This window comes from Rhinoderma darwinii, chromosome 5 (assembly GCF_050947455.1).
Source record: "Rhinoderma darwinii isolate aRhiDar2 chromosome 5, aRhiDar2.hap1, whole genome shotgun sequence".
NCBI lineage: Eukaryota > Metazoa > Chordata > Amphibia > Anura > Rhinodermatidae > Rhinoderma > Rhinoderma darwinii.
This window is the reverse complement of record NC_134691.1, coordinates 294,433,787-294,505,875: the sequence shown is the minus strand read 5'-3', so window position 1 is coordinate 294,505,875 and position 72,089 is coordinate 294,433,787. Positions and strand designations below refer to the sequence as shown.

The window sequence follows — 72,089 nt, the reverse complement described above, 5'->3', positions numbered from 1 at the left end:
TTTTGTAGTTATGCAAATGAGGCTTGCAAAAGTCCAAGTGGGTGTGTTTAAAAGTAAAAGTCCAAGTGGGCGTGTATTATGTGCGTACATCGGGGCGTTTTTAATACTTTTACTAGCTGGGCGCTCTGACGAGAAGTATCATCCACTTCTCTTCACAACGCCCAGCTTCTGCCAGATCACGCTGTGACGTCACTCACAGGTCCTGCATCGTGTCAGACAAGCGAGGACACATCGGCACCAGAGGCTACAGATGATTCTGCAGCAGCATCGGCGTTTGCAGGTAAGTCGATGTAGCTACTTACCTGCAAACGCTGATGCTGCTGCAGAATCAACTGTAGCCTCTGGTGCCGATGTGTCCTCGCTCGTCTGACACGATGCAGGACCTGTGAGTGACGTCACAGCGTGATCTGGCAGAAGCTGGGCGTTCTGAAGAGAAGTGGATGATACTTCTCATCAGAACGCCCAGCTAGTAAAAGTAGTAAAAACGCCCCGATGTACGCACATAATACACGCCCACTTGGACTTTTACTTTTAAACACACCCACTTGGACTTTTGCAAGCCTCATTTGCATAACTACAAAAATGGTCATAACTTGGCCAAAAATGCTCGTTTTTTAAAAATAAAAACGTTACTGTAATCTACATTGCATCGCCTATCTGCTGCAATAGCAGATAGGGGCTGCAAAATCTGGTGACAGAGCCTCTTTAAGTATTCTGAACCACGTCTTCTAACAGCAGTCTGACTGTGTAGTCTGTACTATCTCCTACAACAGCAGTCTGGTTGAGTATTCTGAACCACTTCCTATAACAGCAGTCTGGCTGTGTAGTCTGAACCATCTCCTATAACAGTAGTCTGGTTGTGTAGTGTGGACCACCCCCTATAACAGCAGTCTGGCTGTGTAGTCTAAACCACCTTCTATAACAGCAGTCTGGCTGTGTAGTCTGAAACACTTCCTACAGCAGAAGTATGGATGTGTAGTCTGAACCCCCTCGCATAACCGCAGTCTGGCTGTGTAGTCTGAACCACCTGCTACAACAGCAGTTTCGCTGTGTATTCTGGACCACCCCCTATAATAGCAGTCTGAACCAACTCCTATAACCGCAGTCTGGCTGTGTAGTCTGAACCACCTACTACAACAGCAGTCTCGCTGTGTATTCTGGACCACCCCCTATAATAGTAGTCTGAACCAACTCCTATAACAGCAGTCTGACTGTGTAGTCTGGACCACCTCCTATAACAGTAGTCTGGCTGTGTAGTCTGAACCACTTCCTATAGCAGAAGTTTGGATGTGTTGTCTGAACCACCTCATATAACACCAGCCTGGCTGTGTAGGCTGGACTGCCCCCAATAACAGGGCAAATTCAAAGAATATAAAAGTCCCTGCAGCCCTTCATGTTATTACCAGAAATAACATTACATTAATGAACATTACATTCATACAGCTTCTTATAACAGTAGTCTAATTGTAGTCTAAATGTAGTCTGATAACAGCAGTCTGGCTGTGTAGTCCGAAGCCCCCCCCTACAAGAGAAGTCTAGCTGTGTGATTTAAAGCGCCCTTATAGGAGAAATCTGGTGGTGTAGTCTGAAATGGCCCATATATCAGCAATATGGCTATGTAATCTGGACTCTCTCTCCAAACAGCTTTTTTAGTCTTTAATGCTACCTCACAGCTGTTAAGATACAGTTAACGGTGGTCCGAATTATAGCCACGCGATATAGCACATGTAGAAGTCCACGGTTCCCTACTGTGCATTTGCAGGCTTTGCTTCTAGGGGAGAATATCTCAGTACATTAGGGGAAATCATTTTTTATTTCATCTTTAACCAGGAGACAAGATGCTATAAGAGACAAACAAACCTCAAAAGTAAAACGAAAGTATATTACAAATTTTGTGTAAAGTTTACTAACTACATTTTAATGGTCTCTTACCTACACTTTCTAAACTGTCGGAAATTATTTTAGAGTAAATTATCTTGTTTTCTAGTTAACTTCAGTACAAACCCTTAATTTTATAAATGCGCTCCTTTAGAAGATCAGCGATCAATTAATAAAAATGCACTTTAACTAAAATAAAAAATTATTTTACTTTTTTTTTCTTTAAATCTTTTATCACCTGGCTGTGAATATTAATTAAGAGCAGATGTAGCAGGTTAGTCTGTGATGCCAGGGTTCATTTCCTGCCTTTGCTTTGTCAGACAACCTATTACACCTTTCGTGAACTGGAGGCAAAACAAAAATGGTCCTCATAAATCAACATTTAGCTTTCCCCGGGCTGTGGATTGCATTGACCCCTTTAGATTAAGGCAAGACTTTCATTCATTATTCATGAAATCCATATAGACAACACGTTAAATGCTATTAGAATTCATATAAAGCACTTGTACGACAAATTACAAGAATGCTTTAAATTAAAAGAACATGATGCAAATCAACAACTAAGTGAAGTTATTTTCCAGAGAGTTTACGTGAGACAGGGGAAACAACGTAACTATCATAATACATTCATATTACACGTGACATACAACAGCCCTTTTTTTTTATTTCCAATTAATTTAAATCAAATTAATATAATTGAATGATCAAACAACCACCGAGCATTTCTTTATATTTTACCATCTACATAGACAATAGATGTTTTTCAACAGGAAAACTTTTAGACATTCTGGAGAATGTCCATAGGATGCTGATTATTTTCATAGATATTTTTTGACTAAGGAACGATATTCACCAGTGATTATCGTATTATCTACAGATGTAGCCGTCTTTACCTTGGGTTTTAACGTGTTAAACAAACAATGGCTAGATCCCTTATCTTGACTTTGTCAATGACTTTTCAATGGCTTTTGATGTGTGATATCACACTGCAGCAAGCTATCAGAATCGGGTTAAAGATGGCGACATCCATACATGTCACTTTTATCTAGGATCCCTGTAAGTGGGATTTAGGATTGCATTAGGAGATTATTAAATTCACATTTTTTTTCCGTTTGGGTGCCATTAGCTTTTCATGAAATTACAGGCAAGTGTGCACTCTCATTCACCACTGCACACAACTCCTGCTTACCATGGACATGCTGGTGAGGAGGAACGGGGACTGGCAATGCATCTTAAAGGGTTGCTGTTAAAAGGGGGTTTTAGTACCTTAACTGTGGATAGGTGATAAATGTTGATAGTGGGAAACCCATTTTAACACCAACCCTTTAAGATGCATTGACAAATTGAATAATCTAATATTTTATCATTTAATATTTCTAATATTATTTGAATGTATAGAACCCTGCTAAAAGCAAAAAATTTGCACCAGGTTAAGTTTGCACCAAACTTTTTAGCCCCAAATCTTATTTACTTGTTGTCTTGAGTGTGGGAGAGCCAAATTCCCCTTAAATTATTGTATTTATTTAATAAAACAAAACTTAGGCAAAGTGAAATAAATTCACAATGACAACATACCTCCATGTCTTCATGTGACAGAAATGGAAAACTGAAAATAGAAAATAAGTTAGCTGGAAAAAGTGCACTCCGGGACAAATCTAGCCTTTCTGATGCTTAAAGGGAATGTGTCGCTAGAATTTTTTTATTTTTTTTTAGTTAAACAGTTAGTGTATACCTGATTAGACATTGTACAAATTTTTTAAATTTTTTCACAAGTCAGGAAATATTATAAATTAGATTCTAATTTATAACATTTTCCTGTGCTGGTCACTAGAGGGAGCAATTCCCAAAATTGCAGCATTGGCATGTGGTAAAGCAACCACATTGCTTTATGCTGCAAAATTTGAGAAGACACACTCGCTCTAGCGTCCTCAAACAATCCCCCCTCCTTTCTCCTGGCTAGTGCCAGGAGAAAGGAGGGGATTGAATGTTCAAACCTCCTACACTGTGTGCCGCCATTTTTTGAGCGAATGCACAGTGTAGTAGGCTTAGATACAGTGGTAATCACACACTAAAACACGAACATACACAGACATAACTTACCTGCTCCTGCCGCTCCCTCCGGTCCGTCCGCTCCCTCCGATCGCTTCTGAACACATGTCCGGAAGCCGCGACCGGAAGTAGTCATCTTACTGTCCGGCCGCGGTTTCCGGTCCACAAGAAAATGGCGCCGGATGTCGCTCGGCCGAAGACCTTCCATTTGGACTGTGCGCAAGTGGGCGTGTTTAAAGTTAAAGTCGAACTGGGCGTGTATTATGTGCGTACATCGGGGCGTTTTTACTACTTTTACTAGCTGGGCGTTCTGACGAGAAGTATCATCCACTTCTCTTCAGAACGCCCAGCTTCTGGCAGTGCAGATCTGTGACGTCACTCACTTCCTGCCCCAGGTCCTGCATCATGTCGGACGAGCGAGGACACATCGGCACCAGAGGCTACAGTTGATTCTGCAGCAGCATCGGCGTTTGCAGGTAAGTCGATGTAGCTACTTACCTGCAAACGCTGATGCTGCTGCAGAATCAACTGTAGCCTCTGGTGCCGATGTGGCCGACACGATGCAGGACCTGGGGCAGGAAGTGAGTGACGTCACAGCGTGATCTCTCGAGAACACGCTGTGTGTCTGCACCGCCAGAAGCTGGGCGTTCTGAAGAGAAGTGGATGATACTTCTCGTCAGAACGGCCAGCTAGTAAAAGTAGTAAAAATGTCTCAATGTACGCACATAATACACGCCCACTTGGACTTTTACTTTAAACACGCCCACTTGGACTTTTGCAAGCCTCATTTGCATAAATACAAAAATGGTCATAACGTGGCCAAAAATGCTCGTTTTTAAAAAATAAAACGTTACTGTAATCTACATTGCAGCGCCGATCTGCTGCAGATAGGGGTTGCAAAATCTGGTGACAGAGCCTCTTTAAGGGGACGTTCAATAGGGATAATGTAATATGTCACCTGATGTGACGAGGGGCTAGGGGTGAAGCACGCGTGGGCGTACTGACGTCACCACGTGTGCATGTGGAGAGAGATGCCTGGGGATGCAGCACATGCGCAAATGTGTAACCAAAGTACTGATGTTGACGTTCTTAGCGTCTTATGTGTATCACAGGGTGGGCGGAGCTAGCCAGGCTTAAGGGAGTGTCCAATAGAAATGCTGTAATGTAATACTTGATGTGATGAGGGTAAAAGGATCTTAAACCAGCTAGTTTTTTTTTTTACTTTTAAACAGAAAGCATAAATCCAATGGTGACTCTGTCCTTGTGCCACAGTTTCTTCCAAAATATAGAAATATTATAAATGCCATAATTCGTATTACCCAAAGTGTGGTTTTGACCATTAATATGGACCAAATCCACAATCAATATATTTTCTACATGTACCTTCTCGTATTTGACAGTAATGGCAACAAAATTATAAAGAGAATCTTCTGTACAGCAATGAAGATGAACATCAAATAAAAAAGCAAAGAAGTCAGGAAGATGGTTATAAATAACAGTAAAGGTCTTTTTAATGCTCCGTGATCTCCCGAGCTATAAATCTGCTCCTGGAAATACCTAGAAAGGCTTTCCAGTCATCTGTAAGTATTTACGGCAATGTGCTTGAGGGACATATACTGCACAGGTGATTGCCAGTAACCCGACTTCAAGATGGGTAATATTCTAAGATACTTTCATGGAAGTATAGTACATAGTATGACGACCAGGTTACCTCATAATCACATAGCAATTCAGCATTAGTGTGTTCAATAATGCCATTGAAATATATTACACTTGTATTTTAGATTTAAACCGGTTTTCCATGATTCGGGTGAATCTCAGAAAACCCCATTGCTGTAGTCACATTAGGACATCAAGTATATTCTAAATATATTTGCCTTTTCGAAAAAGTCACCTTTTACTGCCACATCATGTCTAATCACGGCACAAAGCTGTGACGTGGCATCCACAGCACTCTTCTGCCATTGGCTTTCGTGGTCAGATGACATCACAAAGAAATGAAACATCACAGACATCCGACAGGCATTGTAAATAGAGTCTGATGCAGCGAAAGCAGAGGGTGATTGATGGTGTTGAAAAATGACATTTTCAAAAAGACAAGTATATTTGGCATATGCTTGTCATCTTAGTGGAAAGGAGTTTTACGAGATTCAATCAAATCTCGGAACAGCCCTTGAATGTTTTGTTCTTTCATGTGTTTTGTAAGTTGATAACTGCTTGCAATGTAGGGATCATCATGAATTGACTGCACGGAATCCATATTGACTCATATAGATCACTAGGTCTTTTATATGTGTTACATGTTTAACCCCTTCCCGACATTTGACGTACATGTACGTCATGGAAAGTACTGACTTCCCGCATCTTGCCGTACATGTACGTCAAACGTTTGGCACCGGCTCAGAAGCTGAGCCGGTCCCATCATCACCGGATCTCAGCTGTATCTTACAGCTGACATCCGACTGTAACGGCGGGGACCGAAATTAGCTTCGATCCCCGCCATTAACCCCTTAAGTGCAGCGCTCAAACGCGATCGCTGCACTTAAGGTGTTTGCAGCTCATCGGAACCCCAGTAATGAAATTGCCGGGGTTCCGGTGGCTGCAATGGCAACCGGAGGCCTAATACTGGCCTCCCGGTCTGCCTAGCACCGAAGCCGGTCAAGATCCGCCCGGCGGCGGAGCCTGATCGGCTTCCGTAGCTGCCGGCAAGATGGCGCCGGGTCAGGAGCTGATCCGGCGTCATCAGCGGTGGAAGTCAGCTGTACTGTACAGCTGACATCCACCTGTAACGGCAGGAACCGGAGCTAGCTCCGATCCCTGCCATTAACCCCTTCGATTCAGCAATCGAAAGCGATTGCTGCATCGTAGCGGTTACAAGCAGATCGCCAGCCCTGACAGGCAATCGGGACTGGCGACTGCTGTTATGGCAACAGGAGACACAATGGTCTCCTGCTCTGCCATTACGGAAGCCGATTTAGGCCCCGCCGGGAGGCGAAGCCTAAACGGCTTGCTGTCAGTGAATGACTGACAGATCTAATACATTGCACTACATAGGTAGTGCAATGTATTAGAAAAAAAAAAATCTGACCGTTGGACCTTCAAGTCCCCTAGTGGGACTTGAGAAAAAGTGTAAAAAAAGTATAAAAAAGTGTAAAAAAAAGTGCAAAAAATAAAAGTTTGAAAACAATAAAAGTTTCAAGTAATCAAATAACACACAATCCCCCTTTTACTCTTATCAAGTCCTTTATTATTGAAAAATAATAATAAACCATATGTATTTGGTATCGCCACGACCGTAACGACCGGAGGTATCAAAATATTATATTATTTATTGCACGCGGTGAACAGCGTAAAAAAAACCCGTAAAAAACGTTACCAGAGTTTCTGTTTTTTAGTCACTTTGCCCTACAAATATTACAATAAAAAGTGATCAAAAAGTCGCACGTATCCAAAAATGGTACCTATAAAAACTATAGCTCGTCCCGCAAAAAACAAGCCCTCATACAACTCCGTCGACAAAAAAATTAAAACGTTATGGTTCTCACAACTTGGCGACAGAAAAAATACATTCTTTTTACAAAAGTAATTTTATTGTGCAAAAAGTTGTAAAACATAAAAAAGTTCTATAAATGAGGTATCGCCGGAATCGTACTGACCCGCAGAATAAAGGTAACATGTAGTTTATAATGCGTGGTGAACTCTGTATAAAAAAAAACCAAAAAAAGCTGTGCCAGAATTGCGTTTTTTGGTTTACCTGGCATCCCAAAAAATAGGATAAAAGGTGATCAAAAAGTCACATGTACCCCAAAATGGTACCAATAATAACTACAGCTCGTCCCGCAACAAACCAGCCCTCATACCGCTACGTCTATGAAAAATAAAATTAGTTATGGCTCCAATAAGTCAGGAAATAAAAAAATATGCAGTTGTGCCCGAGGAGAACATTTCTTCTGTTTCAAGAGGCGATTTATCAAGGACCTAAAATTAGGGAACCAGGAAGGGAGGGCCCAATCATATCCGATGGAAGCGACGGTGCCCGTATTATACCAGGATAATACTTTCCCAGCAAAATTCCCCAAACTACAAAGGCGCGGAGTGTGGACCAAAAGGGGGATAAGAAATGACACCATTTATCAGTGCGACACCGGCCTGTGCAGAAAGGATTGCTTCACAGCGTAACACACATCTATGGATTATTTTTATTTTTTTATACCACCTGACTATGCCCCTTATATACTCCGCCCCGCTTACATGTACCCCCACATTATAAAACACCAGCAATACTCAAACAAATATAGTACCAAGCAAAATCCGCTCTCCAAAAGCCAAATGGTGCTCCCTCGGCCCTGAACCCTACAGCGTGCCCAAACAGCAGTTTCCTTCAACATATATGGCACCGTCATACCCGGGAGAACCCTTTTAACAATTTTTGTGGTGTGTGTCTCCAGCGTCATAAGCTGGGCATGACATATTTGCCACTGAATGGCATATCTAGGGAAAAATATAAATTTTTAATTTGCACCATCCACAGCGCATTCATTTATGGAAAAGACCTGTGGGGTGAAAATGCTCACTACACCCCTTAATAAATGCCTTGAGGGGTGCAGTTTCCATAATAGGGTCACTTCTCAGGGGTTTCTTTTTATTATTTCACATCTGAGCCTCTGCAGTTGTGAACCAATACTTTGTAAATCGCCAAATTAGGCCTCCACTCCGCATGGTACTCTTCACTTCTGAGCCCTGTCATATGTCCAGACAAAAGATTAGGGCCACATGTAGGGTGTTTCTAAAACCGGGAAACACCGCATAATAATTAGAGAGCTGTCTTGTTATGGTGGCACAAGCCGGGCACCACATATTGGCATATCTATGGAAAAAAATCCCATTTTCACTCTGCAACATTGAGCGCACACTAATTTCTACAAAACACCTGCAGGGTTAAAATGCTTACTACACCCCTTGGTAAATGCATTGAGGGGTGTAGTTTACAAAATGGGGTCACTTCTGGGGGGTTTCCACTGTTTTGGGCCCACAGGTGCCCAGAAACCAATCCAGCAACATCTGCACTCCAAATGGCGGTCCTTCCCTTCTGAGCCCTGCCGTTTGCCCAAACAGCAGTTTATGACCACATATGGGGTATTGCCGTACTCGGGAGAAATAGCTTTACAAATGTTGGGTTCTTTTTTTCCTTTATTTGTTGAGAAAATGAAAAAATTTGCGCTAAAGCTACGTCTTATTGAAGAAAAAGGACTGTTTTTATTTTCACTGCCTAATTCTAATAAATTCTATGAAACATCTGTGGGGTCAAAATGCTCACTACACCCCTAGATGCATTCTTCAAGAGGTGTAGTTTCCTAAATGGAGTCCCTTTTTGGGCGTTTTCATTGTTTTGTCCCCTCAGGGGCTTTGCAAATGTGACCTGGCCTCCGCAAATCATTCCTGCTAAATGTGATCTCAAAAAGTCAAATAGTGCTCTTTCCCTTCTAAGCCCTGCCGTGTGTCCAAACAGCCGTTTATTACCACATGTGGGGTATTGTTTTACTCGGGAGAAATTGCTTTACAAATTTTGTGGTGCTTTTTCTCCTTTAGTCCTTCTGGAAATGAGAAAAAATTAGCTAAACCTACATTTTCTTTGAAAAAATGTAGATTATTATTTTCAGGGCCTACTTCCAATAATTTCTGCAAAAAAACTGTGGTGTCAAATCGCTCACTATACCCCTAGATAATTTCCTCAATGGGTGTTGTTTCCAAAATGGGGTCACTTGTGGGGGGTTTCCACTGTTTTGTCCCCTCAGGGGCTTTGTAAATGTAACATGGCCTCCGCAAACCATTCCTGCTAAATTTGAGTTCCAAAAGCCAAATGGCGCTCTTTCCCTTCTCAGCCTCGCCGTGTGTCCAAACAGCCGTTTATTACCACATGTGGGGTACTGTTTTACTCGGGAGAAATTTCTTTACAAATTTTATGGTGATTTTTCTCCTTTAGTCCTTGTGGAAATGAAAAAAAATTAGCTAAACCTACATTTTATTTGAAAAAATGTAGATTTTCATTTTCACAGCCTACTTGCAAAAATTTCTGCAAAAAACCTGTGGGGTCAAAATGCTCACTATACCCCTAGATAATTTCCTCAAGGGGTATAGTTTCCAAAATGGGGTCACTTGTTTGGGGTTTTCACTGTTTTGTCCCCTCAGGGGCTTTGTAAATGTGACATGGCCTCCGCAAACCATTCCTGCTAAATGTGAACTCCAAAAGCCAAATGGCGCTCTTTCCCTTCTCAGCCACGCCGTGTCTCCAAACAACCGTTTATTACCACATGTGAGGTATTGTTTTACTCGGGAGAAATTGCTTTACAAATTTTGCGGTGCTTTTTCTCCTTTAGTCCTTGTGGAAATGAGAAAAAAAATCGCTAAACCTACATTTTCTTTGAAGAAATGTTGATTTTAATTTTCACGGCCTACTTCCAATAATTTCTGTAAAAAACCTGTGCGGTGAAAATGCTCACTACACCCCTAGATAATTTCCTTGAGGTGTCTAGTTTCCCAGATGGGGTCACTTTTGGGGGATTTTGACTGTTTTGGCACCGCAAGAGCCCTTCAAACCTGACATGGTGCCTAAAATATATTCTAACAAAAATAAGGCCCCAAAATCCACTAGGTGCTCCTTTGCTTCTGAGGCCGGTGTTTCAGTCCAGTAGCACGCTACGGCCACATGTGGGATATTTCCTAAAACTGCAAAAACTGGGCAACAAATATTGAGTTGCATTTCTCTGGTAAAACCTTCTGTGTTATAAAAAAAATTGTATTAAAAATGTATTTCTGCAGAAAAATATGAAATTTGTAAATTTCACCTCTACTTTGCTTTAATTCCTGTGAAATGTTTAAAGGGTTAAGACATTTTCTAAATGCTGTTTTGAATACTTTGAGGGGTGAAGTTTTTAAAATGGGGTGACTTTTTTGGGGTTTCTAATATATAAGGCCCTCAACGCCACTTCACAACTGAACTGGCCCCTGTAAAAATAGCCTTTTGAAATTTTCTTGAAAATGTGAGAAATTGCTGCTAAAGTTCTAAGCCTTGTGAGGTCATAGAAAAATAAAAGGATGTTCAAAAAACGATGCCAATCTAAAGTAGACATATGGGGGATGTTAATTAGCAACAATTTTGTGTATTATAACTGCCTGTCTTACAAGCAGATACATTTAAATTGAGAAAAATGCTAATTTTTGCAATTTTTCGCTAAATTTTGGTGTTTTTCACAATTAAATACTGAACATATCGAGCAAATTTTGCCAGTAACATAAAGTCCAATGTGTCACGAGAAAACAATCTCAGAATCGCTTGGATAGGTGAAAGCATTCCGGAGTTATTACCACATAAAGTGACACATGTCAGATTTGAAAAATGAGGCTCTGTCAGGAAGGTCAAAAGTGGCTAAAGAGGGAAGGGGTTAAAAGATTATTAAATACATATATGAAGAAATAGCCACTTCAAAGGTTAGACTGCAGTCACGCACCAATGTGAAACAACACAACGTCCAAACATATGTAGGTGCTACCACAGTTACAGCAGTCCATAAATGACGAAGGCAAAATCTACTGTTGTTTTTTTAAATTTGCTAAAAAGGAATCTCAAATCTGGCAAACCAATTCGTCCAGCGCATTATAATAGTCATCAAAAAGCAAACTAATTAATGAATCTGCAATATCTGAAATAATTCTCTCAAATCTCATTTCTATCTATGCTTCTACAAACTGCCTGATTTTTATATTTTTAAGGCCGGGATCACACAGGTTGTATCAGACCTAGAGCATGCAGTACATTCCTTCCGAAAAACCGCACAATGTGGTGCAGTTTTTCGGACTAACTTTCCACTGCACAAAGCTCTTCTGCCGCAAAAATCCAATGCAATGGGTAAAACCCGCAACAGAAAAGCAGCGATTCAGCAACATAAATTGACATGCTGCCGATTAAAAAACCACACCGGAGGTCAATTTATGAATATTTTTTCGGCAGTTTTTTTGACGCAGCGTGTGGATGAGATTTGTTCATAAAGAGCAATGCGTGGTTATGTATGGGGATATGGGGATGAGCGCGTGTTACTACAATCGATAACAACGATAACATTTTTTGCTGTAGAAACGATACAATCAGCCGATGAACGAGTGTTTGCTCGTTAAATGGCTAAACGTTGCCTTGTTTACACAGGACAATGATTGGGAGTGAGCATTCATATGGACGCTCGTTTGCCCGATTATTTGCCCCTGTAAAATGGCATTTAGTCCCTATTTAGACAGTGAAATCAAGTAACTTTATGGCTGTTGTGATCTAGTAGGTAGCACCCCTATGTAAAATAATAATAAATGTTCCCAACAGATGACCAAACAGGTAAAGTACATAGACATATAGATATGGCTGGTAAACATCCACAATGGGCTACAATAAAGTAAAGCACTGCAAGACAAAACAGTGTGGCTGTAATGTTTGTTACGTTAAAAAGCATTTAATTGAAAGTTTTCTTCACCATAATAGAATACCAGCTGCTAACAGATAAAATGCTTTGCTGACAATTATTGTAATAGTTTCGTTTGCAGTAAACACTTCTGGCCTAATAACATTACCATGATCCAGTGCTAAAGACTTAGATGTTTCCATACAAATAATCGCTAAAATGGCTAACCAGCTAATGATATCTGGCATGTCTACAGTATATGTCCTATATGAAAGAAAATAGATTAATATAGGCAAGAATCTACATACCATGGAGGCAGAGACCATGTGACTGCTATGGAGCCATTGGAGAGCCCCGGCTGGTCCTATCCATTTTGCTACTTGGTGGCAAAAGTCTGTGCAGGACTTTCAGCATTGTTAGTAAACATGTGGAGCGCTTAATACCATTTTATTGCACTACCTACTTGGGAATTGGTCCAAGAGTCATGAAAAATGCATGGATGGGGAAGCAAACATCAGGTCGAGCATGACAAAAACCTGACAACATAACGGGGGGCTATTTTAATATCTGCTATGGGGCCCCTTCCACTTAATGTATGACACTGAATACAGATTAAAGTCTTAAAGGAACAGTGTCATCACAAATATTTTATTAATATGTTAAAGATGTTAGTGCCTTAATATAAACGTTTATTTTCATTTGTGTGTTTGTGTTTTACTGTTTCTTATTTTCACACTTTTTTTTCCCTATGGGGGCTGCCATTTTTTGTTCCATTTCTGTGTGTGTCGATTAACGACACACACAGACATGGAATACGGCAGCCACAGTCCCATAGGGACTGCGAACGGCTCCCGTCCCATTGACTGCCGTGTACGGCGTCTGTGTGGGAACTGCGCATGCGCCGCTCCCACACAGTCCTATTCGAAATTGGCGCCGTCCGGCGCCATTTTCCTGTGGACCGGAAGTCGCGGCCGGACAGTAATATTACTACTTCCGGTCGCGGCTTCCGGACAAGTGCACATGGAACAGCGGCAGCAAAGGGAGCGGACGGGCCGCGGCGGCAGGAGCAGGTAAGCGATTTCAATGTATGTTAGTGTTTGTGTGTGTTTACTACTGCATGTAAACCTACTACACTGTGGGTTACCTCAAAAAATGGCGACGCACAGTGTAGCAGGTTAAACCTTTCAAACCCCTCGTTTATCCCGGCACTAGCCAGGATAAAGGAGGGGGGGATGCTGAGCGCTCACTAGAGCGATAGCTTTTAACCCAATGTTGCAATGCTGCAATTTTGGGAACTAGCTCCAAACAGCTCCATCTAGTGACCAAAAATGGGTAGTATTATAAATTTGAAAAAATTTATAATATTTCCTGACTCGCGAAAAAAATAAAAAAAATTTGAACAATGTTTTATCACCCACACACTAAATGTTTAAATTTTAAAAAAAAAACATGTTTTTGGGGCGACACCATGCCTTTAAGGGCATGTTCAGACGTGGCCGAATTGCTGTTGAATTCCGCTGCGGACAGTGCGCAGTGGAATTCTGCAGCAGCCGTTTTTTGCATTTCTTTCTATACACTTTTAGGAAAGTTAGTTTAGACGTTGCAGAAAATAACTGTGTGGAATTTAGGCTGTGGTGTAGAATTTTCCCTCCACAGCATGCTCATTATGTTGCAGAGAAGCAGTGGAATTTCACTGCAGATTTCAGCCTTTGCAATGCAAAAACTGAAATACGTGGCAAGTCCACTGTGATATCTGCAACGTCTGAATTGCCTGTCAAATATACAAATGTTGGTGTTTTTCATTTTTAAGTCCCTTGAATTTGCCTCCTGCATTTGTATGGTAGCTAAGACTAAACTGCACCCGACACCCTTCTTGTTCATGGGAGAGAACTTTAGCAGGGGTGGCGGAGTATTTAAACTTGGGATGAGGAGGGAGATCAAGGCAGAAAATAAATATGAAAATTAGATGGTGAAACATGGCCGGACTCTTCACACAATTGGCCTGTAAATCTTCAGGGTTTTACTCTGCTTTGGAAAGACAGGGGAAATAGGAAAGGCGGTGGAGTATGGCTGTATGTGAGAAGTAAAATGAAGAAGAGTGTGAAAGAGACAATAATGGGTGAAAATTCTGAGGAGGTTAAAACCTTGTGGGTGGAATTATAAAAGGAGGTAAACACTAAAAAGGTAATTTTTTTATGTAATCCATAGACCCGCCCCAACATCACTGGGAAGGTCAGCTGTATAAACAATCGGAGCGAGCTGCACAGGGGAGAAAATTCCTTAACTTGTTCCAGGATAATTTTATGGCCCAGTGTGTGTAAGACCCAAATAGAAGTGAAGCTCTGTTGGATCTGGTCACTTCTAACAATGCAGAGCTTGTTGGGAATGTCACTGTGATCACAATATAATTTCATAAAGCCTAAACTATAAAAAAAAAAAAGCAAACACAGGCCGGGAGGGCAAAAGCACTTAATTCTAAGGAAGCCAAGTTCCCAGGTTGGGGACTGCACTTCAGGACATGGACTAAGTGCAACTAATGTCAAATAAGCATACAAATGCTAAATGGGAGTGCTTAGCCCCCTAGTGACCAGCCTATTTTAGGCCTTAACGACCAAGTTATTTTTATTTTATTTTTCCATTGTCGCATTTAAAGAGCTATAACCTTTTTATTTTTACATCAAAATAGCTGTATGAGGACCTTTTTTTGTGCCATTAGTTGTATTTTTTAATGGCACCATTTTGGGGTACATATCATTTTTTTATTAACTTTAACTTTTTTTAGGGTGAATAGAAAAAAACAGCAATTCCGCCATAGTTCTATGCGTTTCACCGTGCGGCATACATAACATGTTACCTTTATTCTATGGGTCGGTACGATTACGGCGATACCACATATGTACAGGTTTTTTATGTTTTACTTCTTTTGCACAATAAGGCTGGGTTGACACGTGGCGGAATTTCACTAAAATTCCGCTGCGGACACTCTGCAGCGTTAATCCGCAGCGGAGCCGTTTGTCCATTGACTTACACTTTAATTTAGCAGTGTTCGTTTAGACGAGGCGTAAAATTCCGCTGCGGAGCATAGGCTGCGGAGCGGAATTTGGTGTCCGCAGCATGCTCTGTCTGTTGCGGAGCAGTGGCGGACTCATGGCGGAATTTCTCCATTGACTTCAATGGAGATTCTAATTTCCGCAATGAAGTCCGCAGCTGTCATGCACATGTTATGTGTGCTGCGGATGCGTCTTGCTTTTTTGCCATGACATTTCTTCATTCTGGCTGGACCTATGTATTTCTAGGTCTACAGCCAGACTGAGGAAGTCAATGGGGCTCCCGTAATGACGGGAGCGTTGCTAGGAGACGTCAGTAAATAGTCACTGTCCAGGGTGCTGAAAGAGTTAAGCGATCGGCAGTAACTGTTTCTGCACCCTGGACAGTGACTACCGATCCCAATATACAGCAACCTGTAAAAAAATATAAGTTCATACTTACCGAGAACTCCCTGCTTCTGTCTCCAGTCCGGCCTCCCAGGATGACGTTTCAGTCTAAGTGACGGCTGCAGCCAATCACAGGCCAATAACAGGCTGCAGCGGTCACATGGACTGGCGCGTCATCCAGGGAGGTCGGGCTGGATGCCGAAAGAGGGACGCGTCACCAAGACAACGGCCGGTAAGTATGAAATTTGTTTACTTTCACTAGGGAAAGTGCTGTCCCTTCTCTCTATCCTGCACTGATAGGGAGAAGGGAAGCACTTTTCCCGCAGTCTGCAGCAGCTAGTCCGCCTCAATTTACTGCACATTTTGTGCAGATCCGCAGCAGAATCTGCAACGCAGATTCTGTGCGGCATTGATGCGGACAGTTGCGGAGGAAATCCGCCACGTGTGGTCATGCCCTAAAAACACTTTTGAACTAAACTTATTTGTTTTTGCATCGTCGCTTTCCAAGAGTGATAACTTTTTTATTTTTCTGTCAATGTAGTGATATGAGGGATTGCTTTTTGCGGGATGAGACATAGTTTTCATTGGTACTTTTTTGGTGTACATGGGACTTATTTCATAACTTTTATTATTAATTTTTGGGGGGCAATGGAAAAAAATAGCAATTCCGCCATTGTTTTTTGTGCGTTTGTTTTACAGAATTCACCTCGTGGTTTTAATTACATGTTAACTTTATTGTTTGGGTCATTACGGCCACGGTGTTACCATATATGTGTACTTTTAATTATTTTTTACGCTTTTACTAAATAAAAACACTTTTTAATGGAAATACTGGTTTTATTTTTTTTAAATACAAATCTGAAGGTTCAGCTTTAGCCTTTAAAAATTACAAAGAGCTTAATAAAATCTGTAAAAAAGTTATAAAATCAGCAAAAATACAAAATTAACAGCAGGTGGCCAAAGAAAGCAAAGCAAATCCCATATAAATGCAAAAAAACAAGGTCAGAACATGTAGGAGCCCTAAATATTGGTAATAGGGAATTAGTTACAGGGGATAAAGAGAAGGCAGAGTTACTAAATGCATTCTTTATCTCTGTATATACAACAGAAGAAAGAGCAGCTGATGTAGGCAGTGTCATTGTGATTGATACATGAATTAATATACTTAAGTGGCTGAATATAGATATGGACCAGATGGTTATACCCAAGAGTTCTTAAAGAACTCAGTTGAGCTATTTCTATACCCCTGTTCATAATATTTTTAGATCCTCTAGTAACTGGTATAGTGCCAAGGGACTGGCGCAGGGCGTCCATTTTCAAAAGGGCTCTAGGTCTTGCCCAAATAAATTTAGACAATAAACGAAACATCCGTTATGGGAAAAATGTTTGAGGGGCTATTGATTGACTATATACAGGATTATGTGACAAAAAATTTGTATTATAAGTGACAGCCAGCACGGTTTTACTAAGGACAGAAGTTGTCAAGCCAACCTGATTTGTTTTTATGAAGAGGTGAGCAGAAGTCTAGACAGAGGGGCCGCTGTGGATATAGTGTTTTTGGACTTTGCAAAGGCATTTGACACTGTCCCTCATAGACGTCTAATGGGTAAATGAAGGACTATAGGTTTAGAAAGTATCGTTTGTAATTGGATTGAAAATTGACTCAAGGACCGTATCCAGAGAGTTGTGGTCAATGATTCCTACTCTGAATGGTCCCCGGTTATAAGTGGTGTACCCCATGGTTCTGTGCTGGGACCACTATTACCTAAATGATTCATTAATGATATAGAGGATTGGATTAATGGCACTGTTTCTATTTTTGCAGATGACACAAAGCTATGCAATATAGTTCAGACTATGGAAGATGTTCAGAAATTACAAGCCGACTTGGACACACTGAGTTATGGCCATCCACTTGTCAAATGAGGTTTAATGACGTTTAAATGGAGTTATGCATCTGGGTACCAACAATCTGCATGCATCATATGTCCAAGGGATAGTTAAATGGGGAGAATCACTTGTTGAAAAGGATCTGGGTGTACTTGTAGATCATTGACTAAATAACAGCATGCAATGTCAATCAGCTGCTTCTAAGGCCAACAAGATAATGTTGTGTATTAGAAGAGGCATGGACTCGCGGGAGAGGGATATAATATTACCACTTTACAAAGCATTAGTGAGGCCTCATCTAGAATATGCAGTCCAGTTCTGGGCTCTAGTTCATAGAACAGATGCCCTGGGGTTGGCAAAGGTACAAAGAAGAGCAACTAAACTGATAAGGGCCATGGAGAATTTAAGTTATGAGGAAAGATTAAAATAATTAAATAAATTTAGTCTTGGCAAGGGACGACTAAGGGGAGACATGATTAACTTGTATAAGTATATAAATGGTCCTCACAAAAAATATGGTGAAAATCTGTTGCATGTAAAATCCCCTCAAAAGACAAGGGGGCACTCCCTCCACCTGGAGAAAAAAGTTCAATCTCCGGAGGCGACATCCTTCTTCACTGTGAGAACTGTGAATCTGCAAAAAAGCCGACCACAGGAGCTGGTCACAGCAGGAACAGTAGATGGCTTAAAAAAAGGCTTAGATAATTCCTTAGAACTTACAGTAGCAATATCAGCGCCAAAGTCAATGTAAATAATTATTGTTTAAATGTTGATTCCATCTAATCACCCCTTGAGATCCGAAAGGAAGTTTTTCATTCTTAGGGCAGATTGGTACATGCCATATGTTTGTTTGTTTTTTACCTTCCTCTAAATCAGTAGGGGTAGGACAAAGTTCCAAAGTTTACCCTTATATCCTTTACCTTTCTCCCATCCCTTGGTTGAACTTGATAGACATACTGTTTGTCATATTTCACTCGTACTAACTATGTAACTATAGTAGGTTACATGATTAATTTTCATGTCTATAATAGCTTTAAATGTAACTTATTTGTTTCATGATCAGTTTATATTTCATACATGACTCCAATGTGCATTTAAATTTCACCCATACAGGAAACCAATCAGATATGGTGGCTTAAATTACGAGAAAACAACAAACATTTGATTAACCCACACTGACAATTCTCATCAACAAATGAAAATCTATGATCGGTCTTTGGCAAAGGTTCTTTATAGCAAAACTTTCCCATGGACTTTGCGAGATAGGAAACTTACTGCCTAGTATGTCTGACATACTCAGTATGCTATTTTGTTCAGAAGTCATCATCCCATACTATATAATAGTGATGTATCACGCGAACTCTAGTGTGGAAGGATGCCAAAGTCTACTTTTTTTTTATTTATTCGAAGAAAACACATTTCACAAACTCCATAATTAAATAATTTGGAGGATTTCAATGTACTGAAAAATATTACATTAGAATTCAAGCATATAGGAAATACATGGGCTGCCTGGTTGCTAATCAAATTTATTCACTGTGTTTCAAGGGAAGATCTACAATAGTCATATTTTTCTAGACTTTTATTGGATATGTTTTAACACAACGTGAAAATCTGAGCAAAAATTGAAAATTAGAGTTAGTCTCCCACCCCCCAAATATTACAGTACTATGGTCTTATGAAATAGGGATCTTGGCGAAGCTTTTCTTGTTTGCTTCTATGACACCATCAGTGACTCCTTGGAGTGGTGTCATGCTCCTCCCAGTCATGTATAGGAAGATAACACTCCTTGTGCAATATATTACTTTATCCAGTAGAGAAGGGGGTGTTTAGTTAAATGATAGATAGATAGATAGATAGATAGATAGATAGATAGATAGATAGATAGATAGATAGATAGATAGATAGATAGATAGATAGATAGATAGATAGATATTCACAAAGAATTCCATAAATATGACTTTATTCACATGTACTCTACTATATAATGGGATGTAGGAAAATTCCGTACCTAACACAATTGTTTATTGCGATCTAGACTGGACAGCAACAGGACTTCCAGTCATACTATAGCTTAAAGCTGGACAAGACAAAAAAAAAAACAGTGCTGGAATAAATATCACAATCTTGAAGTTGCATGTGACTGTGGTTCCGCAACAATCCGGTATGTTGATAATCTTAATTGAACTACAAAAAAAGGAAGCGAGACCTGCGTCTGATAGTGCAGTACTTAGTGTACAGAGTATAGTATATTGTATATATGTAAATGCTCTTACAGTGTTCACATTAACAATCATCATAAAGGAGTGGCAGATATCCTGTTTTCCTCATTGCCACGTAAATGGAAGGAGCTGGTCCACGGATCACAAGATGCAGTTCTTCACTCGTCTGTTCCCTCTTTATTGTAATTCGCATAAGTTCTAAAAAAAAAGATTGTGTTTCTCAGTATCTTATTGCCCCGAAAGCAAAGACATGATGTATTCCGCTTTATTCCATACAGGGACATATGTCATGCACAAGCCCACATGTTAAAAAAAATCTAGCGCATGGTATAAAGTTTTTTTTTTTTTTAGGTAGGCCACTGTATATGAAAGGACAGCAGAAAAGTTACAGTTAAAAAAATATATACTGACATATACCTGCCCAACGTATGCCAAGAGGATACTTTTTTGGCATTCACTTTTTTTGTCGCCTATAGGGTCCTATGGATAGTATCGGTCTTTGTGGCTGGAAAGCTCCCAGGACAAATGCCGAACTTAGGCCACATGCACACGACCGTAGAATACGTCCGTAATTGCGGAATTACAGACACCTTCCCTTATATTTATGGGAAGGTGTCCGGGCCGTAGAAAGCCTCCGCAAAAGAGAGGACATGTCCTATATTTTGTTTTTTACGGACTCTGCTCCCATACTTTGTAAGGGAGCACGGGCCGAAATTGCGAGTGGCTATCCGCGGCTGCCAGCAGCCGGCCGTCCCCATATTCGTGGACTGTGATTACGGTCCCAGCCATGTGCATGGGGCCAGGGGCGTAACTAGGAAAGACTGGGCCCCATAGCAAACTTTTGACTGGGGCCCCCCTCCCCTGGGTGTCACACAACCCCCCCCTTGTTGATAGTGCCTTTTTTACAGCCCCCCCTGTAGATAACGCCATACAGCCCCCCTCTGTAGATAGCGCCATACATCCCCCTGTAGAGAACACCATACAGCTCCCCCCCTGTAGGGAACGCCATACAGCCACCCCCCCCTGTAGGGAACGCCATACAGCGTCCCCCCTCCCAAAAAAATGCGACCTACAGTGTGTCCTACAAAATACATGTATCCCCTCTCCACAGGATCTCCACAGGATAGGGGATACATGAGTGATCGCTGGCAGCGATAGGGAGAACGGGGGACTGAAAGTCCCCTAAACTTCTCCATGACAAACTTCTGACTTCCGGCGTCTGCGCACGACCGGCGCTCCATTCATTTCTACGGAGCTGGCGACACAGACCCCGGAAGTCCGAGGTTTGTGATGGAGAACTTCAGGGGACTTTCAGTTCCACGTTCTCCCTATCAGTGCCAGCGATCACACATGTATCCCCTATCCTGTGGATAACCTGTGGAGAGGGGGATACATGTCCTGTGGAGAGGGGATACATGTCCTGTGGATAGGGGATACATGTCCTGTGGAGAGGGGATACATGTCCTGTGGAGAGGGGATACATGTCCTGTGGATAGGGGGATACATGTCCTGTGGAGAGGGGATACATGTCCTGTGGAGAGGGGATACATGTCCTGTGGAGATCCTGTGGAGAGGGGATACATGTCCTGTGGAGAGGGGATACATGTCCTGTGGAGAGGGGATACATGTCTTTTGCTCTATTTTGCGCCTTCAGGACCAGACACCGTTTAGCCATTTTTAGCACGTGTTAGTTAAATGGCTATAACTTTTTTATTTGTTGGGCTAACTACGTGATTTTTGCGACGTTTTTTTCCGTAGACAATGCAGGTTTCATTTTTTATCGTTTTTATACACACCTTTTTTGCTATTTTAGAATTTTTATTCATAAAGTTTGAAAATAATAGTAAAAAAATAAGCTTTTTTACATTTCAGCTATTTTTTTTTTGGTAATAACATAGTTTTACCCTAAAATAGACCTTTTATTTGTGATCGTCATTGTCTACCGTAAATTTTTATATATTACATGTCTATATTAGGGTAATTGGGTCAGCGCTAGCGTTACAACAATGATTGGCGGGGGGGAACGTTTTTTTTTTTGGGGTGGGTATTTTATGTGTATTTATTATTTACATTTTTTTTGCACTTTACTTTATTATTTTTTTATTACTATGGTCTGTCCCCCAAAGGTCAAAGAAGACCTTTGGGGAACTTTATATATATTTTTTCTTTCTTTTACTCCATGTTTTTCCACTGTAACTGGGGCTGCACAGCAGCCCCAGTAACAGGGGAAATCAGCCCTCTCATAGTGACGATTGTCACTAATAGGGCTGTGCTGGGTCTAGTAAGACCCAGCAGCAGTCTGCCATGAACGGCACCCGGCGATCATGTGACCAGTCACATGATCACCGGGAGGAATAGAGACAGCGCCGCTGCTGCTGTCTCAATTCCTGTACACAGCGCGCATTCAGCGCTGTGTACAAGTGATCAGAGAAGACAGAAGCAGTGAAAGCTGCTTCTATCCTCTCCTCAGGGTCCCCGGCAGTTACTGACAGCCGGAGACCCGACATTCAGCTGCCCGATCGCGCGGGCAGCAAGTTAAAACCCGAGCCGTAGAAAGTCTATGGCTCGGGTTTTAAGGAGCCTGACCGCTGGCCGTAAAAATACAGCCAGCGGTCGGGAACCAGTTAATGGCAGAGCGGGGAGATACCTCCCTGCTCTGCCGTAGTGTTCAGTGGCGTCCCGCTGTAGCAGCCATAGCGGCTGCTAGCGGAGCCTCCGGCCATGGTGGGGGTCCGTGTCGGCAGGCGACACGGGCCCCCTCATGCCGCGGGCCCCGTAGCAGCCGCTACTGCTGCTACGGCGGTAGTTACGCCACTGCATGGGGCCTTACACTGCAAACACACAAATAAACTTGATAAATATATATCTTTTGCAACTACAAATGTAACTATGATTGTCCCTAAAACTTCACATTCCTTTAGTGACATAATATATCAATGAGTACAAACAACTAGAACTCCATATAAACAACCGTTTATTTAAGTCTGACATCACTACTAAGTCTGACATCACTACTAAGTCTGACATCACTACTAAGTCTGACATCACCCATTCATTTTAGTCTTATAAATAAGTGACAGAATGGCATGCGTCTCCACTCAGAAGTCATTTCTGCAATAAGCCACTTTTTACTTATACTGTTTGCTACAATTACCATGCAAGGGATGGGAATTAAACATTGGAAATCTTAGCTGTTGCTATTTACATTTATTTCATTATTGCAATTGTAAAAGAAGATTGCACATTTTCATGGGATATCATGTATTGTGATTCGGGTGTAATCTTATATAACAACCACAGCAGATTATAAACCAAGTTAAAAAATGTACTGACTATTGGCAAATCACTGCATTTTTTATTTTTATTTTTTTTCTTAGCTGTAAAATACTACATATGTGCTAGAACAGAGATCTAAGGAAGACCTGTATTGCTATATTTATGGAGATGACATTTACAGTGTAAGAAAGCAGCGCTTCTGCGCCAAATGGTTGCAATTAGAAAATATTTCAGTCTGACATATTTAGTGACATGCAGCTAAATGTCAGTGGCTGCTGCTATATATTCATCGCACTTTTGCAAAGATGTCAGCATTACGAAGGGAGAAAAAAATCTTGTATATGTTTCTCTTAAAACCCAAAGACATTTGTATCTTGAATCAGCAGCGAGCAGGGAAGGGATACAATTCTACCCCATATGATTTTCATTAGAGGTTATGAAAGCAAAAGTGTGAAGAAGGGATCCGGACTGCTGGATGGTCACAGAAGCCGCTCCGCAGCTGCAAATGTTACTCGCAGAGGGACCATCCCAGGATGGAGGATGATGACAGCAGAGCAGGGAGATCTTTGATAGCTTTGCATTTTTTAGGGCTTTGATGAGCAAACATGTGGCTTTATAACCAAACAGAGCAATAGAAAGCACATTTAGAATAGAGACAAGGAGAAACATGATCTCAAGAAGGCAAATAAAATTCATCAAGTAGTGGAGATACAGCTTGTAAAGTCTAAGATTTCCATAGAGATATTAAATGATAATGGATGGAATATTTGCTTTATTTTCTCATATAAGGAAGTATTACATAAGATGTTATGTTACTAAGTAAGAAAGAAAAATAGCAAATTACCCTAAATCCGACTACTCTTTCCTGAACACATGGCTGGCGATGATATAGGAAATGTAAAAAAGATTTGTATGCTGTGATTTTATCTTTGCCAAAAAAGAAATTTACTGTAACACAATGGCGGAGATTAATCAAAACTAGTGCAAGTGAAAAGTGAAGAAGTTGCCCTTAGCAACTAATCAGGTTGCTGTCTTCATTTTCTAAAATATGACTGGTTGTCCTGGGGCAAAGATTCAGTTAGATGCCCCTCCTCCACAAAATGATACATATAAACCACCAGGGGCATACTGGAGCTACAGGAGGTTCAAAGGGATCAGTTTCACCTGGACCTTGAGGGGAGTCCAAAGGCTGCTTTGCCACAGAAGAAGACACCAGTATTATCAATGACACGTGGTATGCCATGTGCCAACAGATCTAAATTTCTGCAAACCAGACTGTGAAAGGGGCAGAGTTCATGCAAATTATCTGTACAATTGGGCATTTTGCAGAATATTTTTGCACAGAAAGGGAGCCGGCTAAAAGAGTCCCTCAATGTGGTTTTCAAATGTTGGTAAGTATGCATGTTAGGTAGGGGGGCCTGTTACAGATTGTCCATTGGGAGCCAAGAACTTTAAGTCATTCCTCTGCAAATCCCTCTATGCTGAGGTGCATACATGCATTTGTTGCCAGATCATCAACCTGTCCTACTCCAGCAGTGCTTGATGATGTCCCTAATCTATTTAGCCTTGGTTTCCCTAAAGATTTATTATTCACTCTTGCTACTAATAGAAGTGGTGACAGATTTACCCTTGTGTTGCTACAGGCAACTCATCCACTTTTCCATTGAACCAGTTTTGTTAAATTTCCTCTTATATCTACTGTTTTTGAATTACCTGTTTTTTTTCACACAAGACTGAAAAAATATTTTAAAAGAATCTCTCCTTGTATTAACTATACATATGCAATTACACATTAGGATGTGAATCAAGGTGAGCTTCTTATTCAGTCAAAGGGGATGGGCTGTGACAATTTTATGTTTATTAGGATAAAAAAAAGACCAATAAAAATAGTTGTTGCTGCAATATAAAGCGAGTGAACAGCATGAAAGCGCTTAATGAAGGTGTAACATTACGTACAGATGTAGACGTCTTTATTTTGACTTTTAACGCATTAAATTCACAGTGGCAAGATTCTTTATCTTGACTTTTTCAATGACTTTCAATGGCTTTTGTTGTGTGATATCAGGCTGCAGCAAGTTATCAGAGTAAAGATAAAGATGGCTACATCCGTATTCCACCATAAGCCCAATAGCGTACGTGGATGCTGGTCCCAGCTAGCGTAATTCAGAGCTTGGGTAATGTGTAATGGCAGGGGGTAGGGAGACGGACAAGTGAGCCCTAATCTACCCGCCACTCTGTCCCTGCCTACTTGCAACGACCCGCCCTAGGCGACGGGGTACAACTGGGCGGCGGTCCCTGCGCTCAGTAAGTGCACGACAAACACGACAAACATACAAGGAACACAAGCAAGGAAAAGGGGCCGTTGCCCACGGCAACACCGTGAGCAACCAGAGTGGTGAACGAGCCGAGTCAAGCCAGGAGTGTGCGAGGTACAAAACGAAAAGCAGAAGAGTAGTCGGTAAGCCAGGGTCGGTATGGAGCAGGATCAAAAATAGCAGGAGCTGTAGCTGGGCCAGGAACCACAAGGAAAGAAACAAAAGCAATAACAAGCACCGAGGGACAGGAAGTGCAGGCTTAAATAGACCGAGGGCGGGAGCTAGCTGAGTCTGGCCAGGTTACGATAGGCTCTCCCACTCCTAAGCCTGCCAGCCTGAATGGTGGAAGCAGGAGTCAGTCTCAGGGATGTATTCTCAGGTGCTGACTGATTAGTTCTGGGAGTTAACCCCGCTGTGACTGGCAGATCCTTTACAGTACCCCCCCTTTTATGAGGGGCCACCGGACCCTTTCTAAGTGGACCTGGCTTACTGGGGAAACGCAGGTGGAACCTCCTGACCAATACCCCAGCGTGAACATCCCGGGCGGGTACCCAAGTCCTCTCCTCGGGCCCGTATCCTCTCCAATGGACCAGGTACTCCAGGGAGCCTTGGACCATCTTGCTGTCCACAATCCTGGCCACCTCGAATTCCACCCCCTCCGGGGTGAGGATGGGAACAGGAGGTCTCCTCGAGGGAGCCAAGGACGGGGAGCAGCGTTTGAGGAGGGAGGCATGAAACACGTCGTGTATCCGAAAAGACGGGGGTAACTCCAGCCGGAAGGAGACAGGATTGAGGACCTCAATGACCTTATACGGCCCAATAAACCGGGGAGCAAACTTCTTGGACGGAACCTTGAGACGCAAGTTCCTAGACGACAACCACACCAGATCCCCGACCATAAACAGGGGGTTAGCAGAACGTTTTTTATCAGCCTGAGTTTTTTGTACGCTCTGGGACACCTCTAGGTTTTTCTGAACATGGGCCCAGACTGTGCACAGTTCCCGATGAACGACCTCTACCTCAGGATTGTTGGAACTACCAGGTGAAACGGAGGAGAACCGTGGATTAAACCCAAAATTACAAAAAAAAGGAGAGACCCCTGACGAGTTACTGACCCGGTTATTAAGGGAAAATTCGGCGAGGGGAATGAAAGAGACCCAATCAAATTGACAGTCAGAGACAAAACACCTTAAGTATTGTTCTAGAGACTGATTAGTCCTCTCCGTTTGGCCATTGGTTTCAGGATGGAAGGCAGAGGAGAAGGACAGATCAATCCCCAACTTCATACAGAAGGCTCTCCAAAACAATGAAACAAATTGTACCCCTCTGTCCGAAACAATATTGACAGGGACCCCATGGAGACGCAGGATGTGTTTGACAAACAAGGTAGCCAACGTTTTGGCGTTGGGTAGTTTCTTGAGGGGCACAAAGTGGCACATCTTACTGAAGCGGTCCACCACCACCCACACCACCGACTTGCCTTGGGATGGAGGCAAATCGGTGATAAAATCCATGGAGATATGTGTCCAAGGTCTCTGGGGAATGGGCAACGAACGCAGTAAGCCCGCTGGTCGGGACCTGGGAGTCTTGGACCTAGCACAAACCTCACAAGCGGCGACGTAGGCCTTAACGTCTTTAGGCAACCCAGGCCACCAATAATTTCTGGTAATGAGGTGTTTGGTACCCAGGATGCCTGGATGGCCAGATAGTGCGGAGTCATGATTTTCCCTAAGTACCCTTAGCCGGAATTGCAGGGGAACAAACAGCTTGTTCTCAGGAAGGTTCCCGGGAGCTGCACCTTGATCAGCAGCAATTTCAGAGACTAAATCAGAATCGATCGAGGAAATGATTATACCTGGAGGCAAAATACAAGCAGGATCTTCCTCCGAAAGAGGGCTGGCCATGAAGCTACGCGACAGTGCATCAGCCTTAATATTTTTAGACCCAGCCCTATAGGTAACCAAAAAGTTGAATCTGGTAAAAAATAACGCCCATCGAGCTTGTCTCGGGTTTAGCCTCCGGGCAGATTCTAGGAAAACCAGATTCTTGTGGTCGGTAAGGACCGTTACCTGGTGCCTAGCCCCCTCCAGGAAGTGGCGCCACTCTTCAAATGCCCATTTAATGGCTAAGAGTTCGCGGTTGCCAATATCATAGTTACTTTCAGTTGGCAAAAACTTCCTGGAGAAGTAGGCACAGGGGCGGAGATGGGTGAGGGACCTGGTACCCTGGGACAAGACAGCCCCCACTCCCACCTCAGATGCGTCAACTTCCACGATAAATGGCTCCATTTGGTTGGGCTGAACCAGCACCGGGGCTGAGACAAAGCACTTCTTAAGGACCTCAAAAGCCTGGACAGCCTCAAGAGGCCAGTGGAGGAGATCAGCACCTTTGCGAGTGAGGTCCGTAAGGGGCTTAGCGATGACCGAGAAGTTAGCAATAAATCTTCTGTAATAATTAGCAAACCCCAAAAAACACTGTAACGCCTTCAGGGAGGCAGGTTGGACCCATTCCGCCAGAGCCTGAACCTTGGCGGGGTCCATGCGGAATTCATGAGGAGTGAGGATTTGACCCAAAAACGGAATCTCCTGTACCCCAAACACACATTTTTCGGTTTTGGCAAACAGTTTATTTTCCCGAAGGACCTGGAGCACCTTCCTGACATGCTCCACGTGGGAGGACCAGTCCTTGGAAAACACCAGTATGTCATCAAGGTACACTACCAGAAAAATCCCCAGGTAATTTCTCAAAATCTCATTTATGAAATTCTGGAAGACCGCAGGGGCATTACACAACCCAAAGGGCATGACGAGGTATTCGAAATGGCCTTCGGGCGTGTTAAACGCAGTCTTCCACTCATCCCCCTCTTTGATGCGAATAAGGTTATACGCCCCCCGTAGATCCAATTTAGAAAACCATTGGGCCCCCTGAACCTGATTAAAGAGATCAGGAATCAAAGGAAGGGGATACTGGTTCCTTACCGTGACCTTATTCAGGCTACGGTAGTCAATGCATGGCCTAAGACCACCATCCTTCTTCCCCACGAAGAAGAAGCCAGCACCTACCGGAGAAGAAGAGGGACGAATGTAACCCTTGGCCAGGGATTCCTGGATATACACTCTCATAGCTTCACGTTCGGGACAAGAAAGATTAAATATCCTACCCTTAGGAAGCTTAGCTCCTGGTACCAATTCGATAGCGCAATCGTATTCTCTATGAGGAGGTAACACTTCGGAGGCCTCCCTAGAGAAAACATCAGCGAAGTCCTGAACAAACTCGGGTAGCGTATTCGCCTCCTTAGGGGGAGAAATAGAATTAACAGAAAAACATGACGTACAACATTCATTACCCCATTTGGTAAGCTCCCCAGTATTCCAGTCAAACGTAGGATTATGCAACTGCAACCAGGGAAGACCTAGAACCAAATCGTACGATAATCCCTGCATCAACAGTACAGAGCATTGCTCCAAATGCATGGAGCCAACAAGGAGTTCAAAAACAGGGGTATGCTGTGTAAAATAACCATTAGCAAGAGGAGTGGCGTCGATACCCACTACCGGGACAGGTTTAGGCAAATCAATAAGAGGCATAGCAAGGGACATAGCAAATTCCACAGACATGATATTAGTAGAGGACCCTGAATCCACGAAAGCACTGCCGGTAGCAGACCTACCACCAAAAGAGACCTGAAAGGGAAGCAAGATCTTATTACGTTTCATATTTACGGGAAATACCTGTGCGCCCAAGTGACCTCCCCGATGATCACTTAGACGCGGAAGTTCTCTGGCTGCAACCTTACGCTTAGGACAGTTGTTCACTTGATGCTTGTCGTCCCCACAGTAGAAGCAGAGACCATTCTTCCTGCGGAATTCTCTACGTTGTTGGGGGGACACGGAGGCCCCGAGTTGCATAGGTATCTCTGAATCTTTCGGGGAGGAACGAAGCAACGGAGCTTCGGGAGGCATCATGGGGGAGTCGGAGGAGAAAACACATAAACGTTCACGTTGTCGTTCCCTGAGACGTCGGTCAAGTCGTATCACTAAAGCCATAACCTGGTCTAGGGAGTCAGAAGAGGGATAGCTAACTAGCAGGTCTTTCAGGGCATTCGACAGACCCAACCTAAACTGGCACCTTAATGCGGGGTCATTCCACCGAGAAGCTACGCACCACTTCCTAAAGTCAGAACAGTACTCCTCAACAGGTCTCTTACCCTGACTTAAGGTCACCAGCTGACTCTCGGCAAAGGCAGTCCTGTCAGTCTCGTCATAAATAAGTCCGAGAGCAGAAAAGAAACAATCAACGGAGGAAAGTTCAGGGGCGTCAGGAGCCAAGGAGAAGGCCCACTCTTGGGGCCCTTCCTGGAGCCGGGACATAATTATACCCACCCGCTGGCTCTCAGAACCTGAGGAATGAGGCTTTAAACGAAAGTAAAGCCTACAACTCTCCCGAAAGGAGAGAAAAGTCCTCCGGTCCCCTGAGAACCGGTCGGGCAACTTGAGGTGGGGTTCAAGAGGTGCGGTGAGGGGAACTACCAGGGTAGCATCAGGCTGGTTGACCCTCTGAGCCAGGGCCTGGACCTGTAGGGAGAGACCCTGCATTTGCTGAGCCAGGGTCTCACGGGGATCCATAGTGGTGTCAGGGACCAGGGGTAGACTAGGTATGGGCTTGTTATTATGTAATGGCAGGGGGTAGGGAGACGGACAAGTGAGCCCTAATCTACCCGCCACTCTGTCCCTGCCTACTTGCAATGACCCGCCCTAGGCGACGGGGTACAACTGGGCGGCGGTCCCTGCGCTCAGTAAGTGCACGACAAACACGACAAACATACAAGGAACACAAGCAAGGAAAAGGGGCCGTTGCCCACGGCAACACCGTGAGCAACCAGAGTGGTGAACGAGCCGAGTCAAGCCAGGAGTGTGCGAGGTACAAAACGAAAAGCAGAAGAGTAGTCGGTAAGCCAGGGTCGGTATGGAGCAGGATCAAAAATAGCAGGAGCTGTAGCTGGGCCAGGAACCACAAGGAAAGAAACAAAAGCAATAACAAGCACCGAGGGACAGGAAGTGCAGGCTTAAATAGACCGAGGGCGGGAGCTAGCTGAGTCTGGCCAGGTTACGATAGGCTCTCCCACTCCTAAGCCTGCCAGCCTGAATGGTGGAAGCAGGAGTCAGTCTCAGGGATGTATTCTCAGGTGCTGACTGATTAGTTCTGGGAGTTAACCCCGCTGTGCCTGGCAGATCCTTTACATAATGGCTCAAAAGCACAACTGAGTGGGAATAGACTTCAGTGACGCTGTACAAACTTGTCGGATATGGAGCTCAGCACGGGGAGGGTTTGGCGACATGCAAGGAGGATGAATGACAGAGACATTTACTGAGAAGGCGCAAACTAACTGGGGTACAGAAGCTGTGGAATCCCCCATTCTTAACCTTTATCCCCCGCAAGGAGGTGTGGACTTTTCTGGTAGGATTCCCCATAAATCACCATATACTGATCCAAAGGGAAGGGATGGACAGTGTTTAAATACATGTCAACCACAAAGCTGTTACAGACAAGTACGGTAGTGTTTTTTAGAGATTGGTTTGCAGAAGTGCTCTTGGATGTGTAGATATGATGTGCCATATCTACACTGAGAAATCTTCAAAAGAAGATGGTGGAAATAGGGTGTATAAAAATCAATTGAATGGGGTTGTCTGATTTGGAGAACCCGTTTTTAAAAACCCTACTAGGGCATTTTGATATAATAGAGGGTGGGGGTCTCCCATTCTAGACCCCCCGAGAGAAAGATCAGCTACAATAGATTCTCTTGCTTTGGAGGACCCTGCACATCCTTATATTACACGGATAGCCTATTTATTCCAAAGTGAACGGTGTAATGCTTCATTTCCCCTGCAGTGATGCTGCAGGGAAACTGAACACTTGCTGTCATGCTGTCACACATATTACAGCTGACTTCTGGAAGTAACAGCAGTAGGAAACCCTGTGATCAGCCTATCATCAGGAGACACTTCCAACAAAAAGTGATTGTCCAAAGCAGGCAACCCTTTAAGGTCAAGAAGTAAAGGACTAGAAGACTTTCTTTTAAGTTGAGGTCTTCCTTATGGATTACATTCATATATACATATTATTTGTTCCCTGAAGAAGTAACTTAAATGTTCTTCAAAGCAAAGCCCTTCTAAAAGCATTTTCCCGCACTTTATATGACTTCATGCATTGTAGAAAATATAAATCCTGCTTGTTATTGTTGGATCTAAACTGGCAAAAACAAAAAAAGAGGCTAGAGTTTGCCAAACACTAAGACAAATACACATATTAAACAAAGCATGAAATAAACGCAGTGCCGATTCCTGTTATGTTAGAAAGCTGCGTTCCTTTGTATACAAATATGAAATACTCGTTGATGTATAACAAAGGGACTTTTTGTTTTCCACACAGAAAGATAAAGAGGACTAGATTGTACATAGGATATAAATGAAAACAGCCTAGTTTGATAGCAATCTCTTTGGTCAAATAGGATGTAGGTTAAAATGTCATCCAAACTCTTAAGAAACTTGACGGATATATGTTGAGAATACTCATAGTACTTGTGTTTTTAGGAAACTCAAAACTTTTTTTTTTTGTGATGTTGTATTATACTGTTCTGTAAATGTATCAAATGTATTTAATTTGCAGATGAAAACTGAGCTGGTGGGCAGTAGTACAAATTTTAAGTAGCTCCTTTGATAACCAATGTAAATAAAGTTTAGTGGACGTTTAAGGCTGGGTTCACACGACCACATTAACGTCCGTAATGATTACAGTACGGGACAGTTGTCCTGCAGAGAGGCAGGGACTCCTAGCATCGTACATAACTATGATGCTAGGAGCCCGGCTCCCTGCACTGAGTTCGGTCCGGGACTTCCGGCCGAAATACGTCCGTCCATTACGGACGTTAATGTGGTCGTGTGAACCCAGCCTTATAGATTATGATGATACAGGGTTTTTTTAGTGGAGATGTATAAAAACTACTAAAGATAAGTGGAAAAGCTATCCATGGCAACCAATCAGGTCTCTTAAAAAAAAATTAGCTGGGATCTGATTGGCTGTTATGGACAATTTCTCTACATAAATCTCCCACAATGACTGTGCTTTCTGTGTAATTAAGACTCCGTTCACACTAGCATTGTGGTTTCCATTTATAACGGAAACCATGACACATTTCCGAATCCGTCATACAAATAGATACCAACTGTGCACAACGGGCTCCAATGACTTACAATGGAGTCTGTTGGGTTCCGTCGGGATGTCCGCCATTTTGATTGCTCTACATGCAGTGCTGTTCTTCTTGTCCAATTTGATGGAGCTGCCCACGGAGGCCTCTAAAGGGGCATCTTACGGCAGTGTGAACAGAGCCTTACATATATGAATATTTAGAGCTGCCCATACTATAGTCAGCTTCATGTAGGTAAAGCAAAAGGAGAATCTATAGATGACATTGTAATTTATATATATCACCTGACTAGATTATCTGGTTGATTGCAGTTGTGTGTGGTCTATTTTATGCACCACAAAAAAATATGTTCCCTTTAAGTGTCATTATTCATTGTGCAGCTGTTTTGCTTTGCTATTATAAAAAATTGCCAACACTGACAGCAAGGTGTCCTATTCATGGGAACCCCCATATTAAACCAACCTGCTTTTCATGGGACCAGGCCAATTTTCTGATTTTCATTTGAGTTTTTTCCTTCCAGGCTTCCAAAAATCATAACTTTTTTATTTTGCCTGTCGACATAGCTATATGAGGGCTTCTTTTTTGCGGGACGAGTTGTAGTTTGAAAACAAATTCTGTGTGGGTTGAAATGGGCAAAAAACAGCAATTCCGCCATTGTTTTTTGTGTTTCATTTTTAGGGCGTTCATCGTTCAGTAAAAATTAATGACATGTTAACTTCATTACGATTACTTATTTTTTTGTGGGGCAAACTGCAGTTTGTATTGGTACCATTTTGGAGTACATGCAACTTTTAGATCACTTTTTATTCACATTTTTTTTGGGAGCTAGGGTGACCAAAAATCAGCAATATTAGCGGGTTTACATTTGAAAAACCTTTTTGTAACAATTTTTTATAGGTTCCCCTTGGGGTCGAACCACTGATCGTTGGATCGCTTGCACTATATACTGCAATGCTAATGTATTGCAGTATGTCGTGATTTTGACACGATAATAGGAGATTAGTGGTGCTTAATAGCAGCGCAAAGATGGCAGACCTAGGGGCCTCTATTAGGCCCCTAGGTTGTCATGACAGCCAGCGGCACCGCGCAATTGCGGCTTAGATGCCGCAGTTGCTATTGACCGTGGTTAAACGGTCGGAATCAAAGTGATCTGTGATGTGTCGGCTATATTATACTTCCTCTTGACGGCTGCTACGTACATGTATGTTTCATGTCATTAAGAGTTAATGGCTATAGGTAGGTTTAACCCCTTGGATACACAACCATCTTGCGGTTTTAAATTTTTGCTTTTCTGTTGTCGCATTCCAAGAGCCACTACTTTTTTAATTTTTCCGTTGACATAGCTGTATGAGGAATTGTTTTGTTGCAGGACAAGTTGTAGTTTTTAATAGCATCAGTTTACGTACCATATAAAGTACTGAGAAAATGAAAAAAAATTCTTGGTGGGGTGGCATTGAAAATTTATAGCAATTCCTCCATTGTTTTTTTTTTGTTTCATTTTTACGGCATTCACATAGCAGTAAAGACAACGTGTTAACTTTGTTCTGCATGTCAATATGATTACGGTAATACCAAATATATAGTTATACAGGGTGGGCCATTTATATGGATACACCTAAATAAAATGGGAATGGTTGGTGATATTAACTTCCTGTTTGTGGCACATTAGTATATGGGAGGGGGGAAACTTTTCAAGCTGGGTGTTGACCATGGCGGCCATTTTTAAGTCGGCCATTTTGTATCCAACTTTAGTTTTTTCAATGGGAAGAGGGTCATGTGACACATCAAACTTATCGAGAATTTCACAAGAAAAACAATGGTGTGCTTGGTTTTAACGTTACTTTATTATTTCATGAGTTATTTACAAGTTTCTGACACTCTTATAAAATGTGTTCAAAGTGCTGCCCATTGTGTTGGATTGTCAATGCAACCCTCTTCTCCCACTCTTCACACACTGTGTGAACTGATAGCAACACCGCAGAAGAAATGCCTCCCGATCTGACCCCCTTAGACTTTTATCTTTGGGGTCATCTGAAGGCAATTGTCTATGCTGTGAAGATACGAGATGTGCAGCAACTGAAACTACGGATACTGGAAGCCTGTGCTAGCATTTCTTCTGCAGTGTTGCTATCAGTGTGTGAAGAGTGGGAGAAGAGGGTTACACCATTGTTTTTCTTGTGAAATTCTCGATAAGTTTGATGTGTCACATGACCCTCTTCCCATTGAAAAAACTAAAGTTGGATACAAAATGGCCGACTTCAAAATGGCCGCCATGGTCAACACCCAGCTTGAAAAGTTTCCCCCCTCCCATATACTAATGTGCCACAAACAGGAAGTTAATATCACCAACCATTCCCATTTTATTTAGGTGTATTCATATAAGTGGCCCACCCTGTATATTGTTTTATTTAATCTTTTTCTACTTTTACAAAAGTAAAAACACTTTGTAAAAAGAATAATTTCTTTTGTGTCATCCTATTCTGGGACCCATCACTTTTTTTTTCTGTTGATGGGGGATGTGTGACCACTTGTGTTTTGTTTAGGGCAAGTTGACGTTTTATTGGTACCCTTTTGGAGTGCATGTAACTGTTTGATCAAATTGTACTGCTTTTTTTTGGGAAGTGAGGTGACCAAAAAAACGGAAATTTTTTTGTTTTGTATTTTTCTTTTATATTTCAAGACCTTGATCACAATGTACAGATTTGCTGCAGATTTTTCATGTATTTTTTAAGCTAAAACCAGGAACGGATTCTAAACAGAAAAAATATGTAGAGGAAGGCCTAGTAGCTCTGCTCTCCTGAATCCACTTCTGGTTTTGGCTTAAAAAAATGCATGCAAAATCTGCAGCAAATCTCCACTGTGTGAACAAGGTCTAATAATACTTTTATGGACTTGGCAATAGCAATTTTGTTTACTTTTTTATTGCTTTCATAATTTTTTGTAAAGAATGGGGAACAAGTTTTTTTCTAACTTTTAGTTATTTTTTAAATTTTTTATATTTTAAAATACATTTTATTTATTTTTTAGTTTCCCCTAGGGGAATTTACTATGCCATTGTTAGTTCGCTCAGGCAATACACTGCATTATTTAATAGGACACTGATGGCAGACCTGATGGCTGCTATGGCAACCAATCAACATCCGGGGGGGGACGACAATCAGGAGGCAGAGATACTGCCGCATCTGAGGGGTTAAGTGGCCGGGATTGGCATTGCAGGCAGGTGTCAGCTGCTTGATGCTTGACCGGATTGAAACCTCCTGAGCCAGCGCCATCTTGAGGTGGAAAATATCCGATGCAATACTACGTTAAATGTTGCCAATGGGTTAAGGATATTTCTACATTTCAGCTGCCTCCGCCTGCATGCATTGACCAAATGTTTCAAATTTGAGAGGATGTCTGTAGTGTTTAGTCAACAGCAGGCACATTAAAGGGAAACAATTGTAAATGATTAGAAGATTACAGGAAACATTCTTTTTATGTTTTACACAAGCGAGTTCTATAAACGTGAGAACACAATAACGTCCCGTTAGAAATTACATCCCGTTAGAAGAAAATTAGCAAATATTATCTTAAGTGTGATAGTTGGTTATTATGGTAATAGCTATCCGCGTTTAAATTGGCCATTCCTCAGATGCAAAGTACCATGTTCCTTCTGGTTCCTTCTGTCATCCTATGCCTCATTAACAATGTATTAGTACTCAGTATTTGTGCCATGTGCAGGGTAACATACATTTGAAAAAAAACTTGCCATATGTTTAATGTTTGAAAAACTTTAAATAATAAGGAACTTCCCTAAGTCTCATTTCTACTAAAATTCATAATTAGATAAAACATACATTCCTAATCATTTTAGCTGGTCGCACTCAAAAAAGGACATTATAATGATTATATACAATGCTAATATTTCTTACAATACAGACGTAGTAAAGTTGAGTTTGCCTTCGGACTCATTCAGTTAAGATGACTCATTAGCTTTAACTGCTGTCCTATAGAAAATGAATGACATGTCATATCACAATGAGTTGGCTTGATCGACAAACTCAGCTCTGCTGTATAGACTGGTTGGGGGCTGCTACATTCATAACATGTGGTCATTTAAAGAGGGTTCCTAATTTCTGCAAATAAAGCTTGTATATTCTATAATGAGCTAAAATACTCCGTGTATCAATTATTCAAGGTTTTGGAGATCTCTGTTAGCTGCCATTAAATAAGACGTTGTATTGCTGACCTCTCAGAGGCTAAAGACCTGTCCTGGTTATATGTATCACACAGGTGCACGGCGCGTTACAGTACAGGTATCAGAGCTTTACATTGTAATGTACTGTGCACCCGTGTGATCATCTCATGACAAGGACACATCTTCAACCACTGGAAGTAACCAATGAACTCTCTCCCTGAATTACAGCAAGCAGAGATCTTCAAAACCGTGAGGAATTGATATACAAAGTATATTAGAAAGTTCCATACAATTTGATTATACAGTGCACAAGCATTACTTGCAATTAATATATGTTGTCATATAGAGTTAGTGACAATTTTACCAAAGCTTTCCCAGTCTTTGACTAGCAGACCTGCCTAGTTATAAATTGATACATTCCTGCTGATGCAACTAGGCCGGTTTGTAATGTAGGAGTCTAAAAAAGGCAGATGACAATCCTTGTCAGAGCTGTAATGGCAGCCTTATTGGTTGTCATTTAACATTCCCAGAAACAGATATTACTATAAAATGGCTATAACTTTTACCAAATGGATAGGCCATCAATATATAATCGGTTGGGGTCCGACTTTCGTGAAAACGAGAAGGCTGTAATACTGTAAACCACCGCTATGAGTGTGTCGGCATTTGACAGTATGGAGCAGTGTTATTGATGAAGTGGAAGCAGCGCTCTTTGTTGCGCCACGACCTCGTCCAACAACCGTTCCGCAGGGTGCCAAGACTCAGAGCCTCACCGATTAGATATTGATGGCCTATCCTGAGGATAGGCCATCAATTTTACTACGCCAGACAACCCCTTCAAGGGAAAACTCTCTATATTCTCTGTGTACCATCTGTTTTAAACTAGGGTGACAATGTGTCCTGGACTGTGGTTCTCCGGATAGACTTGTAGCGTAAACCCCATAGCTGAAAGACAGCATTCCTCACTCCTGCACCACTGCACAATGTTTATCTCTATTTATTAGTGTAGTCATGGTGGTTTTACATGTATTTATCCCTCATACCTACAAGTTTACCATTTCAGGGTGATGTCAGATTTGTACAGGTGTGTGTCACACCAAACAATGATCTTATTCACTGATCCAGCTGCGCTCTTCTCTTGTGAGGTATCTTGAAAGTGTTCAGTTTGTACTTTGGGTCTACGATATGGTCCTGGTCCAGATCCACTCTCTTAATGCTAAGCTTCTTAGATAACGGTTGTGTTAGATCGTTCAAGTCTAGCAAGACAACGCATATTTCAAAGTCATAGCAATGCCAGGAAAGCAAAAAAAGAAGCCATTGGTATACACAATAATATTTTTGAATGAATACTAACTAAGATAAGCTGTCAAGAAATAAACCTCGCAGCAGGTTGTAAAGCTGTTCATACACCGGAATAATCTATGATTATTTTTTGTTAAAATATAACTTCAAATATTAAAGCCTCGTTCAGTAGATGATCTGTCTGAATGGTATATCTAGATCTTGTTAACATACCAAATAAAATGTCAAATAGCTGTCAAGTCTAAAGCTTCTATAAACTGTTTAGACTGGGTGTACTCTGGTCATATACATTAACCTTCACAGATCATGTGGGGAAGATAGAAACAGGAGGACAGAAGAACATTAGTCCGCAGTGAGTTCTTTAGGAAAATTACACTTTGGGTCATTACTCTTGTAGTCAACAATATCTGCTTTCTCTACCCTTACACATGTTGCAATTACGCTTGGAATGCTTGGGTGGCATTCAGGAATTATTTGCATAACTCAACACAACTAAACATAATACCATATGATCTTCACATACTGATGCCTCCTTAAAATAAAGCAGAGTTCCTCGTCTGCGATTTTTTTTTTTTTTACTGTACTTACAAACTAAACTTTTGTTCTCTTGCTTGCCACACCTTAAAGTCCATCTTCCCACACTATGACCCCTAGTAGACCTTCAAGCCCAAGAATAACACTATCTCACTTTTTGCTTCTTTCCACATTTTCCCACACACAATGCAACCCAGACCTCACCTTCAGCTCTCCTGAGGCCACTTTGGAAACCAATTCGATGACACAGCCAACGGCCATGCGTGCAGCGTTGGACTAAAGCAACTTATTCCAAATGGTGTCACTGTCCACCTGAGCAAACATTTAGTAAAGAATGGAAAAAAAAAAAGAACGTATTAGAGAGAACGAGTCTGTGAGGGAGGGCTGGCAGAGTGACAGCCAATGTACAATAACATTAGTCTTCTGTCTTGGCCAGCTGAAAGACCCTTCTGGACATGTCTTTGCTTAAACTTTTTTTCTGACACAGACTTCTCCAATGGAAACACATTCCTGTCATGCCCCACTGCTATTGCCTGTTTAGATTTCACATTACAAATAGCATTACATAGGCCAGAACTGGCATACTTACAGGCCCATCAGATGGAAACCCACAGTAGTAGAGGTAATGTTCAGCATGACTAGCAACAGGAATCTGAATATCAAAACTCCCCCAATAAAATACAGAAAGGAGCATAACAAATAAAAATAAAGCTGTGTAACGTGTTATAAAAGGGAAACATAATGCTAATTGTCATTTGTTTCTTAGCCGAATCCAAAACATTTCTACTGTAATAATCTTTAGTGTAAAATACCAAAAAGTGAAATAGAAGTTTATCCTGGATTCTATTATCTTAGTATAGATTTTTTTTTCCTTAAAAGATTGTTCTCATATTACACACTATGTGGTATATTTATAAAGCTGCAAAATGATTTTATTCCTTAGTGACCGTATCTATGGGATTCACATATTTAGAAAAGGCGTGATTATTAAAAACATATCGTTTATAATATAAAGTTGGGGGAAGACTTTATTGTTGACTTGTTGACAATAATCACTATAGGAGGGACAGATCTTAAAGAGTCCCTACACTTTCATCAAACTTTTGACATGTCATAAGCGCTTCTGCGCCTTTCTGAAACAAAGGTGCAGAGGCGCTCCGCTCAATTAAGCGATTTGTTCCGTCCTTTGTTTCAGCAACGGTGTTGGTCTCAGCACCCAGACCCCCTTTTGATATGTCTTTATGACACATCAAAAGATTCCTGAAAGTGTAGTTACTCTTTAAAGGGGGAAAAAAACTCTTTCAGGTGACCTAAATAGAAAAAAATATACTTCTTTGTATATCTTTCTAATTCTTCATATGAGCCTATGTAATGGTTTTTCACCCATTAAGATCATATGTCTAGTGACTACAGTGGCAAAATGCCACCTGTTGTGATGCCATCACTGTGATCAAAATGTCACTGCAATGGGCAATGATAATTCTTAGGGTATGTTCACACGGGCTATTTTCATCAGTTTTTCGGGCTGTAAACCTCCCAAAAATAGCTGAAAAATCGGAAGCAGAATGCATACAAACTATTCCTGATTGATTTTAATGGGAAATACTGCATTCTGTTCTGACAGGGCATTTTTTTTACACCTCATGTTCAACATATGGCACGTAAAAAGACACCCCGTAAAAAGAAGTGCATTTCACTTCTTGAGCCGTTTTCATTGACTCAATAGAAAAACAGCTCCAAAAACGGCCGTAAAAAACGCAACGAAAAACGCTAGTTTGATTAAAAAACGACTGAAAATCAGGAGCTGTTTTTGCTTGAAAACAGCTCCATATTTTCAGCCATATTTTGTTAACCATGTGAACATACCCTTAGGGTATTATTTTAAGAACGGCCATGTAAAGAACGCCCCGTGGGTATGGAACGCCGTTTTTCCCATTGAAGTGGGCAGATGTTTGTAGGGGTTCTGCTTCAGATTTTTCAGCCGTTTTTCGGGACGTTTACGGCACTAAAAACGGCTGAAAATAGGTTGTGTGAACATACCCTAAGTCATAATGATCCATAAGCACCACAACCCACCGCTACCAATTCTGCCCTATACTAGTCCCACTTTCCTTTGCTTTCACAGTGGCAGTTCAGAAATATTTGAAATAAATTATAATGTATCCATCCTTACATAAATATATCTTTATGTTTATACGGATTATAGCTGGGGCACAAGGAGCAAATGCCCCGGGAGCCTCATCTATTTTGGTGACCTAGAGGGCAGCCCTTACCACTATCTATCTATCTATCTATCTATCTATCTATCTATCTATCTATCTACCTACCTACCTATCTTTGTCTAGTTATGCCCCTGACAGACGATATTTAGAGTATTTGGTTAGATTATGCACTGCTCACCTCTGGGGCCCTCCACCTTTCAGGAAAAGATGTATCCCCTGATGGCTCTTAGGCAAACCTATACAGCTAAGAAGAGCTAGAGTCGCATGTGGGGGTTTCTTTCTATTTTGAAGAAATTTGCTAGTTTGGCTTTCCCCATAACTCATGCATGTATGGCAAACTCTGCTGTACAGGACTACTATAAAGCATCATGCACACGACCATTTCTGTTTTGCGGATCGCAAAACATGGATCCTATCGGCTTTCGTGTGCTCTCTATAAAGGGTGAGATGGACCGCAAATATGGACAAGAATAGGACCTGTGCTATAATTCACGGTACGGTCACACGGATCTGCAAAAAAGCGGATGTGTGCACGGGCCCATAGAAATGAATGATTCAGTATGCAATCCGCAAAAAAAAAAAACTAAAGTAAAGAACGGTCGTGTGCATGAGCCCTAAGTAGTCAGGTGGTCCAGTTTTTAAAGGTGGGATTGGGGCACCCAGCAAATTTTTCACCCAGGAGCCACATCCAACCCTAATCCGGCCTTGCATATGGCAATGTCTATTATGATGGTGAGTGACCCCAATATGTTCCACGTTGGCATGTTATAACTATTGATAAAACATGTAGTACCCTGAATAGTTTGCTATCAATTCCACAAAACTGATCTAAGATGTTTGGCCATGAGTATGGAGAAAGTTGATGCTGAGTATTGTGTATTCATGGTGGTCGGAGTAGTTCTATTAACAGTTTAGTGGTATCTAGAATGTATCTGGGATTTTTCCTAACTAGTGCTATGATAATATTTTCCACCTAGTAAGCATCTCTGTGCTTCTATATTTCATGTCTAAGTAGAGCTAGGAAACCCTTCCTTACTCGGCACTGCTTTTCACTATTTTTAGTCTTTTAAACACCCGAAAAATAAGGTTTTATTGCTGATTTAATGAATAATTATTCCACTACCAGAAATATTTTGACGTATTAGAACAACATCAATGTTCACAAGCGTGGCTGAATAGAGTATGTAGATTCAAAAACCCCATAAGGACCGGCCTATTTTGGTCCTCCAGGACTGGCTAACAGAACTTTCTTTTTTCACAGTGACATAGCTGCATGCTAGCTTGTTTTTTTTGCGAGACAAGCTTTTATTTCAATGGCACCACTTTTGGACATGTATAATTTATTGATTTTTTTTTCTTTATTTTATTTTATGCTTTTGCCATGCAGTATAAATAAAATGTTATCTATATTGTAAGGTTGTTATGATTATGTTATGATATCAAATTTGTATAGTTTATTTTTTATATATATTTCTAGAAGAATAATTTCTTTATTTTTCTGTCGATATAGCCATTTGATAGCATGCCTTTTATAGGACAAGTTGTAGTTTTAATTGGCACCATTTTAGGGTTCATGTAATTTATTGATTAACTTTTTTTTTTTTTAGGGGGTGGAGAAAAACTAGCAAATTGCCATTGTTTGGGGGGGGGGGGATTTTTAAGTGCCATGTGGCATAAATAAGATGTATCGCCTATATATTTTTTTTCCTTATTAAAACCAGATAGTGAACCATGATTTTGTTTCTCTAATCTGTTTTTATTTTTTAAAAGTAGATATTTTTATTCTATTTTCTGTACATGAGTATGGGGGCAGCCATTTTGCCTGAACTGTTGTTAACAGCATTTAGAGATATGCTTTACAGAAGCGACATGGATCATATGAACCTGTGAACAAGAGAGGACCCATTGACTTCCATGTGAGAGTGTCTTAGGCATGCTCTGTGACCTGTGCAGATGTCACTGTGGAGAAAGGGATATGAGAGGAGTTATTGGTGGATCCTGTATTATCTATATATAGGTGTTAACTGTCATTGTAATCCTGCCTGTGATGATAATGAGATGACTACTGAGAAGTGATCTCTACAGAACAGGAAGTGTGAGTCCATTGAGTGAAAACTGCAAGATTTTAGGATTATTTTTTAATATAGATAATAAATATAAAAAATAAAAAAAAATAAAGAGAAAATATGTTTAACATAAAAACTGGGACCCCCACCAATCACTAGAATGTGGGACCCTATCCTCCCTCTTTCTTCTCACTGCATGGGCCTGATGGAAACAGCTGAGCACTTTCCTCGGCTATCTCCGAGTGCATGCTCGTCCTCCGCTCCATTCAAGCTCCTCTTTACTGTGATTGTGCATTGAGGAGAAACAGGGAGGGTTAGGGACCCTCGTTCAAGTGATCGGGATGGCAGAGTCACTTGTTGGCTCCCCTCTGACACCTCGCTCTTAGGGCACATGCCCTGCCGAATGGAGCCTACAGCAAAGATGGATACAGATCCTTACATATAAAAGCCAGGTGGTAAAAAAACACCCTATAATTAAGTAACATGTAGAACCACCTTTAGCAAAAATAACTTTAACCCCTTCACTCACCAGGACGTTCCGGTACGTGCTGGTGGGGGGTTGAAGTACAGAGCGGGTTCACACGCTGAGTCTGCTCCGTACACTTCGGGTGTCAGCTGTGTATTACAGCTGACACCTTGCACTAATGGCCAGGAACTGCGATCGTGCAGTTCCTGGCCGTTTAATCCCTGAGATGCCGCGTTCAATAGCGATCACTGCATCTAAGGTGTTAGAAAGAGGGGATGGCCCCCTCCAGCAGCTCATCACCTCCCCCCGCGATGCAACTACAGGGTGCCGATGGTTGTCATGATAGCCCGGGGGCCTAATGAAGGACCTCAGGTGTGCCATCATTCTGCCTCTGTTAATACCTTCCTCTGGCCGGGCTTAACAGAAGCCTGAAAAAATTACAATATACTGTAATACATTAGTATGGCAGTGTATTGAACCAGCAATGTGATGATCGCTGGTTCAAATCCTCTAAGGGGACTAGTGAAGCAAACAAAAAATAATTAAATAACCTTTTCAGTAGTGTACCAAAAAAAATAATATTAAATGTAATATTATTCTTAACATAAGGCCTGATTCAGACGAACGTGGCGTTTTTGCGCACGCAAAAGACGCGGCGTTTTGCCTGCGCAAAAGCCACTTACCTGCTCCGTGAGGCAGCATCATATGATGCGCGGCTGCGTGCTTTTCGTGCAGCCGCCATCATTATGACACGCTATTTGGATGTTTGTAAACAGAAAAGCACGTGGTGCTTTTCTGTTTACATTCATCCTTTTGACAGCTGTTGCGAGAAACAGGCATTTCGCACGGAAGTGCTTCCGTGCGACCTGCGTGGTTTTCACGCACCCATTGACTTCAATGGGTGCGTGATGCGCGAAATACGCCAAGATATTAAACGTGTCGCGCTTTTTACGCAGCGGACAAATGCTGCGCAAAAAGCACGGACTGTCTTTACTGCCCCATAGACTTCTATTGGTCCATGCGTGCCACGTGAAAACCACGCGGCCTGCACGGACGCAATTCACGTTCGTGTGAATTCGCCCTAACTGGTATCACCGCATCCGTTAAAATCTGAACTATTACAATGTACCATTGTTTAACCTTGGTGAACGCCGTAAAAAAAAAATTAAACGCCCAAATTGCTGTTTTTTGGTCACCTTAACTTCCAAAAGAAATAGAATAAAAAGTGATGAAAAAGTCACATGTACCCAAAATGGTACCAATAAAAACTACAGCTCACCCCTCAAAAAATAAGCCATCTCAATTGATGGAAAAATAAAAAGGTTATTGCTCTCAGAATATGGTGACGGAAGACGTTTTTTATTTATAAAAGTGGTAAAACATAAAAAAAAACATATAAATGTGGTTTTACCGTAATTGTATCAGCCCATAGAATAATGTGAACTTGTAGTTTTTACTGCACAATAAACGTCGTAAAAACGAAACCCACCAAAATATGGTGCAAATGTTTTTTTGCCCATTTCATCCCACAAATATATTTTTTTCAGTTTCCCAGTACATTTTATAATACATTAAATTGTGCCAGAAACTACAACTTGTCCCGCAAAAAACAAGTCCTCTTATGGCTATGTCCACGAAAAAATGTAAAAGTTATGCTTTTAGAAGTTGGGGAGGAGAAAACGAAAATTGTCCGTGTCCTTAAGGGGTTAAGTAAACATTTTCTGTAGGAGCTTATCAGTCTCTCACATTGTTTTAGAGAAGTTTTGACCCATTCTTTTTTACAACATTGCTTCAGTTCATTGATATTTGAGGGCATTAGTCTATGTACAGCTCCCGATCCCTCCCCAGTATCATAGTCATTCTCAACTTTCACTTGGCCATTCCAAGAACTTGATTTATTCTGCTTTACCCATTCAGATGTCAATTTGCTGGTGTGCCTGGGATCACTGTTGCATGAAACAATTACAGCCCAGCTTAAAGGGGTTATCCCACCATAACAACGTATCACTTATCCACAGGATGGGTAAAAAGTGTTTGATCGCTGAGGGGTCCTACTGATTAAGAGAACAGGGGTCCGAGTCCCTTTTTTGAACAAAGCGGCAGTGTGCTCTGCCGATCTATTTATTTTCTATGGGAAATGGCAATTGTCAATGGGGTGATGGACATTTTTATGGGATTTTTTTGCAGTGTTTTTTTCAGAATCAATGATGTGTGGGAATCACATGATTTGCTATGTGAAAAATGCCACGTAAAAAATGCTAAAACACTCTATTTGCAAAAACACCAAAAAAAAGGCCACACAAAAAGTGTGTGTGAAGAAAGCCTAAGGCTGGGTTCCCACAGTGCAGATTTGCTGCAGATTTTGAAGGTATTTTTTAAGCCAAAATCAGGAACAGAAACTAAACAGAAGAAATATATAAAGAAAGGCCTTATAGGTCTGCTCTCCTGGATCCAATTCTGGGTTTGGCTTACAAAATGCAGTCAAAATCTGCAGCAAATCTGCACTGTGGGAACATAGCCTTAGGCCGGATTCACATGAGCATGTTCGGTCCGTGATATACGGTCCGTATGTCTGCCGCATTTGCCAGTGTGTTCGGTCCAGGAAATGCGGCCAACATACGGACCGTATATCACGGACCAAACACGCTCGTGTGAATCCGGCCTTAGGGTACAGTCACACACAGCAGATTTTATTTGCAGAAATTTCAGCGACTGAAAATCAGTTTCATTCAACTGAAACCCGTGCACCTGTAAGAGAGGTAACTACTAGGGTAAAATGATGTGCCTATAATTGTTGGGTGTTTTTCTACATACAGGTGGTGATGACTACTCGAGGGGCAAAGAGTTTTATCATTAATAGCTGATCTAGGAAGCCATCGAACCGGTGATCATGAGGACAGAGAAGGGGTCCGGCTCTGATGCCAGAGTTGTAGAAGACTTCGCTGGGCACAGGGCTGTATACTTTATCCGAAACATGCTGTAGAAAGGTACTTTAGGGTCTGTGCAGTATTATTCCCGGGCGCCATTTTGGAAGAGGTCTCAATTGCTTTAGTGCTGTAGACTCTAAAAAGTGCAAGCTTGACCACTAGATAGTTTAAAAGGGGATGAATCTTGCCGCCAAAGGTTGTGCATTTAGACCGGTGAGAGAGATAGACTGTTTTCCTCTGTCGCAAAACATGGCCACCTGGATTTACAAAGTAAAGGTGTGTGCAGTGCTGGTTTTGTCAAGCAGGCCGATAGCCACTGAGGGCTGTGAAGAGCTGATTTATCAAGCATAGCGGGAGCTGCTGAATGCTGTAGTAAGCCGATTTGCCAAGCAGGGCAGAAGCTGGATTAACGGGTAGGGCTGAAGTTGCTGAGGCCTGCTGGAGCATGATTGCCGGGCGGGGCAGGACCTACTAAGTTTGCAAGAGCACAAAAAAAGGAGGAAATCATCATCACCACCAACCACTGTGAATAATTGCTGTGTATTACAAACTGTTATTGCATATGCAACGTCTAAGTACATTGCCTTCTTAGGCTGGGTTCACACAACCTATTTTCAGACGTAAACGAGGCGTATTATGCCTCGTTTTACGTCTGAAAATACGGCTACAATACGTCGGCAAACATCTGCCCATTCATTTGAATGGGTTTGCCGACGTACTGTGCAGACGACCTGTCATTTACACGTCGTTGTTTGACAGCTGTCAAACGACGACGCGTAAAATGACTGCCTCGGCAAAGAAGTGCAGGACACTTTTTTTAAACGTAATTTGAGCCGTTCTTCATTGAAGTCAATGAAGAGCAGCTCAAGATTTACGAGCGTCTAAGACGCCTCGCATAATGCGAGGAGGAGTTTTTACGTCTGAAACGACGCAGCTGTTTTCTCCTGAAAACAGTCTGTCTTTTCAGACGTAAAAGATAGTTCTCGTGTGCACATACCCTTTAGGCGGGATTCACACGACCGGGTCGTTCCCGAGCCCGAGTGTCGGCCGGTAAAATCGGCCATTTTGCCCGGCCGGTTTGCATTAAGTTTTGCATCCGTGCCGGGCCGGGCAGATCCGGACAGTGACATCAGCGGCAACTCCTGAAGGGGAATCCCCATGTGTTCGGGGATTCCGCTTCAGGAGTTTCCCCTGATGTCACTGCCCAGATATGGACAGAGACATCAAGCGCTCTGTCCAGGAGCGGAATCCCCGAAAACACGGGGATTCCGCTCCTTCAAGGAGCTAAAGTGCGGCTAGCACATAGCAGAGCGGGGAGTTACCTCCCCGCTCTGCTATAGTGGCGTCGCTACAGTAGTAGCAGCCGCAGCAGCAGCAGCTGCAGCTGCTAGCGGCGCCATCGAAGGTGTCGCCGGGCCAGGGTGCTTTTCAAGCAGGGGAAGGGAGCCCTGCCACACAGTGTACAGCGATGCCATTCGTCAGAATGGCATCAACTCCTTCTCCTCACATGCACTCTGCGCTGTGAGGAGGAGGAGATAGAGCGCAAGCTCCGGAAAACCCGGCCATCACTCGGGACACATCCCGGTGATGGCCGTGTATTACCCGGCCCCATAGACTTCTATGGGAGCCGGGCGGCCGGGTACCCGGGCGAAGATAGAGCATGTCCAATTTTTTGACGGCCGGTTTTCCCGGCCGTCAAAAAATCGGTCGTGTGAATAGCCCCATTAGGGGTCTATTATTCCTAATGCAGATTTATGAACGGCCGGCACCCGGCCGGGAAACCCTGCCGTGTGAATGAGGCCTAAGAGAAGTCAGTCTGCAGTAAAGTTTGAGAATTTGAATTACTCCTGTTCGCGACATTCTTGAACTATTATTTGGGGGACCATAAAGTTTTTCTGGAGTGGACTGTGTGGCTACAATTTAGTCTGACCGGTGGGCTCCCGCAAAACACCCTTTAACCCACCTGCTGCAGAAACAACCCCATTCAGATGAAAGGAACTGATTTTCAGTCGCAGAAAATTCTGCAAATAAATATCTGTTACGTGTGACCACACTCAAAGGCCCTGTTCACACTGAGTTTTTTTTGCCACGGAAACTGCGTCAGAAACGGCCAAAATTGCCTCCCATTGATTTCAATGGGAGATGGAGGTGTTTTTTTCCCACAAGTGACAAAAAACACTCTCGGGAAAAAGAAGCGACATGCCCTTTCTTCGGGTCTTTCCATCTCTGAAAACATCAATGGGAGGCAGAGAAACCATTTTTTGCCCACAGACAAAAAACGTGGCAAACGGTGTGCAGACATGTCAAGATCGGCATCAAAATTCCTGACAGAATTTTGAGGCAGATTTTTCTACCTGCAAAAAACTGTGAACAGGGCCAAACAGAGGTAGCCACACTTCATGATGAATAATCTTGTGCATTTGATTAGTAACGCCTGTCTTCTAAATACTTTACCAGAGGTTGTTTGTTTAGTTGGTGAGAATCACACAATTGCTATTTAGGCTCTGATAAATAAAAACACAGAATTGAAGGAGGGTGTATTTTCTTTTTCCAACGACTGTACAGGGAGTAATCACACTTCTTTAGCCATGAATATGGGAGTGTATTATTTTCTACAAACCATCATAAGATTCCTGTGAATTTTATGTTAGTATTGGTGTGGTCATTAACATTATCACTTGTAACTCTCAGTATTACCATTTGGACTTAAACCAATAAATAAAATTCTGCGGTATGCAGGTTTTCTTGACAGGACCAACAATCATAGCCAACATCCTATAAGAGAGACAGCTATTCTCTCCAAGTCTGTCTCCTCCCAGCTGAAATCAGACTGTGCCAAAGACTGGCCTTACAACTCATATCCACAGGTTCCCTGCCGTGCTCATTTATCACAGGAGTTAACCATTATGCATTGAGAAAATTCAGAAACCATGCTTATATTATTATTCCGCTGGCAATAATGCAAATAAATTATAGTCTATTAGAGGCCAGCCAAACTGATATCCTGACACATTGGCATATTGCTCTCGCAAAATAATAACTGCTCATACTCAGTGGTATGCTGTTTATAATAGTCTCTGCTTGACATTAAATAACAATCTCATCCTTCAGATTTGGAGTTTATAAAGCAAAGTTTCCATTTTTTACATCTTTTTTTGGGTATATATCACAGATCTTTTTTTCATTTATTTTTTTAAAAATTTTAAATTCAGAGAATTACTATAGACTGTGCTATCAAACTGATTTTACTGCATGCCAAATGTTTGTATTAAATGTAGTTTAGTCCTAAAGGATAAAAGATCTATTAGAATAAATGTCTTGTATTCCAGTGTTCCACAATAATCTTGGTTTGCATTGGAAAAGCATCAGTCATTATTGTTGCGTTACAAAAAGAGGGGAGAGAATCAGTGAAAATCCTATTTTATTATTTTATTTGACACTAGTCGTCGTCTTAAATGCAGCAGATACATCTTTCGTAATTGAAAATTTGTCCGACTCAGGTTAGAGAAACATCCAGGAATATTTTGTTGTTGTTTTTTTGCCTATATGGCGCAGAATAGGCCGCTATTAAAGAATAATGTAGAGGCTCCTGTGTATACGTGCTTTAGTTGATGCGCCTTTTATGGGTTGTCTGCCATCGTGGCTCCTTCTTCCCCTCTGATATGGTTCATCGAATGCAGACTATATTTTTGCATAGGCCGAGGGACCGGAGTCTCATCACACTTCACTTTCTCTACTCTGAGTCCTATCTAAGGGCAGGAAGTGATAGATCAGTGACATAGAAATGCTGTCCTTACACTGCATAATCTCAGTGTATCCCTGTGTAGCTTCTGCCTGTCTCCTCTGCGTTCTACTTGTGATTGGTTTCCTCATGTTAGTTTTACACAGGAGGCAGTGAGGAGCAGCATGTCATAGAAATACACTGAACTCTCTGCACACAGCACACACAGAAAGTAGAGAGTAAGTGTGAGTGTGAGTGTGAGTAAGTGGGGTTTATAACTCTGCAGCTAATCATTGTATGGACTCACCTATTATTACTGCACTCCTGCTCCCTTAGATAGGGCAGAAATTATCCCTTCAGCAGCACTTTATGCATGGGGGGACGACGACATGTAGCTGGGGTGTCAGAGCTGCCAAGAGGGATTTGATTGGTGATGATGTAATCCTACAGTTCACAGGAGGTCAGCCACGCAGGGATAGTGACCTCCTGTCTACACATGAGGGAATGGTCTATATTAGAGATCACATGACACAGCTGTCCATAATTAAAGGGCTCAAAATACATGGATGCAACTGGGCTAGGAAGGAACAAAAGACACAGCTAGAATATTTCTTGTGAGTTAGCATTATATGTAAAAAAAATAATAAGAATTGCCGGACACCCTCATCTGTAGTAAGCACTGTTTTGTAGTTTCTCCTTATCTGTACAGAGTGCTCTGTACTGACTGTCTATAGATGTTTCTGGTTTGGCTATTAACCTGAGTCATCTTTCAAGGCTCTATAAGTGGTCAGGCATTGATTTACAGGGTAGATAACTATATGTGCCACAAAAAAGACTGTTTTTATCCTTCTGGAGGAGAGTTATTTTACATACTTTTTCCCATGGAGCATTGCCATTAACTCCTTATGGTTCGAGCCATTTTTTGATTTTTAGTTTTCACTCCCCACCTTTCAAGAGTTATAGCTCCTTTAATTTTCCATCAATAGAGTGGTGTGAGGGCCTAACTTTTGCAGGAGAAGTTGTGGTTTCTATTGGTAGCATGTAAAGTACCATATAATGTACTGGGAAACTGAAAACAAATTATTTGCGGGCTAAAATTGGAAAAAAACAGTGATTCCTCCACAGATTTTTGGGTTTTGTTTTTACAACAACTTAACTTTATTCTGTGGCTCAATGCGATTATGGTGATACCAAATTTATATAGGTTTTTTTATATTTTACAACTTTAAAAAAAAAATTGTTTTGTTTCGCCACATTCGGAGAGCCATAACTTTTTTATCTTTTCGTGGATTGAGCAGTTTGAGGGCTTATTTTTTTGCGGGACGAGCTGTAGTTTTTCTCGGTACCAACTTTTTGATCACTTTTTATAAAAAAAATTTTTAGGCCTAAATTGACCAAAAAACACAGATCTTGGCGTTATAAATGTTTTATTTTTTATGGCGTTCACCATGCGCAATAAATAATTCTATATTGTAATAAAATCACTGATCAGGTCATACTTAGGCCTCATGCACACGACCGTGTTTTTGCGGCCGCAATTCCCCCGAAAATCCACGGGAGAATTGCGGCCCCATTCTTTTCTATGGGGCCGTGCACACGACCGTAGTTTTTGCGGTCCGTGCACGGCCCGGGAGCCCGGACCGCAGAAAGAACGGGCATGTCTTATTACGGCCCGGTTCTGCGGTCCGGGCTCATTGAAAACAATGGCCATGTGCATGTGCGGGCGGCCTGCGGCTGACAGTCCGCTGACAGTCCGCAGCCGGCCGACCCGAAAATCACGGCCGTGCACACGGCTACGGTCGTGTGCATGAGGCCTAACTCAAGTATAACGACTCCCAGCATGACGCAGACAAACCACAATGCTACATAGCGGGAGATCACACAGGTGCAAAATACTGATAAAACACCCACTCACACGCCGACTATACATGACGGGGGTGGCTGCTTAGTATTATCATTGCACACACATGTAGCTTTTATAAGAGTGTCAGTCATATGGGTGCATGTAGTACACTATGCTGGCTTACAGCCTGTTAGTCACGCCCGTAATATTAGACAAGGTGGGCTGCCGAGCACTTTACGGACGCAGCAATAAAAACTTTATTTCACTTTGTTTTACACATTCTATTAGTCCCCCTAGGGGACTTCAACAAGCGATCATTCAATTGCTGGTACAATACACTGCAATACTAATGCAATGCAATGTATAGTCATTTTTACAGGCTTCTGTTAAGCCCTACCACAGGCTGGGCTTAACAGAGGCAGAGTGAAGGCAAACCTGTGGACCTTCATTAGGCCCTTGGGCTGCCATGACAACCATCGCTGCCCCCGAACGCGTTACTAGGGTTGGCGATGAGATGTCAGAGGCGGCCACCCCCCTCTTTTCAACGTCTCAGATGCTGCGGTCGCGATTGACCACAACATTTGAGGGGTTAAATGGCCAGGAACAGCGTGATCGCTGTTGACACAGCTGACATCCGCAACATATGGAGCGGCTCAGCACGTGAGCGGCTCCGTACTTCTCCCCCTGCACCAGGACGTACCAGAACGTACTAGTGCGTGAAGGGGTTAAGACTTCCTACCAGTTGTATCTCCACAAGGAGAATCACTACCTTTCAAGAGCTACCTTAAAGCATAACTAAACTTTTGCAAAGAATAAAATAATATAATGAGGCTGCTATCATGTCACTCGATATGAGTACATTATTCCTAGCAGGTTTTTTTCACTTTTAAGTGCCTTTTTTGCCGTCTTTTTCCCTCTGCAACAGTCCAAATCTTTTGTCTCACACGTCCTGCTTCTGGCCAGTTGCTAGGGGCGTGTCTTACAGTGTATGAAGTCTGCCTGTACTGTATGCCTAATTCAATCAGGTCCCATCATTCACACTTTCCTGCTGCCAACTCCACAGTGTGGAGAGAGGAGAGAGGAGCAGAGGCGTAACTAAGAAACACTGAACCCCATAGCAAACTTTTGACTGGGCCCCTCTCCCCTTGGCTCCACAGCCTACCCTTGTACATAGTGCCCCCTGTAGATAGTGCCATACAGCCCCCCCTGTAGACAGCGCTATACAGTCCCGTCCCCCCCATAGTCAGGGCTATACAGCGCCCCCTGTAGACAGGGCTATACAGCCCCCATAGACAGAGCTATACAGCCCCCCCTGTAGATGGTGATATACAGCCCCCCCCCTTTAGACAGTGCTATACAGTGCCCCCTGTAGACAGGGCTATACAGCCTCCACATACAGTGCTGTATGGCCCTCCTTGTAGACAGTGCTATACTTTCAAATATCACGAAGAGGGACAACCAATGCGGCGTGCAGCGCGTTGCGACAATTTTTTTTCTTTTAAGCCATGCCTCTAATCCCACCCAATCCCCACCCATACACACCAATTCAGACCACACAATATCATGCCCCCAAAGTGCCTCCCACACAGTATAATACCAAATAGCTTCCCCCACACAGTATAATGCCCTCTAGCTGCCACCATACAGTATAATGACCCCATAGCTGCCACCATACAGTATAATGCCCCCATAGCTGCCACTAAACAGTATACTACCCCATAGATGTAGATAGTGCCACACGCCCCTCGAAGATAGCGCCACCACTCCTGTAGATAGCGCCATTGGGACTCCCTCTAGGAGCAGAATTCCCAGCCAGAGCATAGGCCGGGGATTCCGCTTCTAGAGGGAAGCCCTGATATCACTGTCCATATATGGACAGTGGCATCAGTGGCTACTCCTTGAGCGGAATCCCCGTTGCCGACTCTGGCCTGGGATTTCGTTCCAGGAGGAGCCCATGACATCAATGTCCATATATGGACAGTGACGTCAAGGGCTTCCACGAGCACAGCGCTTAAAGTAGCGATGTGACCCGGGAGTTCTCGACGAGTGAAGGAGCTCCCTCTGCTCCTCCACTCTGAACTAATTCTGAAGCAGGAAGCTGATGGTTCCCTACTTCAGAATTGGGTTCAGCGGGACATACCCCCGGCTGCCCGGGACAGCAGGACACCGCCCGGAATCCGGGACCGTTGGGAGGTATGGCAGAGCAGGGAGTTACCTCATAGTGTTTAATAGTATGCGTGGAGCCTCTGGGCATGGGGACCCCGTATCTGTGGGCGGCACGGGCCCCCTCATGCTGCGGGCCCCGTAGCAGCCGCTATGGCTGCTACAGCGGTAGTTATGACACTGGAGAGGAGCTTATTCTCCAGAGACCACTGCTACATACTATGGAATTGGCAGCAGCAGAGCGCAGGGAAGAGAATATGATGCACTCTGCTGGCTGGTCAGGATGCGGGCGCCACCCACCTGTACACGCAGGCAGCAAACATATAAATGCCATGGTATACGGATTTCTGCTAGCAACAAGAATCAGTCAAGAAATAAACTTTACTAAAGAAGGGTCAGAGTGGCTATTTCACAATCATAATTACAGAAAAAAAGAGCCCAAATTCATTAATAAAGAACATTACAAAATGTATTTATATTTTACATGCTGCCAGAAAATAAAAAGTTCATTGAAAGTTTAGCTACGCTTTAAAAATATAATCTATTTCTTAATGAGCCTAACGCGTGAATCTTGTATCCTTGTTCAGTCTGTAAAGGTTATCCAAACACGTTTACTAATGCCAGTACTGTAAGTTTAATTAAGTCAGATGACAGGTCAGTCAAATATATAGGAGGATAGCAATATAAGTTAAAAAAAATATATAACACTCACATAGCATAACATTAATTTTCAAACAATTAGTCTTAATTTGTAAGTTCAGCAAATTGTGTTGCAGATTTCTCTTACTTTTAGCTTCTGACAGAAGAAAGAGCTACTTCCTGTCAGCCATATTAAATTCTATGTGGCAGGTATCTTTGTCAGCCGGTCAAGCACAGAGACTTTAAGTCTGTGATTGTATGTACAGTAATTACTCTGGGCTTGTCCTCTGCCTCCCTCTTTTACCTCTCAGAGGAAGTTTGGTATGGTTTCTATGACAACATCTTTCATGCAGTTGGGTATGGGTGCTATGACAACATTAGCATACCTCCCAACCATCCCTGGATTCAGCAAGACAGTCTCGGATTTTGAGAGGTGTCCCGCTGTCCCATGCGGCCGGAAGAATCTCCCGGACTCCCAGTGTCAACTGTATCTGTGTTCTCAGGATGCAGATACAGTTGAACCCAATGGTGAAGCAGGGAATGGTCAGTTCCCTGCTTCAGCATTAGTACAGAGGACTCCCTGGGCACAGCGCTACTTTAAGTGCAGAGCCCGGGGAAGCCCTTGACGTCACTGTCCATATATGTACAGGGACGTCAGTAGCTTCTGGAGCGAAATCCCATGCCAGGGCGTCGGCAATGCTCCAGGGGGAGCCACTTACCTCACTGTCCATATGCTCTGGCTGGGGATTCCACCCCTAGGGGGAGTCCCAATGGCTACAGGGGGGTAGCGCTATCTACAGGATGACACTATCTTTAATGGGGTGTGGCACTATCTACATGGGCACAATGGCACTATCTATGTGGGCACTGGCACATTATATTTGGGCAATGGCACTAGGGGCAGCTAAGGGGGCATTATACTGTATGTGGCCTGCTAAGGCGGCATTATACTGTATAGGGCCAGCTATGGGGCATTATACTGTAAGGGGGCAGCTAAGGGGGCATTATACTGTATGGTGACAGCTAAAGGGGCATTATACTGTATGGGCAGCTGAGGGGGCATTATAGTGTATTGTGGCAACTGAGGGGGCATTATACTCTATGGGGACAGCTAAGAAGGCATTAAACTGTATGTTGACAGCTAAAGGGGCATTATACTGTATGGGGGCAGCTATGTGGGCATTATACTGTATGGGGAAGCCATAGGGGCATTATACTGTATGGGCAGCTGTGGGGCATTATATTATATGGTGGTAGCTAAGGGGGCATTATTCTGTATTGGGAAGCTATGGGGCCATTATACTGTATGGGGGCAGCTATGGAGCATTATACTGTTTAAGAGCAGCTATGGGGCATTATACTGTATGAGGGCAGCTGTGGGGGCATTATACTGTATTGGTCAGCTGTGGGGGGGCATTATGCTGTATGGGGCAGCTATGTGGCATTATACTGCATGGGGGCAGCTATAGGTGCATTATAATGTATGGGGGATCTGTGTGGGCATTATGCTGTATGGGGGCAGCTATGGGGCAGTATGCTGTATGGCAGAATTTATTTGGGTATTATACTGCATGGGGGCATCTGTGTGGGCATTATGCTGTATGGGGCATCTGTGGGCATTATACTACATGGGAGCATCTGTGTGGGCATTATACTTCATGGGGTCATCTGTGTTGGCTTTATATTGTATGGGTGAATCTATGGGGGCATTATTCTGTATGGTAGCAGCTATAGGGGAATTATACTGAATGCCCCAGCTGTGGTTTCATTATACTGTATGGGGCAGCTATTTGGAATTACGCTGTGTGGGAGGCACTATGGGAGCACGATGCTGTGTGGGCTGAACTGGATGTGTATGGGCAGCGATTGGGCAAGATTAAAGTCACGGCTTAAAAAAAAACAACTTGCCGCGGCGTGCTATGCGCGCCGTATCGGTTGTCCCTCTTTGCGTTACTTGAAAGTTGGGAGGTATGCATTATGAAAAGTTCACACGGGGTGGATGCACTGCGTAAAGGTACATAGCGTATCCGCCCCTTGTGTTGCGGGGTTTAGATCCCCATTGAATTGAAGGGGGAAAACATGCAACAAACTTTCGGCAATTCCGCAACCACAGTTGACATGCTGCGGCTTAAAAAACCGCACCGCAGGTCAATTTTTGTGTGGAATCTCCGCACTTCATCCACTCCTCTGCTACTGTATTATGCTGTGGATATTCTGCAATAAAATACATTGCGGAAAACCCACAGTATTTACGCCACTTGTGGACTTCCCCCTTAGAGGGAGTTTGCTATGTTTTATAAGACCCTACCTCCCAGCTTTCAAGCATTGCCAAGCGGGACAACCGACGCGGCAAGGCAAATTTTCCCCTATTAAGCCACGCCTCTAAGCCTGCCCAATCCCCACCCATACACACTGAGTTCAGCCCACACAGTATCATGCTCCCATAGTGCCTCCCCACAGTATAATGCCCCCATAGAACCCCCACACCATATAATGGCCCCAAAACTGTCCGCCACACAGTATAATGCCCTGTATGTTCCCTAACACAGTATAATGCTCCCATAGTGCCTCTCCACAGTATAATGCCCCTATAGAACCTCTCCCAAACAGTATAATGCCCCTATAGCTGCCCACACAGTATAATACCCCTATAAATGCACCCATACAGTATACAGCCCACACAGATGCCCCCATACAGTATAATGCCCCATACAGTATAATGTCCCCATAGCTGTCTCCATACAGTATAATTACGCCATAGATGCCCCATACAGTATAATGCCTCCATAGCTGCCCCATACAGTAAAATCCCCCTTTAGCTGCCCCGTACAGTATGATGCCCCCCCATAGCTACCCCATACAGTATAATGTCGCCTTAGCTGCCACCATACAGTATAATGCCACCTTAGCAGGTGCCCCATAAAATATAATGCCCTCTTAGCAGGTGCCCCCATATAGTGTAATGCCCCCATAGCTGCCCACATACAGTACAGTGTCCCCTTAGCTGCCCCCACACTGTATAATGCCCCCTTAGCAGGTGCCCCATACAGTATAGTGCCCCCTTAGCAGGTGCCCCATACAGTATGATGCCCTGATGTAGTATAATGCCCCCTTAGCAGGTGCCCCATATAGTATAATGCCCCCTTAGCAGGTGGCCTCATACAGCATAATGCCCCCTTAGCAGGTGCCACCATACAGTATAATGCACCCTTAGCAGGTGCCCCACACAGTATAAAGCCCTCTTAGCAGGTGCCAACATGCAGTATAAAGTATAATGCCCCATAGTGCCTAATAAAAAAAATAAAAAAAAAATACTTACCTAGCCCCATTCCCACGACGAGTGGAGGTGATCCCCCTGATCCTCTGCTCTGTGCTATGAGTGGCTTGGTGCAGACAGGAGCTATGACGTCACCGCATCGACCGGTCTGTGCTAAGTCGCTCATGGTTCATGGCCACATCACACAGTGAATGCTGAAGCAGAGAGGTGACGGTTCCCTGTTTCAGCATTGGATAAAACTGTGTCTGCCTCCTGAGGGTGCAGATACAATTGAAACCTGGACATACTACCAGCACAGTGGACACTGCCCGGAATCCGAGACTGTCCCGCTGAATCTGGGATGGTTGGTAGGTAGGGATAAGACATCTTTAATGCAGTTTACTCTGTTATGACAACATCACCTTTCATGCAGGTTATATGGTTGCTATGAGAACATATTTTATGCAGTTTGCTATGGCTATTTTGACATATTTAATGTAGGGTTGTCACCAGGCCTGTAAGACACTGGGAGTAAAGGTTTTAGAATCAAAGGCAAATGCTGACAATTTTGCTCAATAAGACAGTGTGTACAGTGTGCAGCTATGGATATTACTCCTTTGCCAGGCCGCCCAGCACTAGCAATGTCAGTGGTGTCGGGATTAGGTCAAGTTTGGGGTTGGCACTGGTGAGAGATTACAGAGGGCAAGGCAGCAGTGAGCCAGAGACTCACATTTAGCAGCTGGACATGAGCACAGCCCTGTGCAGCCCTGAAAGTCAAAAGCGGAGGTCAGAGGAGGATAATGGCCTACAGCACACATAGATTTTTTTCTGGCATTTTAAACTGCATGAAAAATGCATGTCAAAACGCCAATGTTTTGTAAACTGTAAACCTTTTTTATGTTGTTTTAGTGACTTTTTGGTGCCATTTTTTATTTAGTGTCCTTTTGTACATGCTTAATTTCGGGCGTTTTTGGAGTCCTGTGGAGAAGTCTATGGGAAAAACGCCACACCCAGGGCATGGTGCATTTAGAGAAAACGCCACTGACCATAAAAAAGGAAACTAAAACGCCACAAACCAAAATGCAGTTGTATGTAGTGCATTTTATAATTCACTATAGACTCTAAGGGGTATGTGCACACGTAAACCGCATTTACGTCTGAAATTACGGAGCTGTTTTCAGGAGAAAACAGCTCCGTAATTGCAGACGTAATTGCTCGTCCTCACATTTTGCGAGGCGTCATTGACGGCCGTAATTTAGAGCTGCACTTCTTTGACGAGGCAGTCATTTTACGCGTCGTCGTTTGACAGCTGTCAAACGACGACGCGTAAATTACAGGTAGTCGGCTCAGTACGTCGGCAAACCCATTCAAATGAATGGGCAGATGTTTGCCGACGTATTGGAGCCGTATTTTCAGGCGTACATCAAGGCATAATACGCCTCGTTTACGCCTGAAAATAGGTTGTGGGAACCCAGCCTAATGTATCATCTGGCTGTTAAAACACCATGAAAAACGTCATGAAAACTGCACAAAAATGCAGCAAACACTGAGAATCAAGAGGCTCTGTCACCAGTTTATAAGTGCCCTATCTCCTACCTAATCTGATAGTTGCTGTAATGTAGATACCGTACGTTTTTTATTTTTTTTAAAAAAACGTTATTTTTGACGGAGTTATGACTATTTTAAATTTTATGCTAATTTCTTAAAAATGCCCGACTGGGCGGTTTTTTTACTTTTGAGCAAGTGGGCATTGTAAAGAGAAGTGTATGCCGCTGACCAATCAGCGTCATACTCTCATCTTCATTCATGTTCAGCTGTACTCACAGCACAGCCAGGAGGCGATGTCTTTTCATTCTCCCGACACTGTGGTAAACTTAATGTGGGAGTAAGTGACAGCACAGCGTGATCTCGTGATATCACGCTAAGCTGTGAGTACAGCTGGACATGAATAAAGAGAAGTGTATGACGCTGATTGGTCAGCGTCATACACTTCTCTTTACAACACCCACTTGCTCAAAAGTAAAAAAAACGCCCATGTGGGCATTTAGAAGAAATTAGCATAAAACGAAAAATAGTCATAAATAAACGTTTAAAAAATAAAATAAATTTTAGCTACATTGCAGCGACTTTCAGATTAGGTAGAAGATAGGGCACTTATAAACTAAGCACGAGCACTTCTTCCCCTTCATTCTGGTCACTTGCTCACACCGTGAATCGCTGACACGGCAGTAGCGGCGGTTCACAGTATTACAGCCTTCTCCCACTGAAGTGAATGGGAGTAGGGTGTAATACTGTGAATCGCCGCTACTGCCATGTCGGCGACTCACAGTGTGAGCAGTAAGGGAAATGAAGGGGAAGCCGGGCTCGTACGGGCACTGCAGCCCCTTCAAAACAGCTGATCCTTCATCCAATTCAATGATATATATGATATATGTATGCGTATATAAAAAAATAACTGACCTTATATAATGCAAAGACAGTTTAACATTTATTTGAACAACATTCAACATATATAATGATTTCTACACATATTCATTAAAGGGAGTACAGAGTTAAGTCAGCTCCTACTTTCTAATATTTTTCTGGGATCCCTTGAATAACATTGTTATTTTTTTTGGACATCCCTATGTAGTTCTTTGGCTGAGGATTGTGTCCCTCCTACACATTTCCTGTCTGCACCATCCTAGGCGACTGCAATATCTTTTATAAGGATTAATTCAGCTGAGCAAAAATCACGAGGTTTTTACTCTGAGAATAGTTGGTGTTCATGAGTATTGCAATCAATATTAACGATTTATTATATAAGAATGTTAAACAATAATAATAATAATAATCAGACTAATCCCGCAGTTTATTGAATTCTATCTTTTATGCCGTTCGCTGTGGTTACTATGACAGCATCAGGGAGAGTTTGCTATGGTTGTTATGACAACAACTGTCATGCAGTTGGTTATGGTTGCTATGACAACATTTTCATTGATGATGTTTTTGTCTATAATAAACAATAAGAGTTTGGCTTTTAGTTACTACTCTCCAAAGGAAGAATGAAATCTGAACTGAGATTAGTTGCTCTCTGGGTACTTGAGGCCCCTCTATTTGGACCATTAAAAAATAATAGACGTATGACCCCTTTAAATATTACAATTGTAGGGTTCCCACATATTTTCGGTCCTCATGCTGATTCTATTACCGGTATTGTTCAGTTTAGAAAACCTAATATCATATACCCTATTTGGGAGTGAATAAATGGGGGTGGGGGCCTCTTATTCAGGGTCCTAAATCTGTTGGGCACAATGGGGAACAGTTACAAAGAGCGTCTCTCACACTAGAGGACCTGTCTTGCATTACACAGATAACCCAATGATATGAATGGGCACTGTGTAATATTTAATTTCTTCTGTGGTGGCGCTGCAGGGAAATTAAACACTGGGGTTCCCAGCTAGGTGGCACTTTGTGATACCCTTCTACCAAGAAGGGATTGTGCAAAGTGGGCAACCCCTTTAATTCCTGGACTAGTCCTACAGGTCCAAGATGAAGACAGTAGCTGGAAGCTTGTATAATGGAGGAATCACCTTGGTTATTTATACAGGTTGCAGGTCACACTGCTATTCGGAGTAAGCAGCCTCCACCTGCTCTCTCCTTTAATATTTTTGGTGAGAATTGTATGATTGTTATTTATAAGTTCCTAAAAAAAAATTATTGGGAAAAAATGGAATTGTATTGAATGAAGTCTATTTGTTTCCAAGATTTTTCATCTCCTCAGAGCATCATAGCCTCTGGGTTACTTTAACCCTTTCCCGTCAGCCAATTTTTTTATTTTGTTTTCATTTTTTCCTCCCCACCTCCCAAAAGCTATACGTTTTTTGTTTTCCGTCGATATAGTCATATGAGGGTTTGTTTTTTGCAGGACGAGTTGTAGTTTTTCACGGCTAAATTTATTGCACCATATAATGTGTTGGAAAACTGGAAAATAAAATATTTGTGGGGTGGAATAGGAAAAAAACAGTGATTCCTCAATCTTTTGAAGGGTTTCGTTTTTACGGCTTTCCCTGTACAGTAAAAATGACACGTTAGCTTTGTTCTACCGTTCAGTACGATTACGGCGATACCAAATTTATATATTTTTTTTAATGTTTTATTATTTTACAAAGAAGAAACTAATTGTTAAAAATTAATTTGGTGTTTTGTCACCACGTTTTGAGAGCCATAATTTTTTCATCTTTCCGTCGATTGAGGGCTATGAGGGCTTATTTTTTGCGGGGCGAGCTGTAGTTTCTATTGGTACTATTTTGGGTTACATAAGACTTTTTGATCACTTTTTATTTAATTTTGTGTGGAATATGAAGTGACCAAAAAACTGAGATTTTGTCATTTTATATTTTTTTATTTTTACAGTGTTCACCGTGCACGTTAAATAATGCTATATTGTAATGGACTTTTATGGACGCAGCGATACCAATTCTCTATATTGTTTTTTTTTTTTTTACATTACTTCAGAGCAAAATTGGGAAAAGTGTTTTATTTTTTAACTTTTCATATATATTTTTTTACACTACTAAAAACTTTATTAAACTTTTTTTTACGCATTTTATTAGTACCCCTAGAGGACTTTAACCAGCAATCGTTAGATCGCTAGTACAATACACTGCAATACTAATGTATTGCAGTATATTGTCATTTTTACATGCTCCTGTTAAGCCCTGCCGGAGGCAGAGCTTAACAGGAGATAAAGAAAATCAGTCCTGGGGGCCTTCATTAGGCCCCTGGGCTGCCATGACAAACATTGGCAACCCCAGATCGCGTTGTGGGGGAGCCAATGAGCTGTCGGAGGGGGCGCTCCCTCTTTCTAACGTCGTAGATGCTGCAATAGTGATTGATCACAGCATCTATGGGGTTAAATGGCCAGAAACAGCGCGATTGCTGTTCCTGGCCATTAGTCCCGGATTTCAGCTGTAATACACAGCTGACACCCGATGCGTACGGAGTGGGCTCAGCGAGTGAGCCTGCTCCAAACATCAACCCCCACACCACAGCGTGCTATAACATCGTGGTGCAGGTAGGGGTTTATGTAATGTGTTTAAGGAGGAGGGGTATTTGGATTAAGTATGTTGAAAAACACTGGTCTAGCAGGATAAATAAAAAAAGGCTCTGATTTCACGTGAATGCGGCTGATTTGCAGTGCTTTATTAAAGGGGTTGTCCGGTTTCAGCAAATTAATGTTATTTCATTTTTAGATTTAATATTTAATTAAAAGTTATACAATTTTCCAATATACTTTTTGTATTAATTCCTCATGGTTTTCAAGATTTTGTAGTTATTCATTAGGAACATTCATTGTTTGCTTTCAGTGGATAAAATTCTGTCCATGGTCATGTGATGGACACACAGGTGCACGGCTCGTTACAGTATGTGTATCAGAGCTGTGTCTTCTAAGGAGCCGTGCACCTGTGTGTCTATCACATGACCATGGAGAAGAATTTTATCCATGGAAGTAATCAATGAATGTTGCTACTTAATGACAACAAGCAGATATTTTAAAAATCTTGGGGAATTAAGGCTGGGTTCACACGTGGCGGAATTTCACTTAAATTCCGCTGCGGACACTCCGCAGCGTTAATCCGCAGCGGAGCCGTTTCTGCATTGACTTCCACTTCTATTTAGAAGTGTTCGTTTAGACGATGCGTAACATTCCGCTGCGGAGCATAGGCTGCGGAGCGGAATTTGGTGTCCGCAGCATGCTCTGTCTGTTGCGGAGCAGTGGCGGACTCATGGCGGAATTTCTCCATTGACTTCAATGGAGATTCTAAGTTCCGCAATGAAGTCCGCAGCTGTCATGCACATGTTATGTGTGCTGCGGATGCGTCTTGCTTTTTTGCCATGACATTTCTTCATTCTGGCTGGACCTATGTATTTCTAGGTCTACAGCCAGACTGAGGAAGTCAATGGGGCTCCCGTAATGACGGGAGCGTTGCTAGGAGACGTCTGTAAATAGTCACTGTCCAGGGTGCTGAAAGAGTTAAGCGATCGGCAGTAACTGTTTCTGCACCCTGGATAGTGACTACCGATCACAATATACAGCAACCTGTAAAAAAATATAAGTTCATACTTACCGAGAACTCCCTGCTTCTGTCTCCAGTCCGGCCTCCCAGGATGACGTTTCAGTCTAAGTGACGGCTGCAGCCAATCACAGGCCAAGCACAGGCTGCAGCGGTCACATGGACTGGCGCGTCATCCAGGGAGGTCGGGCTGGATGCCGAAAGAGGGACGCGTCACCAAGACAACGGCCGGTAAGTATGAAATTAGTTTACTTTCACTAGGGAAAGTGCTGTCCCTTCTCTCTATCCTGCACTGATAGGGAGAAGGGAAGCACTTTTCCCGCAGTCCGCAGCAGCTAGTCCGCATCAATTTACTGCACATTTTGTGCAGATCCGCAGCAGAATCTGCAACGCAGATTCTGTGCGGCATTGATGCGGACAGTTGCGGAGGAAATCCGCCACGTGTGAACATGCCCTAATACAGCAAGTATATTAGAAAATAGTCTAACTTTTAATTACACAAAAAAATAATGTTAATTTGCTGAAACAAGACAACCCCTTTAACGGTTACCAAATAGTAATAATAATAATAAATAATCACAACAAAATGCTCAATCATCTAAGCTTTAGCCTAATAACCAACAACCCATTACATTGCCAATTTATTTCCTATTAACCCAGCCCTCTAATAAGCACGCAAAAGAAAAGGGCGGTGGGGCTCATCACATTAATCGCATTCTTCAAATGGCGACCACTGATAGAACCGATGGTCCTTTTATACGTAGAATTCTCCCATCTTGTAGCCACTTCAACAATCTTCTCAAGGGCTAGGACATCCACAGAAATGCCCAGGCAAGGCTTGTACAGAAGAAGTCAGTTTAACCATTAAATAATCTCTAAAACAGCAATAATAGATTACAATATAATTATGGCACAATATTCCCATGGGGCTCCTCTGTCTCAGTACCCCAGGGGCCTGTCATACTCTGGAACTTTGACTCCAAATAAAGTCTAAAAGTATTAGATCGTGTGACCCATGTTTATGTTTATCCCTGATTTAGGCATATACTGCCTGTTACTATTACTTTTTATGGAAGTTGTAGATGTCTGGGTACTGTGACCTATTTGATACTCAGACGTTCAGTGCACCACCTATTTCCTGCACAGCACTCCCATCCAAGTCTACTGAACGCAGACATTAAATACTTTCTGAACGTTTTAAAAACACGATACAAAAACAACTTCTTCTGCGAGTGCTAAAAAAGTCCTCCTAAATAAATTAAATATTTGTAGATTAATTATGCTGAAATCAATATGTTTGCTGAAAGAATCAAAGGCATCCAAGAGATTTTGCAAAGCCAAATCAGAGGAATGAAGTGGTGTCCCAAGACAGTATGGAGTGCCAGGAAGTATAAACTCAATATGAAAACGACATTATATTTTCAGATGTATGAATTTATTTTATTTAAATGTGGTGAGCTTTCAGAAGGCTTCACAACATGGTAATTGTAGAGTGCTTGTGTGTGTTTTCACACTTTCACTGGTCACTATAATATTACAGAGAATTTTAACAGGTCGATCATTTTCAATTATTTTTTTAAAGCTTGAGAAAGCTTACAGGAGCCCCACCTTAGGAAAACAGGAATCCCCTGATGGCTCTTCAACAATCCTATCCAGTGAAGAATAGGTGGAGAGGCATGCGTGAGGGAGTTACTGACTTATCTATTTCCATAACTCCCATAAACGGCAGTGGACAGGGCCACGCGGATGAACGGCCACGTATCATATAGGTGGTCATGTGGGGTCCCCCACCAACCTTAATCTGGCTGTGGATGTCAGCCTGTTACTGATATGGGAACACTGTGGGGGAACTAGGGCAGTCACTTATAAGTATAGTATCTGAAAAGTATGGGTGCTCAAGTTGATTTACGGGAACTCTTTGGCTAGCATAATGGGAGCACTGACTTTCTCTTGTACAGAGACACAGTGAACAGCACATAAGTGTATGTTGTAGGAAGTGGTTGCACCTATTTTAGAATATTGGAATAATATTGGCTATTATTGGAATTATTCCATATTAGTGGCAGAAAATTGATAAGTGAGCAAATAGGAAGCAGTGGCTGCTGAGGTGTAGGCAGATTACAGATTGCTTAAGGCCTTATTTACACAAGCGTATTTCACGTCCGTGATACACACGTGAAAATCACGCACGTCGCACGGACCTATGTAAGTCAAAGGGGCCATTCAGACATTCCGTGTTTTTCATGCAGCGTGTGTCCACTGCGTGAAACTCACTGCATGTCCTATACTTGAGCGTTTTTTGCGCATCACGCACCCATTGAAGTCAATGGGTGTGGGAAAATCACGCACATCCATGTGCTGTGCGTGACTCGCGCAACAGTTGCTCAAAAAATGATGAGAAAAAGAAAACCACCTCCTTCAGTTCATTTTGCATACGTCAAAACCACTTGACATAAAGATGCCATACGCGCAAAAATAACGCAGAGACGCACCAAACACTGATGACACACGGAACTGCAATGAGCGCAAAACGCACACGTTCGTGTAAATAAGGCCTAAAACCGTTGTCTGCTTTCCGATAACAGGCTTACAGGGTACTGCCACTACCCTGTAATGCACGCACATGCATATACATGTATACACATAATATACATTACACACAAATATAAACACCAAGCCATACACATATGCATTTTGCCTGTTGAAATGTACAAGTAAGTGTTTTTTTAGGTGTGTGCAGATGAAGGGAAAAAATGGTGACTCAGTCAAGGAACCAGTTCCCTCTGCCAGCAGGATATTAAAACCAATTGTCTTATGTCCTACCTGACAGAAATGTATCATGCAACGCTCCTGTCAGACAGACGTCTGGTGTTAATGCCGGATTGCCGGATATTGATTCCCACTGTCTAATAGATTGTACCATCCGTTTCTGACTTCCATATAAGAAGATTGAGAGAACTGAGCCTCACCACCTTACATACATGAACAAGCCGATACAGAAAACGGAGTGAAGTGACGGGTTTGCTCCATAGCTGCATATGATGGAGAGGTTGCAGTCACTTCTGGGCCCAGGTGTCTGGTACTTTACTGTTGTGCCAAACAAGATTGTATTGATTAATGTTTTTGTAAAAAGTTCACTTTAGTGATTGTCCACTTAGTTGTACGTACGTAACTGTTACCACACATGACAATTCACTTCAGAAGTTTCTCAAACCAGACAAGTATTGAAAGACTTGGTAAATCTAACTGACTGTTGACAGCAGCAAGAGAATTGACTGAGTGACAGACGTAATTGAATAAGAATTTTTCTGATAAAATATGTCACATCTTGTTCATGTCACACTATCTGGGAAATGTCCGTTCTGTGTGTTCAGATTTTAACCTAGTCACAACATACGAGAAAGTTTTAACCATAATGTGAGTCATAGTGTAATATATACAGTATAGTGTCATAAGGTTTAGTCGTAATATAAATTTTCAAACGAAACATATCAAAATGAAATATACAATGATACATTATAAATGTGAAAAACATTATTAGAATTTTTTTTTAATATAGTGTATTTTGAGATATAATTGTTTGAAGTTACCGGTCCAAACCTTCATGATGCAATACTGAGAGATTCTACAGAAAATACATGCCTGTGATATGGAGGTAGAGACAGACAGAGACTGCACAAAATTAGGTATTCCGTGATTTGGTTTTGTTTTCTATGATTGGCCAAGTTGTCAATGAGGTTAGTTTAAAGTATTTGTGGCTCCTGAGTCCCAATTTTTTTCTGCAATAAGCAAAAAATGCCCACAGGAAACAGTTTTCCCACAAGAATGGTTGCCATAGTCCCCTACTGATTTCTGTCAGGAACAGTGTTGACATAGAGGTTTTATAAGAATTCAAATTATATCTACAACTTAAGAAAGTTAAAGTTATGTATGCAAAGTGTTAGGGATCTGCCAGGTACTTCATCTAGCTACACTCCTGGGATTAATCAATCCACACCTGAGGCCAGACCTGTTCGACTGACACCTTCTCCCACCAACCAGGGTGGCAGGCTCAGGAGTGGGAGAGCCTATCGCGGCCTGGTCTCTCGGAGTTAGCTCCGCCCCTTGCCCTTTATTACCTGCCCTGTGCTCTCCCTCAGTGCTTGTAATTCTTTTGGATTCCTGGCCCCACTGCTGCTTGCTCCAGCCTGCTTCTGCCGTGCTTCTGCCTTGCTGCAGTTCTGCTTGACCTGCTTTGCTTGCCCTGGCTTGCTTCTGTCTCCGTGTCCGCTCGGGTGTACTCACTTCGTCCTGGTCCTGACTGTTCGTTCGCCGCCCCGTTTCCTCGTGGCGTTCCGTGGCTACTGCCCCTTCCCTTGCGTGTTCCCTGTTTGTCTTCCTGTGCACTTAGCCAGCGTAGGGACCGCCGCCCAGTTGTACCTCGTCGCCTAGGGCGGGTCGTTGCAAGTAGGCAGGGACAGGGCGGTGGGTAGATTAGGGCTCACTTTCCCTTCACCTCCTTCCTGCCATTACATAATTACAAGCCCTTACCTAGTCTACCATTTCTCCTACGCTGACGCTTTCATGGACCCCCTTGAGACCCTGACCCAGCAGATGCAGGGCCTCTCCCTACAGGTCCAGGCCCTGGCCCAAAGGGTCAATCAGGGTGACGCTGCTTTAGTAGTACCCCTCACCTCACCTCTAGAACCCGACCTCAAGTTACCTGACCGGTTTTCAGGGGACCGTAAGACGTTTCTCTCCTTCCGGGAGAGTTGCAGACTGTATTTCCGCCTAAAGCCCCACTCCTCAGGTTCCGAGAACCAGCGGGTGGGTATCATCATATCCCGACTCCAGGAAGGGCCCCAAGAGTGGGCCTTCTCCTTGGCTCCTGACGCCCCTGAACTTTCCTCTGTTGATCGTTTTTTCTCTGCCCTCGGACTCATTTACGACGAGACTGACAGGACTGCTTTAGCCGAGAGTCAGCTGGTGACCTTACGTCAGGGTAGAAGACCGGTTGAGGAATACTGTTCTGATTTTAGGAAGTGGTGCGTAGCTTCTCAGTGGAACGATCCGGCCCTAAGGTGCCAGTTTAGGTTAGGATTATCTGACGCCCTGAAGGATCTGCTGGTTAGCTACCCCTCGCCTGACTCCCTTGACCAGGTTATGGCCCTAGCAGTACGACTTGACCGACGTCTCAGGGAACGTCAGCTAGAACGCTTCAGTGTGCTCCCCTCTGACTTTTCTGCGATTCCCCCCGAGGTCCCGTCTCCTCGCCCCTCCACGGAGGACTCGGAGGTACCTATGCAACTCGGGGCCTCCATGTCCCCTCGACAACGTAGGGAGTTTCGCAGAATGAATGGTCTCTGCTTCTACTGTGGGGACGACAAGCATCTACTGAACACCTGTCCCAGGCGCAAGAATAAGAAGCCGGAAAACTTCCGCGCCTAAGTGATCATCGGGGAGGTCACTTGGGCGCACAGGTATTTCCCGTTAATGTGAAACGCAATAAAATTTTGCTTCCCTTTCAGGTCTCGTTTGCTGGCCGGTCTGCCACGGGCAGTGCTTTCGTGGATTCTGGCTCATCTGCTAATATCATGTCTGTGGAATTTGCTATGTCTCTAAAGATGCCTTGTATTGATTTACCTTATCCTATCCCTGTAGTAGGAATCGACTCAACACCCCTTGCTAATGGTTATTTTACTCAGCATACTCCTGTTTTTGAACTCCTGGTTGGCTCCATGCATTTGGAGCAGTGCTCTGTACTGGTGATGCAGGGATTATCGTCTGATCTGGTTTTAGGCCTTCCCTGGTTGCAGTTGCATAATCCCACATTTGATTGGAATACTGGGGATCTCACCAAATGGGGTAATGAATGTCTGATGTCATGTCTTTCTGTTAACTCTATTTCTCCCCGGGAGGAGGTAAACACACTTCCTGAGTTTGTTCAGGACTTCGCCGATGTGTTTTCTAAGGAGGCCTCCGAGGTGTTGCCCCCCCATAGAGATTACGATTGCGCTATCGATTTGGTGCCTGGTGCCAAGCTTCCTAAGGGTAGGATATTTAATCTTTCATGTCCTGAACGTGAAGCGATGAGGGTGTATATCCAAGAATGCCTGGCCAAGGGTTTCATTCGCCCCTCGACTTCTCCTGTAGGTGCTGGCTTCTTCTTCGTGGGGAAGAAGGATGGTGGTCTTAGGCCGTGCATTGATTATCGTAACCTGAATAAGGTCACCGTAAGGAACCAGTACCCACTTCCTTTGATTCCGGATCTTTTTAATCAGGTTCAGGGAGCCCAATGGTTTTCTAAGTTCGATCTACGGGGGGCATATAACCTTATCCGCATCAAAGAGGGGGATGAGTGGAAAACTGCGTTCAACACACCCGAGGGTCATTTCGAATACCTGGTCATGCCCTTTGGGTTGTGTAATGCCCCTGCTGTCTTCCAGAATTTTATTAATGAAATCCTGAGAGAGTACCTGGGTAATTTTCTTGTTGTGTACCTTGATGACATACTGGTGTTTTCCAAGGACTGGTCCTCCCACGTGGAGCATGTCAGGAAGGTGCTCCAGGTCCTTCGGGAGAATAATCTGTTTGCTAAGACTGAAAAATGTGTCTTTGGGGTACAGGAGATACCATTTTTAGGGCAAATCCTCACTCCTCATGAATTCCGCATGGACCCTGCCAAGGTTCAAGCTGTGGCGGAATGGGTCCAACCTGCCTCCCTTAAGGCGTTACAGTGTTTTTTAGGGTTCGCCAACTATTACAGGAGATTTATTGCCAACTTCTCGGTCGTCGCTAAGCCTCTTACGGACCTTACCCGCAAGGGTGCCGATGTCCTCCATTGGCCCCCTGAGGCCGTCCAGGCCTTTGAGACTCTCAAGAAGTGCTTTATCTCGGCCCCTGTGCTGATTCAGCCCAACCAAGAGGAGCCATTTATTGTGGAGGTTGACGCTTCCGAGGTGGGAGTGGGGGCCGTCCTGTCCCAGGGTACCAGCTCCCTCACCCATCTCCGCCCCTGTGCTTACTTCTCTAGGAAGTTTTCGCCCACGGAGAGTAACTATGATATTGGCAACCGCGAACTTCTAGCCATTAAATGGGCTTTTGAGGAGTGGCGGCACTTCCTGGAGGGGGCCAGACACCAGGTAACGGTCCTTACGGATCACAAGAATCTGGTTTTCCTAGAATCGGCCCGGAGGCTTAATCCTAGACAAGCTCGGTGGGCACTATTCTTTACCAGATTTAATTTCTTGGTTACCTATAGGGCTGGGTCCAAGAATATTAAGGCTGACGCTCTGTCACGTAGTTTCATGGCCAATCCTCCTTCCGAGAAGGATCCCGCTTGTATTTTACCCCCTGGTATAATCGTCTCTGCCACGGATTCTGATTTAGCTTCTGATATCGCGGCTGATCAGGGTGCAGCTCCCGGGAACGTCCCTGGGGACAAACTGTTTGTTCCCCTGCAATACCGGCTGAGGGTACTCAGGGAAAACCATGACTCCGCTCTATCTGGTCATCCTGGCATCTTGGGCACCAAACACCTCATTACCAGAAACTATTGGTGGCCTGGGTTGCCTAAAGATGTTAGGGCTTACGTCGCCGCTTGTGAGGTTTGCGCTAGGTCCAAAACCCCTAGGTCCCGACCTGCGGGCCTACTACGTTCCTTGCCCATTCCCCAGAGACCTTGGACCCATATCTCCATGGATTTTATCACCGATTTGCCTCCATCTCAGGGCAAGTCGGTGGTGTGGGTGGTAGTCGACCGCTTCAGCAAGATGTGCCACTTTGTGCCCCTTAAGAAGCTACCTAACGCCAAGACGTTAGCTTCTTTGTTTGTGAAACACATCCTGCGTCTCCATGGGGCCCCAGTCAATATCGTTTCTGACAGAGGGGTACAATTTGTTTCCTTATTTTGGAGAGCTTTTTGTAAAAAGTTGGAGATTGATCTGTCCTTCTCCTCCGCCTTCCATCCCGAAACCAATGGCCAAACGGAAAGGACCAACCAATCCCTGGAACAATATTTAAGGTG

The 72,089-nt window shown here is 42.9% G+C and overlaps 1 long non-coding RNA gene across 1 annotated transcript; it reads right to left on the bottom strand.

Annotated features, from left to right (window-relative positions):
• Positions 1-19,781: 19,781 nt before the first annotated feature.
• LOC142651979 (uncharacterized) lies at positions 19,782-39,030 on the bottom strand. The gene is made up of 3 exons (XR_012847753.1): positions 38,930-39,030; positions 37,945-38,145; positions 19,782-20,115 (listed from the first exon to the last, which is right to left on the bottom strand). It is a non-coding gene; the product is annotated as an uncharacterized LOC142651979 (long non-coding RNA).
• Positions 39,031-72,089: the final 33,059 nt, after the last annotated feature.